The sequence below is a fragment of the Rousettus aegyptiacus genome, unplaced genomic scaffold (genome assembly GCF_014176215.1).
Source record: "Rousettus aegyptiacus isolate mRouAeg1 unplaced genomic scaffold, mRouAeg1.p scaffold_m13_p_9, whole genome shotgun sequence".
Taxonomy (NCBI): Eukaryota; Metazoa; Chordata; class Mammalia; order Chiroptera; family Pteropodidae; genus Rousettus; species Rousettus aegyptiacus.
The window spans coordinates 89899232-89960179 of record NW_023416312.1 but is presented as its reverse complement, the minus strand read 5'-3'; the positions used below and the strand labels follow the sequence as shown (position 1 = coordinate 89960179).

Below are 60948 nucleotides of genomic sequence, written 5' to 3'. Positions count from 1 at the left end.
ATTCCAAGAAGAAAATAGATTTGTACATATACATCTTTACTAAAGCATGTAATGTGTAAATCATCAGACCCCTTTTTCTTTATGAGGTCAGCACTTAAGCCACTTCACAGTTATTGATCTGCAGAAGCTATATACTACATTTCTAAAAGTTTAAGAGTGACATCATCCAGGAGAACTACTATGTTGGCACTTTTTCCAGATTAAGATCTCATCTATTTAATATTGCAGCGAAGCAACCTTTTGAAATGAAGTCTTTGGAATCAGGAATATCCCTGTTCTTATTCTTGTTCCATTCTTCTATCAACCAAGAAGGTAACTCTCCTACCAGTGTGAAATGATCTGGCCAGGAGTTCAAAATCCTACTGCCCTGTGAGGGTGTGGAGAAAAATTGGTCCTGTTCCAGAAGTCATTGTCTCTTTGTATGTATAAGAAAGAGTCTGCCTGCTGTTCTTCTCTTCTAATGCCTTTACCCATACTAGAGGTTAAGATGAACTCTGGAAATCTCAAGGCAAGCCATAACCTTGAGGAAAAGGTGAAAAAGGTCTGCCTTGAAAGTACTGTTAGAGAAAAGAGTGATCTCTGTACTTGGACTGGTTGAAAAGGGTAGGGGTGTCACAGTCTTTTGCCCGCTGTGACTCCTTCAACAGCCTCCATGGTTTGCAGAATGTGTTGATTTGTGTGGCTTTATTCATGAGATTTCAAGATGGCATAAGCTTCAGATTCAAAAAGAGCACTGATTCCTGAGCGCTTTGCTCAGACAGGCCTGTCAGCTGCTGAAGTCTGTTTCCCAGTCACCCATGTCTGCACTGCATTGTCAGAGTCTCAGCTTCAGTGGGCCTTTGAAGCCTTCCTTAAACCTTTGAACAACAGCTTCTGGAGTAGCCTGCTGTCTCGGTGTGTCACATATGTCTTACCCAGCAGAGCTGCAATGAAGTGAGTTGAAATGTTGCTGGAATGACTGTGTGCCAGATGACACTGATGAACTTAATCTAGAAGTCAAATGTCACATCTGGAAGGCATAGTGCTTACAGCTGGGATATAAACCAAACAGCAGCAGCACAGGTTCATTGCACATGTTTTTACTGAATGCCTGCTATAAGACAGAGACTGCAGCTCCAGTTTGTCATTTGACTGCCACTCTGCTTTCTAGGCTGTTAGTCTTCTTGATTTGGTCACCTGTTTGTCAACTAGAGCATCACTGGTAAGAATTCCAGGCAGTTTTCAGTCCCAGGTTTGCTGACACGATTGACATCAACACACAATTCCACAGCTGCTCTAAACATCTAGACAGTGCTCCAACTGAAAATACTATACTTTCATAGTATGGAGTGGGAGACCTGAGTTCTAGTCCTGGCTCTGCCACTGTGTTACTTTGGGCCTGGCCTTAAATTGGCCTCAATTCCCTCATCTGTTAAATGGACAGAGTGGTTTGCATGATGTGTAGAGCCCTTGCAGCTCTGACATTCTTAGACTGGACTATGAGCACTCACGAAATTAAGCAATTTTGTCAACTGGTCTGTCATGGTTCAGGAGAATCAGGAAGAAAACTCTTTTTTTCCCTTGGCAGAGAAAATTGGATTGTACTTAGTTCATGTCACCATGAAGCGACTAATATTCAAAAGAACCAGAAACAGTTATACTTAAACAAGTTAAAAGGACTGCACTGCATTAACACACTTTTCTTCGCTCAGCAAGAGTTCTATTTTAATCTGTCACTTTCAATATTGGAGCAGCATGTTTCAACCCATTTAGGTTAAGTTGCTACAGTGATTTTGAAAGCACTAATGACTCTTATATGGCAATTGCAAAAGCTCTAGGTAGAATCTAGTGAAAGGCCGGCTCTGAAGCCACTGGCTGTTAGGTGGGCTTAAAGGACTTACATGTTTAATAGTAGCAACATGCTGCAGGTGGTTCATGATCAATTCAGTCATTTTCCAGCTGATGGTAAAAAGGATAACTGTGGCTTGGAGATCTGTGGGCTCAGGAGCTCCTCCTTCTGCCATAGGGAAGACCAATCACAGAAAGCGTAAGGCCATGCCCCCACTGCAGCCTTTGTTGGGGTGGTCTCCGTGGCAACGGGGCCACTGTGGCTCATTTTTACCAATTGCAGAGCACTGGGACTACAGACCTTAAGTCGTTCAAATTTGAAGTAACATGTTTCCATGCATGAATTAGCATCCTCCTTAAACCTAAGGCAAACAATTACAGTGTCCTTTCTTGCTCTCCCTCCCTCCAGCCAACAATAGCAGAACTGATTCCTTTCATTTGCTCAACCTCAATCCCATTCATTTTTATTTCAGTATGGCCTCCTTTCATGACACTCAATACAAGACTCGTTCCTACTCTGGAAAAAACGTGGATTCCAATTCAACTAACATTTATTGAGCATCTTCTGTGTAGTAATGTAGTACTGACAAAGTAATGTAGTAATGACAAAGCAATTTATATGCATTATTTTAGTTAATTCTTAAATATATATAAATATGGATTCAAATTTAATTAACATTATTGGTGTTTGGCACACAGTAATCCCCCTGTTGACTAGTTTTTGAATAAAGGAATGAAATCACAGACTATCAAGGTCAACAAGGGCCTTTGTAGCATCCTGTCAAACTCTCCTGTTAGACAAATGGGGAAATCAAAGCCCAAAGTGTGGTGTGACTTATGCAAGACCATATTAATAGCTATTTAAACTCAGTTCTGTCTCAGGTGGATCCACATTGCCTCACATGAAAATTGGGTGATAACAGAGCACCAAATTTTTGATGTGTTGTATTGCATTTGAACACATACCTCTGATTGTTCTGCTGAATGTAATGTTGGGGATCCTTCTTTGTGAATCATTCAAAAAGAAACACTTTTTGGGAAATTGAAAAATAAATTTATTGAAACATGTTTAAAAGGCTAAAGTAAAAATGTATTACCTAGAGTGACTTGAAAGAAATCAGCAGTAGTGAGGCTGGGGGTGAGGGTAGGACTAGGGAAAGCAGCAGCTCAGTGGGGTCAAAGTGGTCCCAAAGATGATTTTGTCAGTAGTTCCACACATAATCACATACAGAGTGGCCAGTTCAGATCAACCAAATTCACTGAAAGCCGAGGAATGAACCAGAACACCAGTTTATTAATTCATAAAGGGAAATATTCTAACAGATTTAAGTACATGTGTTGGCTGGTCAGCAACCCTCTATAAAATTCAATATAGAAGGTCTAATTATAATTAAAAAGTTGCTTGGTGAGTTTGAAACCAGAAAAGGGAGAGTTAGTTGGCTCATTTGAATGACTCATGTCTGTGAGCCTGGTGCACCCTTGTCCACTGTGGGCTACACTAGGTAAAGAGACATGATGCTCATGTTCTCTCATCTGGGCAACTCCTTCCTTAGCCCTGGTCACTGGAGACACACAGACAAGTTCTTTCTTGCAGACTCTATTAGTTCTAGATTGAAAACTGTTCTTCTGTTAACCTTTTTTTTTCAGATGGGGGACGATGCACCCAGGTTGATGTCAGCTTTCCTAGTTATGTGATATGTCAGTTTGCCTCATGGAACCATCTCTAGTCAGACCTCCATAACAAAATGATTACAGACTCTTAGGGAACTATTCTGATAGGTAATTCCTCTCATTATATATTTTAATAACGTGATGCTCTGAGAGGAACTTCTCCTCCAAGTTCTTCAGACCTTTACTTCATTCCCAAGCTCTAAAAAGCATGTCCAAGACCAAACTGAAAGCTAGTCTGGGTTTGACAGACATATATAATTATGTACACCAGTAAAACAGTATAATTCTCCCCTTCCCTCCTTTAAGCCTGGGTACAAAAAACAGGAGAGAGGGAAAGAGAAAGAGAAGAACTTATTTGGAGATTAGAAGTTGAAAGAGATAAAGGATGCAAAAATGGGGATACAGAAAAAGTAGTGATGAGCTTTAACTTGTCAGCTGCTCCCATGTTCTTCCTTTATATGTGTGGTGCTGGTCTTGTGATGTACTAAACCAAATACCCTTGATACACATCTAATGAAGTTTGATGTTTTGGTGGGAGAGGCAAGAAATATCTGGAACATGGAATGCTGCTGAGGAGGGAGAATCAGGGAGTTACCTCAGTGGAGAAGCTTGATGGGCAATATCAAGAAGTTAACTTCACAAATTTGTCAAGGGCCAGACCTATAGGAATGGTCACGAATTCCTACTACGGTGTATTTCTCTAGTGATTACATTTTATAGTCTATTTATTCTAGTAAAATATGAATTCTAAATAAATTTCTCCTCATAAAGAGTAAAAAACTATCTTTGTAGAATGTATATATTCAAATCTAAAGATATAGGAAAGTGATTAGTTAGTTAAGGGCCTTGTTCATTTTCAATCCCAAATATGTCAATCTTGCAAATACATTTTTTCTTTAAGTGAGCTTTGTTTTTTCCTTAATCCAGTTGACATACTTGGATACCTTGGTATATATTCCATATTTTCCTTTCACTGCACACTCTTCACCCCAGCTAATAATTCCCGTTAAAAAACTGATGCCTTCCACTTCAGTAACATGGGGCCCCCCACTATCTCCTTGGCATGAATCTTTACCTCCCTCACGGAAGCCGGCACAGAACATATTATTATAGATGGTGAACTTTGTGGAGCGGAGACATGTGGCTCGGTCAACAAGTGGAACTTGAAGATACTGAAGAACTGTAGCTGATCTCCCTCTGTTGAAGACTCTTCCCCAGCCACTCACATAGCCAGACCCAAATTTGAGGAAAATGTTTGTGTATTCTCTGTCAGCAATGCAAATAGGTGTTACGTAGCTGTTTAGCGTTAAGGGTTCATCGAGTTCCAGAAGAGCAATGTCATGGCTGTATTTATTAATAGTTGCGTTGTAGCTGTGGTGAGGAATAGCGCGAATCACATTTCGCTTTTGCTCTGTATGTTCCTCCTTTTCAATGTTATGTTCACCTATTGAAAATAAATTTCTTTTTCAGTCACTGTCTTTCCCATAAAGAAACACATTTTCCAAGCGTCTACCTAGCATCACTTACTTAACTGGTATTACTTAAACAGCGTTTCACCCATTGAAAAGAAATTTATTTTCAGTCACAAATAGTCTTTCATAGAAAGAGATTTTTAAAGTGTTCACTCAGCATCGCTGAATGAACTGGCAGCCAAGTGTCAAAGATCTCAATCTTAACTTGATATAATTTGAGGGAAATGGAATGAGGGCCAGTACATACTTCACAGACCAAAAAGTGATTAAGGATCCATCATAGAGATGGTTCCATTCACCCTTGCTGTTAGAAGTCTTACATTGTTCACAGCTGATGATGAATCTGTTTGTCATGAATTATCCTAGACTTTCCCGATTTCAGGTATTTGGACCCCTTTGAGGGGGCACAGATTCTTTTGGTCTTTCATTCAAATGTTAGCTGAGGGCCCTCTACAGGTTGTGCCAGGCACCAGCGATACAAAGATCAGTGATATGATAGAGCTTTTGGGAAGGATCAGTCTGGCGTGGAAATGAAGATAGTAATAATTGTTCTCCACTAATGTGAGTGTCAATACCAAAAGTACACCAAAAGAACTCTGTGGGGTTTGGAGACTGGAACAAGTTGGGTTTTGAAAATAGGGCCCCTCTACTACAAGTCCAATTTATTTAGCAATGATCTTATCAGACCTTAGTAAAATATGACATACCAGTCATACAGAAGACCTAGTGATGCTGCAGACTACTATACTTTTTTGTTTATTTACCTGCGACAACAGTAATATGAACACCAGGTTCGATACAGTGGGCTGCAGTTACGACCCATTTTTCATTAATGATGGAACCTCCACAGAATGCATCAATTTTACCATTCAAAAGGACCTGTAGGGAAAAAAATCATGAATCTTATTACATAATCTATTTGATTCAGAACAAAATAAATATGTATGCTCTTTATAGGAGTGGGAAAAATGTTGGCTTCTAGGTGCTGGCAGAACTGGAATGTTTCTGGAAAGTGTCAGCTTTGTGGATGAATTAGTGTTTCTGGAGCACAATCAAAAAAGCCATTTCTGTGACTGTCTCACATGCAGTGAGAGCTGGGTGGAGCTCTAGATGAGACAAATATGAGGAAATGGCTTCTTTTGATGATTTGGGGACCTCAGTTTCCTTTTCCAGGTGAGTCAGATTCTCTGATGGCATGAGTTGTACATTCAGAAATTAACTGACGACTCCTCAAGATCAATAGTTATTATCAAGTCTCCTGTCCCTGCATGTCAAAATCTTTTTGCAACAGGTTACTTGAAGAGAAAAAAACTACAGATTTTTTTTTCAGGAGGTCTTTTCAAGGCCATTCCAGAATGTAATGTTATTAAATGAGACTTATGGCCTCCATAGGGCTGTGCTTATGGCCATCCAGGCAACAAGGAACAGCGGGACTTGTGTATTCCTTCCATTGTCAGTAACCATATTTGACTGCCTTTGCCTGGATATGTCAGTTACCTTTGTCCTAAAAGGTCTATTTAGCTATGTCATATTTTGGGGGCAAATTGGACAAAGGCGTTTGGGTGCTGTTTTGAGCCTGGGCTTTATTAAATAAGAAGCCAAACCAGTCTTTGCTCCGCACATTCATTGCATAATCAGAATGGACAATGAATATTTTTACCACCTCAATGTCTAGATCAATTTAGAGATCAATTCCAGTGTAATCAAGTGCCTTGATAGACCTCTTTGATATGAAAGCTGAGATAGTGAACGCTAGAGGGCATACTCAACATTTGGTAAACTGTTGTGGGTGTGCTGACTAGCTTTTGTGAACAAATGCCCTCTTATTAAAGCACATGTAGCCCCAGGAGTAAGACCATTCATGAACTTCCTTTTAGTGGTAGTGTAAGAAGGTCCTTGGGGCATGTTCTAGTGAAGATTCTTTTTGTCCTGAATTCAATTTACTGAACAGCTACTAAGTCCTAGATATACTGAACCAGCAGCCTCCTTCCTACCTAGAGACCCATGGGGCTGACTTGTTGCAAGCTTCTGATCCTCTTTTCCATACTCTAGTTCTTCCTTTCATTCTAGTTGTTGCTTTTTATTTTGAAAAATTGTAAAAATATAGGAAAACTCACATTATAGTATAATAAACATCAGAATATCCATCACCTGGACTTAACAATCCTCTTAATTTTTTTGAAGATTTATTGATTGCATACTATGAATTAATCATTAGGCAAAGTGTTTTATCATACATTTAATACAATACTTTGGGGAGTGATATTAATATTTCCATTTATAGATGAGCTGAGGTTCAGATAAGCACATTAACTCCCCTAAAGTTAGTAGTGAAGCTAGGATACAAACCATAGTCAGCCTGACTTCAGATTCTATGCTCCTAAACACCCAGTAATTTAAGTGTGGTCAGTGGACCAATTACATTAGAACCATCTGGGATGCTTGTAAAATGCAGATTTAGGGCCCCACCCAGACTTAATCAGATTATTCGGTGAATGGGATGGGAGAAAATGAAGATCCCTTAAAAATCCTTACATATGTAATTAAGGTTGACAAATTTTGTTTCAGAATTTCCAAGACTTGGTGACCTTTATGTTTTAAAAATGCTCACTCTGGGCAGATCTGGCTATATAATTTGTGGGGCTCAGTACAAAATGAAAATGTGGGACCACCTAATAAAAAGGCAGGAAAAAAATGGCATTGAAGACACTAAAATAAGGAACTCTTCCCTTCCGTGGTCTCTGGCAACCTATCATGGTTTTTACTTTACTATTTAATGTCATGCTCCCTCGGGCCTGAGGAATATTTACTGGGAGGGCAGATACTGACAGATGCCCAGAGGATACACTCCGCAATTTAGCATATAAGCACAAACACACACTTCAGCTGCCAGATCTCCCCCTCCTGCCAGCCACCAGAGTGATGCCCTGTGTCCCAGCAGTGGGAAGGGTAAGTCAATCTTTCTTTCCCAATGGCCTGCTGCAACAATCAACCACAAAGGAGGGATACTCAAGGGATTGTAACTTCTATGCCGGGGTGTGCTCAGTACCTAGAATGGAGATGGGCAAGAAGCTCACCCCTACCATTTACTTTCCAAATGTACTATGACACATTTTTGGTCCTGAGATGCCATGTGGCCAAGTCTCTTCCCAAGATGGCATATGGTGTGTGCACCCAACCTCATTCTTCCCTTTGATTGCACAGGAGGAGAGTGACAGTGGTAGCTATTAAGAATGAAAGGAGGAGTATGCCAGTGTGCCATGGGTTGGGGGGTTACAGTGGTCATTGGCCAAGTATGCGGAGGGGGAGGCAGGGCTGGCCAAAGCACCAAGGGACAGGGGAGTGGGAGATAAAGAGTCCATCACCTGAAGGTGGTGAGAGATGCTACTGCAGTGATTTGAGGTTTCAAGTACCCAGAGCCTACATGTCCCATTGTCTCATCTGAGTTGAAACATAAATGCAAAGCATTGAACTCCTAATGTGGGACCCTTCTGAATGCAGGGTCCTGTGCAAGTACACTGGTCACAAGTTCATGAAGTTGACCTTGACCCCAAGTGTTTTTCTATACCAAGCAAATTTGGGTAATACTATTCTATACTGTTCCTAATGGGTACAACTGAATACCTCTGTTCAAGTAGCTGGAGTTAAAAAGTCACATGCAATGATAAAAGGGTGCTTCTCCTCTGTACTAGAAGTGAATTAGACATCTCTCAGTTTAATGGACTAGTTAGGCCAGACGGAATGATATCCATAGCCCGTGGGCATGGAGATTGTGATGTAGCTAGTCTGATTCGTGCCAAAGAGTTGCTGCCTGGAACTTCTACTGCTTTCTGATAAGTGACTGAGAAACATGATTGTGTTCTTTTCAGCCTGAAAAACAATCTTTGCCAACCCCTGATTTGTATTAGAAATTTTAGCAAACATCTTTGCCAAGAAAAAGACCTAAATATATATTTGCATTAAAAGATATTACAAACGACTTGGTTTGGGAATGTTTACTTGGCTACCTCAGGATCACAGCTATCTAAATATTAGCTATTTGAGAGTGAGCTGCCTGCTTGGCCAAGGACAGGTTCTTGTAAGTTGTCACTTCGGAGAATGATGGGAAAAATAGGAAAGCATATGTTCTGAGCAAGGCATCTGAGTTCTGACCTGTCAAAACATTTTCATGTTTGTCATGTCAGAACAGGAGACTGTTTTCTCCCTTTCAGACACACACAGATACACACCTAACACATCCACATGCATTTACAAAATACACAGTCACATATCTGTTCAGATGCTTTTCATCGACAACGCCAATCCAAAGTAATAGCTGTTGCCTTGTTCACTTCCTAACCTTTCATCCTAAACCTGACTTTTCTCTGTGATTTCAGTAAATCATAATTCTCTCTACCTAGCCACCAGCAGCTTTAAAATAATATTTTTTTCTATGTTTGCATACTAATTATTTCCCATATAAAAAGCAAAACCATTTCTACATGATGTATAGCTTGTTATGCCCACAGGTATGATTTGCTCAACTCTCAACCCTACTTAATTTTTCTGGGCACACGGGTGATGCTCACTTTTGGTTTTTAATGACTGGTTAAATAAGACTAATCATTGAAATTGATTTCATCAAACCATCCTGGAGACTAATAGTCTAAATGTTCTGTCCAAAATAGTTTTGTGGGTCCAGGTGAGATTACACATGTCATCTTTTTATTTCTCCTAATCAGAACTCTATCACCGGAGCTAAGAAAAACAGAGGGTTACTTTTTCCAGTTGAAGATATTTCTATAGTTTTAGGATTTTCATGTAACATTTTTCTCCCAATCCCTCACCCCTGCAAAAAGTAAAAGGCTCTGGTTCATACCTATTGTAAATTGCATGCCATCTGCCATGGGGCGTGTCCTAATAGAATGTGAAGGATTGGGTCTGTGTAGGTGGCTGTACGGGTTAAGCGCTTATGTACCTTTAAGGATAGCTTCAGGCCAAAGCTGAGGAAAGCTGAGACTGCGGAAAATGCCGAGGCATTTCAAAGATTATTTAGGCCACAAACAGAAAAAAAGAATAAAGGGACTGTTTCTCAAGACATATTTTGTCAGTTAAAACAGTTAAATACTGGCAATTGCATATGATACAACCTAATATAAAGGATAAGGAAAGCTTATGACTTGGCTTCCATTGTATTCCTCCCATGATAAAACAGAAAATAGAAGACCAGGTACTTTGCGTATGGGGCGGAGGGATCATAAATGCTGCAGAAGTGGGAGGAGCTCTTGGGGAAGTTTGCGCATGCTCAGAATTGTCCGCTGACACAGAATCAAAGGCATGGGACCAAAACCAAATTGAAACTTTAGAAAGCCTAAACAGCATGTCACTTTCTCAGATCTCTCACTTTAAGCTCTTGATGAGGGTGGTCTCATAGCATAGGCGTTGCGATTTCCCTTTTTTCTCTAATGTGCAAAACTTTTCATTGCTTTCCTATGTAGCTGTATGAAATCCGAGTCTGGTTTTAGTTTCCCACTGCACTAAGGATATACTGAGTCCTTGAAATATCCTTTCTGTTCCTATATAGTCCACTTAATCCTTTAGTTTCCTCTCTCCCCTCCTGAGGTGTCCCTGCAGAGTCCTTGATTCCTTTCCCCAATTCCTCAAAGGGCTCTGAGCCCACCACTGGGCATCTGGAAAGGAAATGAAGGAAATCGGCCTTGCACTTCCCTCCGCTACCCCCCTCGGTTCCAGTAGTCTCTCAGACCTTCTATCACAGTGACAGTCCATGAAGTCAGACAAGTCCGTATGCACCTTTGACTTTGGGGCCACGCGGGCCAGAACTGTAGGGGGCTCTGGGAAGCGCCTGTCGGCATCGAGGTGTGACTGTGGGGCCCTTGCCCCCAACCCGAGAAGCTGAGGTGAAAGCCCTAGAATAAGGTAAAAAATGAACTCGACAGCGGACAGGCCCCGTGGAAGGCACGCACCACTCCTCCTGGTCTCAAAGCTGTCCGCTAGCCTATTCTATCTCACCCCTGGTGAACCAATGCCCTCGACCGTCTCCTGGATGGGGTTATCTGGCCACTGCTGTCCCCAGTGACAAAACAGCTCTTCAAGTCAACAATTAGACAAACATTTGTTCAACCAGCATTTCCTCCCAAAGCTACCCAGCCCAGGTGACCGACCCTGTGGTTGGAAGACACTTTCATAACCGGGGCAGAACCTGCCTGTAACTTTCACCCGTAAATCCGCAAAGACAAAGTCATCTTCCCCCTTTCTCTGTGGCCCTTTAGCTCTTGCACACAGCTCACTTAAACCTTTTCTGTAAACCTTTCCAGTTCAACTGTTCATTACCCCAGATGAAAGTGAACTCCCTATGTTCTTTGTGGTATTTCTTCGCTTTTTCTCCCATCCCCTTTAATGAAGCATCAGTATTTGGAATTACTCTTTTCTAGGTGTCACTGTTAAAACAGTATTTCATATTTCAGAGCCACAGGTAGAATAATTTGGCCTCTGAAACCCCAGCTGTTGCTTGCTTTTTCTTGTTGCTTTGGCTGCAGCAGGTGTGCTGCAGTCTTATCTGCAATGAAATCAAGCATTTCCACCCTGTAGATTAACCATGATGGGTGGAGCTGGCTCTTCTGCAAATGAGAGATTCTGGTTTGTTTCATTTGTTTCATCTTTGTCTTAAAGGGACTTTTGTACACTCAATTTATCTCATATATTTGAAAACCATTAACCTTTCGTGAGAAAGTGGATAGAGGTAGGTATGGAGAGAGAGTTTTCTGATGAGGACAAAAATAATGCAGAAGTATGACTGGGTCTTTCTCAAGTATCCTAAAAAGTAGCTCAGCTCTTCACCTTTGGGAAAAAAAACCCTAAAATCTAGAGTTTTGTACCTTTCCAGTTAGTGATCTTACTTTGTATGGGTAAAATAGGGAGTGAACATGTGTGCACACATGTGGATGAGTGATCTCGAACATTCCAAATGATCTTTGCTAGGCTTAATATGAAAGACACAGCAGGCACACTAACTACAAGTGTGCAGTGAGGAAGACATGATTGATTTGAAACAATGTGTATCATTTATGTCTTCCTCATAGTACAACTGCAACCCTCATCTAATAGTTTCTGCTGCTTAAAAGAGAAAAACTTAACTTGCTAATTAAAATTTCTATTAGGAAATACTGGCATTGTTAAAACATTGGCAAGCATCTGGCTTAAAGGGAGTGGGTGGGGAACAGAGATTATGTGACTCAACTGAGACTGTATAAAACTCCATTTTTAAACTCTCATTTAAATGTATTTGCCATTTCATTTCTGGAATGACAAGGGGACAATGCTAAGCATCCTGGGATTTTCATTATTAATCCTCAGGGTTTTTTTTTAATGCAAAGTCATCTTCTATGCAAATAACATACCCTGAGTGACTGGATACTCCACTCTAGGCACCGTTTTATGTCCCACAAGCCCAAGGAAGATAATAATTATAAAGTAGAATCATTTGTTCTAACCACCTTATCCATGGAAGCTGGATACAGAATGAATGAAAATGCACAAGAACATGAATAGTAAAATTAGAGAGAATTAGATACATGGATGTTACATAGAATTAGCATAATTAGAGTGGCTGGACCCAAGAGGGATTGTTCAAAAAGAAGTCAATGGAGAAGGTAAAAAGTCATGAAAGAAAGTAAAGATGGGAGTGAGTGAAGGAAGGGGTCATGGTGGGTGAGGGAAGCAGCACTGGTAGGATGCTTAAGTAGATGACAGAGGGGTGTAAAGGAACATATAGCATATTTTATTGGCCATAAGATCAAGTCCAACATATATTATTAAAAGCAAAGGTAAAAGAAAGGCGAACATAAAGTTTTGGTTGTGATGATCTGCAACTCTTCAGTATCATTCTCAGTAATATCTTTGCCAAATCCCTTTTTTCCAGGGATATGTTCAATATCTTACACAGATTGTATTGGCAAATGGCAGGCAATCTGAAGAATACTAGATAGACACATAGCTAGTCTCAAAATTCCAGTGGTGATAAACCTGGGGACATTTACCTAATCCCGGCTTAAATTGTTACCTGTTTGATGATTGAAAATTCTTTAAAGCTGTTGGTGACAAAAGTTTAGACCTCAGTAGAGAAAATGTTTTATAGTGAAGCGTCCTTGAGATTACTACACATCCACATGATTGTGGTCACTATGGAGTTTTATGTTAGATTCAACTCATAAATACTGTCAAATAGAACTTCCTACAATGATGAAAGTGTTCTGTATCTGTATCCAATATGGTAGCCATTAGCCACATGTGGCTCTTCCGTACTTGAAATGTGGCAGGTGTGACTGAATATATTAATTTTAAATTTGATTAAATGGTACTTAAGTTAAATTTAAAAAGCCACATGTGGCTAGTAGTTACAACTTTACATAAGGACCAGTCTGGCTCCTTGCCTCTCAGGCTTATTCCTTCTCTCTGATGGAATCACTTATGCTTTATCTGTAGCTAGTTTCGACCCAGGTTTTGCTACAAATTTAGCTTTTGTTTGTTGTTCAAAAATGTGCATAGGTGATTCTTATGTTGGCTGTCTGCAAATCATCCCTGGAGGAATTTGGGTCTAGGTACCATGAGTCTACTATTTGGCGTCTTGGATCTTAGCTTCTGTGACAAGATTGCTTCCTTGGTCCAGTGGGTTTCAAATTGTAAGGTGCATCAGAATTCCCTGAAGGGCTTATAGCACACAGATTGCTAGGCCTCAACCCCAGAGACTCTGATTCAGTAGGTCTGGGATGCAGGATGAAAATTTGCATTTCTAACAAGTACCCAGGTGATTCTGATGCTACTACACTTTGAGAACCACAGCCTTGGACCAAGTTCCTATCTCGTATCCTGGTTCCAACAGCCAAGCTCTTGCCTTAATCTTTCCTACTTGAGTCCTTTTAAAAATCTAGTTTTTCTGGACCTAGAGACTTTCTGACTCTCACCAGTTCTCCTGGGGACTGAAGCTTAAGTAGTACCCTGAACCTCAGTACCTGTGACCTTGCTTTCTAGCCCTCCTCTATTGCTTGTCTGGAATTCTGCTATGCTCTTTACTTGATGCCAAACTCTCCTTGACCTTGTATAGTAGCTGTCCCTGGACTTCTCTTTCACCAGCTCCCCACCTATGGGGGCTTCCTCATATTGAATACTGTCGAAACTTGCCTAAACACTTCCCTCACCCTGATAGGTCTGTCTAGAGTCCTAGCCTCAGCCTCTCACCTGACCTGCCCCTTGCCCACTGAACTCCAGTTTTGAGACACCATTGATAGAGAGTACCTGCCAAGGGAATTGACCTGGTTTGGCATTTTCTCCACCAACAACTCGAGTGAAGTCGTTAAGTGGTTGAGTGCTTTCAGTGATGTTATTCAAATTTGTTTCATCTTCAGTTGAATTTTCATAGTCCATATTGGAAAATATAGACTCAGAACGGGTGAACTTCATAGATGCATGTGGGACAGAAACTCTTCCACATGGAAATGGCACTAGAAAATGGGGAAAAAATAGTATTAGCATATTTCTCATTGAAAAGTAGAACATGTATTCCAAATATTGAAAATGAGGCCCATCCTTGTCACTTCTAAACAGCAGGCCCATCAATATTTTTAAAAATCCAATCAATGACTATAGTCTCACACTATAATTGTATTATTTTCATGAAGAGTTTTCAAACCATTTCTGAAAGAAACATTTGGCCCAGGAATCCATCATCTTTACGGAAATAGGATAAGTGGTGCAGAATCAAATTTTGTAAGACTTTTTATAATGCCTAATGAGTTGACTTTATGTATGTATGTATGTATGTATGTATGTATGTATGTATGTATGTATCTATTTATTTATTTATACTAAAAGATCTTATTCCCAAATACTATCCCTGAATGGAAGTCTGATGATTGGCGCCATGTAACTTTAGAGTGAGGTAAATGGGACTCCTGTTGCTGATGGTTAACAAGATTTCTTTTGTAGACTAGAATGCCTTCTGGATTCCAAGGTGGATTTTAGGTATCTGTTGAGGGGAGATCATTCTGATTTAATTACCTGGCTATCAAGTCTTAACCAAATAAATTATTAATATGATTATCGCAGCCATATCCATCTGGAAACTAGCCACTTTCTTGCCTTGGGTTGGTTTATTTCCTATAGAAAGAAACTGTCTACTGATACATTGGGGACAAGCAGAATGGAAATTTGCAGTCAAGCAAAATCACCTCACATTTCATTTTCATATCTCACTTTCCTTCCAGCCACATTCCTTATAACAGACATTTCTATAGCAACCAGCTGAGGCAAAGTGTCATGAAGACAGCATGTGGTTGGGGAAACAGGAAATTAGTTCAAAATACTTATGTATAAATATAAATCATCAACAATGGCTAGAGAAAAGGAACCATTACTATTGAAAAGCAGAAAAGCTTATTTTAGATTTGGCCTACTTATTCTGCTACAGCTAAGGCTATATTCAAATATAACACTTAATAGTTGGAGGTAGTTCTCAATTCTTTTTTTTCTCTCATAGCATAGAAAGTTTTATGAGGGTCTAGCTACTATGCCATCTATCTATACTTGAAGGTAGGTTTTTAAGGTTAAAAATATATGTGTTTATATTTTCTTCCCAGGGTAGGCTCCCTTTGAAGCTGTGTATGTGAAGAACCCAGTAGATGGACAGGCAGGCAGGCCCTTGAAGCATTAGAGACTCTGCATTTAACTTGCAGCATGAATGAATACTCTTGGCTTTTGGTCCTTTCTTTAATTTCCTCTGCTGGCTGCATTGTGAGATAGGTATCGAACCCAGTTACAGAGAATGGTGCATGATTTAATGTACAAATTTAATAAGATAGCAGGCTTTGGAAATGCAAAAGAAATTATACAATGCTTCAAAAAGGCCCTTCACTTATCAAATACAATTGATATGATTTTTATGAAGGTTTCTACTGCTTTCATTTTCAGAGAAGAGCAATATGAGCATGGATTGGTGATGTTCTGAGTACACCGGTCAGCTGTCAACATGGTGGCATATTTGACACGACAGGGAAACACTGTTCTGTCCACTGCTGTGTAGATTGACTGTGCTAATCAGCTTGAGACCCAAGGATAGGAAATACCTTTCTCAGAGTAAACCAGCCACACCCTGGCAGAATCACACTTAAATTTCACCATCCTTGTACTAGAAGCATATCAGTCAATCATTTATATATCTTTTATGGTATAGGATCACTACACTAATTTGAGTAGAACAATTACAAATATGTATAAAGAAATTCCGCAAATCGATTGCTTCATGACATAAAAGTCAGAGAAAAAAATTGGACGCAAAAAAATTCAGACTGAAGACATTTACAGAATTTCTATTTAAAATGATGATGCAATTTGGAAAATTAATTTTTCCAATTCAAGTGACTAATCTTTTCTATGATTTCAAAAGGAAGTAGAAACAAGTAGGGATTATAATTATGTAGGCTAGTGAAAATGCTAACGATTCAAAAGTAGATATGGAGCATATATCTGCTGAGCTTTAAAAAAAACTTATTTAGATTTTTGACCTGCTGGTTCACAGGACTTTTGGTCTTCTGCAAGTCGATATCCTTCAGTACAGGAACAGACCACCTTGTTATCAGCGCCGTTTTTACAAAACTGCTTGCACCTGCCATTCTTAATGCTACATGTTGCATCTGAAAGAAAGCAAAATCAACAGTAATAGCATAATTTAATATGCACTTCTAAACAGTACGTGAAACTACTGATTCATGTATAAGTGAAACATAAGCTAGGGGCATTCATGGAGAAAAGCTTGGGAGCCTTGAGTTAAGAGTAGAAAGATAAAATAAAATTCTTAATAGGGCACAAAATGGTGCAGCAATACATTTGATTTGGCATAAAACTGAAGGTTTGGATATTCTACTTTCACTAAATCGTGTACTACAATTAAAAATGTTAATTAAATATAACATGTATTTAGGAAAGTAGCCAAACCATAGTATGAAGTTTCACAAAGTAGACACACTGGTTTAAACACTAAACAAATCAATACATAGGACATTATCAACACCCCAGAAACTCTCCTAATGCCTCTTTTCAATAACTATACTCTTCCTCTTTTCCAAAATTACCATTACTTCAACTTCTAAAAATCAATGAGCTTTGCCTGTTAATGAACTTTATATAAATAGAAGCTCACAGTATGCACTCTTATGTAGCATTCATTTAACATTTTGTCTGTGAGAGTTATCCATGTTGCTTTGTATAGTAGTACTTCATTTACATGCTGCGTAGTTTTCCAATGCATAAGTATTACTACATTTATTCATCCATTTTCCTATTGATGAATATTGGTGTTGAGTTTCCAGTTTGGGGCTCTTTTGTATAATGCTGTTATGAGTATTCTTGTACATATCTTGTGCTAACATACACATGCATATTTACTAGACGTATATTCATGAGTACAATTATTGGATCATATGTTCATTCAGGTTTAGTAGATAGTGACAAGCAATTTTCTAAAAGAATTGTACAAATTTAAATCCCCACCATTAGGGCATGAGAGTTTCAGTTGTTGGTTATATGTGATGCAGATTTCTCCTCCCACTCTGTGACTTGCCTTTTTACCCTACATAGTGTATTTTGCTGAAGAGAAGTTTATAGTTTCCACATCATCCAATTTATCAAAGGAAATTTGAAGCTGGCTGAAGTGGGTATACATCAATACAGGAGAAGGAAATAGGGTCTTTCAAGGCAGCTAATGTCAAAGACATTATGTGTTGACATTTTCTTTACTCTCTTATATGATCTCTCATTAATATTTGTCAATCTCTCATAAAATATCTGTCTCTTATAAGTCTTTTTATCTTGATTATGTTTTGTCTGATATTAAGATTGCTTTGCCTGTTTTGTTGTTGTTGTTGTTGTTGTTGTTAGCATTTACCTGAAAAATCTTTTTATACTCCTATGTTTTAGCCTCCTGGTGTAGTTTTATTTTAGGTATCTTTTTTTTTGGTCAACAGCATGCAATTTGATTTTTAACTCCAGACTTAAAATTGTTATTAATATCAATTCACATTAATTTGTGATTCCTGCTATATTTGGCTTATTCTTGACATCTTATTTTGTATTTTCTAATTACTATGCTTTCCTTTGGTTTTCCTATGTGGTCTCAGCAACAGGAAGTAGTATAGTTCAGGGCTCGCTAGCTGAGACAAGTTGAGTTAAGAGAAACAGGCTCTGCCATTGGGCCTATTTCTGTCTCTAGAGTAGCACAGGAACACAATGAACAGAAGACACCTTTTCCCTTACTTACATGCTCAACAGCAGTACAACTTTCAGTAGAAATTCTCACTTGTCAGTGCAGTTAGAACATGACTGTATTAGACACCTCCTATGTACCACCTTACTTCCTCCCAGCACAGGGATGATCAGCTCTTCATGGACTTCCATTGACCTCGCATAGGTGTGGCCTTGAATGGCCTCGACTCATCTGCACTACATGCCTCTCACCTTCTATTGTGGTACTTGCCTGTTGATGCTGAGCCATGGGATGCCACACGACTTCTCCGGGTGTCCCAGTACGTACCACTTGGAAATGTGTTCAACCTGTAGGCTGAACTTTTGACCATTGGGAGACAGATGCTGATGGACAAGTTTTTTTACCTCTTCTCCGCTCCTAGGTGGACTATTCTGAGGCCAGTTCATATGGCTTCTTGGAAAACAGGCTCAGGAGCTCAAGCAATCAGTTGCGGATTAAGAGATGATTTATCCTATTGGTTTTCCTTTCCTCCCCGTCTCATTCCACTGTCCCTTACTCTTTCTCCCTAGGATTGGATATCCTAATAAATAAGCTGTGTCACAGACTCTTTTTTTTCCTGGGAAAATCCAGGTTAACAGAGCAACTGTATGGTTTTGGAGTATATTATGGATTTTTGAGTGACAGATATAAATTTTTGAATTATATTTTACGTAGGATAGCATAGGCTAAGATAATAATTAGCTCAAGTTCCTTACTGACATTTCGGAAAATAAGGGAAGGCCAGTCAACTGTTGCCAGGTAGATAGAGAAACCAGCCTGAGCTTTAACCTTTGCTACCAATAATAATCCATTAAGTGCATGATCTGAAAAAAAGGCACTTTGTCTTTTTTATTTATTTTTAAAGACCTTGCTCCTCCATCATGGTGACTACATTCTTGGCTCTTTCATGGAACTAGTTATCATTTTGTTGCTACAATGAAGTACTAAAATGTTCAGCCAAATCAAATACCACCTGCATGAAATGTTCAGTCAATAAGAGATTGTGATACGTTAACAGAGGTGATGGAAGGTGTGGCCTGGTGTCGTTCAGGGCATGCCCAACAAATATAAGTAAACTTGGTGTGGTTTTGCCAATTCTGATTCTGTGCCCTTGGCTAAGTAAATAGACCTCTCCATGATTTTCCTCATTTGTTCTTGCTCTTTGTGGCCCAGAATGTTGCTATTGCTCTCTACCTTGGTTTGTGCATTCACTGGGAAATATTTATGTTCAATAAGCAGCCTTTTCCCTCGGATAAAGGATTCAAGATTCTAGAAATCAAATAATAGCACAAGGATTTAGAGTGGAGAGATCCATAGTCCAGGATCTAAGGGACAGTAACTATGGGACTCATTCATCAGTCATCTACTGAGCACTTAGATGTCAGGCACTGTGTTGAATATGGGTTCTCCCTGGTCCTGAGGCTGGTCTCAATGCATAACATATCTGTTGAAGTACATCTCAAAGCATCGGGTTCCCTCTCCATGTTGGCATGAACTCCTTCTTCTCATTCCCCTCATGCCTACTACAGATGTTATCCTGTTCTGCTTTATTTTACTCTGCCTTCTTCTACCCTGATACATTCATGGATGTAAAAACCAAACCTTGGACAAAAGATGTTTTCTTTAACAAGTTTACCACAGAATATGCTGTTATTCAGCTAAACTCGAGGTATTTTCTTTTCTTCATTCCCAAGAAATACATAGCAAATAAAACAATAGTGTCTGTGATGTGTTAGCAAATGAAAAAAAAGTGTTCATGTGCTTGTGATTTTTTACTTTCCATCTTGTCTTACTTTAGGGAAATGCCTCTCGTACTCTTTAGAAGGGACAGGAATGACCAAGTTCTTACAGATCTTGACCTATCTGAAAAGAACTCAAATGTGATGTGTAGCTGGGGACATACAGTGGTTTTTATTATAGCCAAAGGGATACAATAGCCAATTAATTGCTACTCTTCTAAGTAGAAAGCATGCCCTGAATATTCGTACCTCTCTCTCCTGGAGAAGAGCCTCATAGACAAGGGAAAAGGAAAAAAGGTCTTAACAATGGAAATCTCCCTTCCCTTTCGAAGCCAGGATGAGGCAAGATACTTAGGGCTCAAGTACTCCATCAACTGTGCTATCCAGCAGCTGCTGAGATTTGTCTTTAGTTCAATTTGAAGCAACAGCTTAAATGATAGTTTATATGTTTTTGTTGTTGCTTTCTTTTTGTATCTGAGATAAAGAGCTTTTTGAGAGAATTCCAATTTTGTTTCTGAACTAACTGAGTTGAAATGGTTTTTCTAAACCTTGATCAGATGGACTGGGGGAGATCAATACAACCCAGAAGCCAGGTGTGGAGGTGGACGCAGTGCAACCGCCTGACCTTGATCAATCAAAATGTGGGGAACCCGAGAGGACTAATATGGGGCCAGTTTTAGACTTAGCACTTTTGCTATGTGGATTGTAGCCTCACACATGTGCTTATATTTACATTCCTCAGGGCTATTCTCCTCCTTAAAAGTGTCTTTAGTTTGAAACTAAAGACATTTAGGAATATTTAATGCTAAGCACTATTTTCAATTATACTGTACTACAATGTACCCTTCAATCTTAACTGAGACTGATTGAGTTATTCATTCCCTCAGCTCCAAAGGTTATATTATTTAAGCTGAAAATGAATAACTACTCCAAAGATTTCTGTAGGTTTCCAGAATAGCAGGATCAAACTTATCTAGGTAAATCTGAATTTGAAACTATAACCTTTTAGATGAAAGTAACACTTCAGATATGTTGGAGCAATTAACATACCCACAGGAAAGGTAACCCAGGCATTGGTTTGTACCCACACTGGGAAATCGGAGAGAACAGGAATCCAGGCCAGGTGCGCCAGTTCATCCATCTGCATTCACTATTTCTTTTAAAATGATTTGTCCCTGCCACCTTGTCCTTTTCTTCTATTCTTTTTTATCTTTTAAATCTCAAAGGAAGATGATCAGTGGATTTCTCTGTAATACTGAAAGGATTTCTGAACAACATTGTGGATAACTTTTTGTCCCTTTTTCAATAGGACAAGTGAAGCTGCTGTGTTTCATTTTGTTTTATGCCTTTTTCATCTATGTCTCAAATGGATTGCTATAACGCTTTAATAGAGTCCTGCTAATTTTCTACTCTTTGCCTTTAGTCATGTAGCCTGTGGTGTTAAATTCTCTCTCTAGGTTTGTATCTCTATTCTATTCCAGAGTTTCAGAGTAAAAAGAGAATCTGTCCTTAGCACTGTGCACTTCTCACAAGCAGCCAGAGGTAATAAGTAGGTAAAAGACTGAGGTTTACTGCTCCAATTGCGAAAATCTCAGACAAAAATATTCTACGCTATGAGAGGAAAAGATGCACACGGGACCTAAATTCTCTATGGAACTCTTTCAAGTGTAATCAGTGCGGTCAAATTCAGAAATGAGCTCAGATTTTTGTCAACAAATTTAACACATGAAGAGGTTTGTATGTGTAGTTCCTATTATGGAGAGAACTGACCTTGCCATACCCCAATTCTATAGTTACTTGACTTCACCTGCCTATATTGATAGTGATTTAGTCAGGAGTTTAGTTTTATGGGTTCAGTTTTCTTTGGGTTTTTTGTATAGTAGTTAGGAGCATAGGTTTTGGTCAAACTGAAGTTCAAATCCTGGCTCGACTATTTACTTGCTTCTGTGATTTTGAACTGTAGTTTTCTCATGTGCATAGAATGGGAATAATAATAATGGTACTGACTACATATGGTTGTATTGAAGATTAATAAGTGAGATTAATAGGTGAGATTAATAAGTGAGATTAATAAGATTAATAGGTAATTAATCATTACCTATTATTTACCTAATTATTATTTACCAATTACCTATTATTTATCAGATATTATTATTGACCTTATTATAGTTTCTTGAATTCATCCTGGAAACTAAGACTACAGAAAAATGAATGTTTATAAGCTCTGAATGCATGTTTTATACAATGGAATCCTATTTAGCCTTTAAAAAGAAGGAAATTCTGTCATATGCAACAACATGGATGAACCTGGAGTACATTATGCTAAATGAAATGAGCCAGTCACAGAAGGACAAATACTACATACATGCTTCCACTTACAGGAGGTGGCTAAAATAGTCAAACACATAGAAGCAGAGACTATCATTGGCTGGGGAAAGCAAAAATGGGGAGTTGCTATTCAACAGCTATAGTTTCAGTTATGCAAGATGAGTAAGTTCTAGAGATCTGCTGTACAACATAGTGCCTCAAGTTAGCAACACTGTATTGTGTACTTCCAAATTTGTTAACAGTGTAGCTCTCACGTTAAGTGTTCTTTACCGCAACAAAAATGTATATGTCATTAAGAGAAAATTATGATACATAAAGATTATGTTTTCTAGTTTCATTTGGTTTCAAAAGGAAACTCTGAACCGTGAGTAATCCAAAAACAGTTACTTACCTAATTCACAGTTCTTTCCTTCGAATCCAACTTGACACCAACATTCATAGGAATTAATGTCATCCTTGCACAAGCCAGCATTTAAGCACGGATTGGATTCACACTGATCTCCATCTTTGAGATAGGTTAAGACATTGAATTAGCAGGTAAAATGCTTAGAATGCTCAATCCTCCCTACATAGACTCATGGGAGGCGGGGAGGGGGGAGCCTTATTTTAGGGTCAGAGCAGAACTGCTGACTTAGAAGCCAGCCTCTAATAGGATGTCCCTGTCTTCCTGCATTTCTAAAAGCAACCTAAACTAAAGCTCTTAGGCTAACACTAATTTCCTAGGATATTGCTTGGAGGAAGACAATGATTATTATCTGTGTGTCATATAAGTACTGCTCTGTCACAGGTCTTGCAGTGCATGCTGAGCCTGACAACATGCGGCACTTCCACTCAAAGAACTTGTGACCATGGTGTGGAGCAAATACATCTGCTTCTTTGTGTTATCATTTAACTTTTAAGTATAATTTGTAGTAATGTTCAAAACAATTAGAGAAGATGCCAGAAGCATCTGTTACTACTTAAAGATATTCTGTCTTCGCGAGATCTCAAATGGTCTAGATAAAGTAAGAAACAACTTTCAGTAAAAAGAATTAAGAAAGAGAAGATTCTGAAAATGTCCTGTATTTATGTATAGATTGACTATTCATCCTTTCTACCTTTCCTGAAGATCTACATTTATAGAGTTTTTGAGAGCCTTTGAGGACAGTGGTAAAGAAATAGGCAAAAGGGGAAATGTCAGGAGGAGAAGCAAACATTTAAGTCCAGTTTCTTAGAGCTCTGCCTCCATCCATACTTTTAAGGAAGCTTTAGGAGAAACTGACGAATAGAACCAGAAGAGAGACCGATATACATTTTGAGCTAAGTGAAATAGCCCTGAAGAAAAAAATGGGAGTTAGATCAGCAAGACAATATATGAAAAACAAGAGTAAAGGATGAAGTTGTCATAAGACTAAGAGAATAAGAGAAGGAAGGCAAATAATTTTGAATTATCAGCCATGCTTTAGAGCAAAACTCCCTGATCCCTGCCTGCTCCAAGGAGAGCTGTAGCATGTCTGTCATGTTCTCTGTCAGTAGCATGTATCCAGGTCCCATTGACTAAGGATTAACATTCCTTTCTCAGAAATAGTCCCTCTCTGGAAAATCTACTTGCTATAAAAATTAAACCTTGTTCCCTCTGCCCCTTGATCCAATGTGCTTTTGTACAGATACTTCAATATGTTCCAATTCTATGAAAACAAATTATGTTATCTCTGGTTTATTATTATTGATGTTCAGAACTGGTCTAAAAATGAGTTGCATTTGCACTTTATATTATAGACCAACGAATCTGAATTATTTAGGATGTTTCACTGAAAGGGTCTGGGCTTGCAGCCAGCTACACAGCAACTCATTTGCTGAAACACATCTTTAAAATGAGTGTCATTTTAGCTCTCCTTTGGGTGCTTGTCTGTGTGTACTTTGGGCTGAGGTAAAGCCACAGATAGTAGGGGTCAAAGACAACAAGGGACTAGACCTTGTCAAGTGAGAAATTCTTATTTAAGGCTACCAGGTTGGCCTTCAGTGAATAACTACATTTAGATTTGAAGGCCAGGAGAGGTAATAGTGAAAGCAAGGGGGTAGGTATTAGAGAACTTGGATTCTTTTCTGGGCTCTATGACTTCCTAGCTGGATGACTTTTTGGCAAGTCTTTTAACCTTCTTAGGCCTCAGTTTCCTCTTCTGTGAAATGAAGGGAATACTGCTTTGTTCACAGGGTTGATGTGAGGATTAAATATAATAGGCGCTTGACAAACTGTAAAGTGCTTGATAGATGCTAGTTAATGTGATTGGATGATACTGCTTCTTCACCCAAAGTTTTTATGTTGGTGAGCTGATGGTACAGAATGAGGCAGGCATGAGGGCCCTGTGTCCCTGCTTTATGTAGAAGCCAGCACAGTGATAAATAGCATAGACTATTTGGAGGTGGTTAGGAATCTTGGCTGCAAGTGAAAAGGGGCATGGGATTATTTTCTTTTCCTTTTTTGTCCTCATTCGTGTTTTATTTTCTTGGTAGACAAAGCAGTAGTAACAGAATTACATCTTTTATGTTTGCCAGGTATTTTTACCCAAGACACAGTAACTATGGCCTGCGACCAAGAAGGCAGGGGCCCCACTTCAAAATATGGAGATTAACAGACACTAACCCCCACCTGCTACGGGATGGGAGGTCGGGGATGGGCAATGAAGGGATCATGGGAGTTTAAATACACCTAGGAATATTTTGAAGAAAAAAAGTAGAAATTGATGTCCTTTAAAAAATATCAAAAGATTCCAAGTTTTAAATATAGTAGAAATAGAGAATAAGAAGATGTGTTCAGACTAACCATAGGGGAATACCTCAGTGGAGAATTGGCATGGTAGCGTTCATAAGAACAAAGAAAGGTAGCTAAAGCAAATGCAATGGAGTGGACCTCTTCTTCCCTTATTATTTAAAAACAAAAGTGGAGAAATGATGACTTATGAGACTATGTCCAACACACCAGTCTAACAGTGTCTCCAGAATAGAAACTGGAAAATAGGAATTGATTGCTGATTGATGGAACTCAGTAAATTTGCTGTTCAGATAAGTCCTGTGAAACTTACACTGCCTCAAAATCTTGCTGCTGGATTTTAAATTAGTTTTAAGATGTAGTTGTCATTAACATTTTGACTTTTCCTCTTTTCGATCAATTCATTCAACAAATATTTACTCAGTGCTTTCTGTACCAGACATTGTTTAGGTACTAAGCCTACATCAATAAACAAAACAATTGAATACCCCTGCCAATGTGAAGCTCAATGTCTAGTGAGGTAGAAAAGATAAATATATAGGATAAGTAAGAACATTATATAATATCTCAGGTGGTGAAAAGTTCTATGAAAAATAATAGAGCAGGTGTCTAGAGTGAAGGGGCTATCAGGAGGCAGGTTGAAGCATTAAAAGATAATCAAGGTAGGCTTCCTTGAGATGGTTACATTTGGATGAAGAGCCGAAGGAGGTGAGGGAGTGTGCCTAGGGAACCCTAGCAGAAGAGCATTCCACATGAAAGGAACAGCCAGATCAAGGACTCTGAAATCAGAGTTTTCTTAAAGTGTGCAAGGAACATCTTGACGCCCGCAGGCTAAGGTCCAGTACATGAGGAGACAAGATGGGAGGGGCAATCGGAAGGGAGGGGCAGGGCAGTTATGGAGGGCCTTGCAGGCTATCCTAAGGAGGACTCTTAAGCAATAAACATTTAAGTCAATCAGCATTTTCTGATTCTCTACTGCAACTCTCATTCAGTCCCCAGATACAATCATCTCTGTTTCTTCCTTCCAGCTTCCTGGGGTGGAATAATGTTCTTTTTGAAGCCCTGGGGAAGAGTAAGCTTATCTGCTAATTGATATCTCCCATGCTGGCATAAACCTGTAGTAGTATATCACCATTCAACTTTGGGTAAAAGAGTGAAATTTATTTTCTGAGTCATTTTGACAGAGTTTAATATATTATCCATTTACACAAAGGGGGTGGGGGGAACCAATTCTCAAATGTCTCGTATACCAGCTAGAGGATAAAATGAATTGCTTACCAACATATTGCTTCCAAAATTCAGTCTATAAAAAGAAAGAGAAGTTAATGGTGATGTTTAAAATGTTTTGGATTTGATTTCTTCTCTTTTATAGTACATATAATATACATATATATATATATAGAGAGAGAGATTTTAAAACTACAAAGAGAAATTTCTTTTTTTAGGTTTACTATTCTTTGCTCTGCATCTGAAGGATGTTATGTAGAAATACTCACAGTTTTTTCAGTATTTTCAAAAACTTCTCGTGCTTCTTCAAAATTACACTTTTCTTCTATACATTCCCTCTCAAGGTTCCCTCGAACAAACTCTTCCAATTTACCTGAATTATACCTCTTTGGCCGATTCAGAATTTTGGTAGCATTTTCACGATCAAGAAAAACTGAAATTTAAAAGAACTAGTCTTTAGCTTTAGGAAAAAGAAAACATCATGAAAATTAAGTACATCTCTTAAGGAAGGCTTTATTTTTAATCCAAGTAATCCCAAAGCCAATTTATCTTTGGGGCATGGAGCCAAAATTTATGATGTTCTCATGGTACTGTATATATATGGAGATTTAGGTATTAAAATTCAATTTTGCTTTTAGTCAAGAGAGCTCCAGTAGTAAAAGGTCAGATTTTTCAATTGTATTTGAATTTACTTTGGATGAAAAAGAAAGTTCTTAAATAAGCAGTTAACTTCACACTTTGTCATCATTTGAAAATAGCTAATTGCAGATCCTTGCAAGGTGATCCGTCACCCTGGCTGGGCTGTGTTTCCAGGATGCAGTTGCCCAAATGACTTTGCAACAAATTTATCTGGGAAGAACAGAAGCCTAATTGTGGTCTAGCTGCTAATTCAACCCCATGGTCTCTCAGTAGATGTAAAAGAAAACCACTGCATTCATTTTTTTTAATCTTTAGACTCACAACACCTTCAGTTGGCATGTGTTATAGGAATTCCAGTGATGTAAGTCAGGATGTGGTTTATTTTAGCTATGACTGCCTAGCCTGTAGGGACACTCCTGAGCCCTGGAGGATTGAGGTCTCTAACCTAATTCTCCCCCTCCCTTCCTCTCTCTCCACTCACAAATCTCAATCTCTCTTTGTCTTTCTGTTTCTCCCTCTCTCTATAGATATAGATATAGATATAGATATAGATATAGATATAGATATAGATATAGATATAGATATAGATATATAGATATAGATGTAGATGTAGATATAGATATAAATATAGATATAGATATAAATACAGATAGAGATACGAATATAGATACAGATATATTATTTATATCTAAATCTCTAATTAATAACAGGAACTCCAGAAGTTGTCTGGAGTTGTTTCTTCAAAAGACTATCTGATACCATCTCAAAAGGACCAAGTGCTTCTAGGACTGAGATGAACTTTCCAGGGCATTTTGGGGCTGCTTTCTCATTAACTCCAAAAAAAAGGTAAGAAAAGAAAAAAAAATTAAACTAGATTCTCCTATTTTCATTGTAGCACTTCACTTTATGGAGCCTTCTAGTCCCTTGACAACCTTGCTTTTTTCTTGCTCTACAAATCCCCTTGGGCTCCACTTATTTTCCTGAATTTAGGTAAGACTTTTTCTCGTCAGCTCTTCACCTGCCAGCTTTTTCAATTCCCTTCACCCCTTCTTCAGTGCTGCAAATACCCTGCAATCCTAAGCACTAGATCAGTGCAGCCATCTGCCTTCTTTCTTCCCTTCTGAGGCAGCTGAGCACTGTGGGAGATGATTCTCAAGGGGCAAATGGTTGCTTTCACATACTGATGCTTCCCAGGCTCCACTAGGCCCTAGTCTCTGTTCTGCGATTCATTTGCTTGGCCCTGGGCACATCTGCAATAGCATCTATGTCTGCATCCATTTACAGTGTGGTTGAGTGGAAAAACAGGGGTTTGGAGTCAGATAAGACACACCTGGAATTGAATCACATATCTACCCCCTATTGATTGTGAGATCTTAGGCAAGTCATATAATCTCTGAAGCTTCATTTGGTCAAATGTAAAATGAGTATACCAGTGGCATAATAAGAATATGTACCCTATTGGATCAGTACCCTAATATGGATCAGTGAGATAATATATGTAGGTTGGAGTATGTTGATTATCTTTCTTCTTCTCTCCCTCCCTCCCTTCTTCCTGGAAAATAGAACTAGATCTCAGATTGATGGCATTCAGTGAAGTTGATATTCAGGTTAATTGCTGTTCATGTAGATGGTTTTAGGTAAGTCAACCTGTGAAATTTACACTGCCTCAAAATTTTCTCAATTCCCTTTATTGCTTCAGTGCCCTTTCCTGAAGCTCTTTTCCTTCTTTACACCCATTCGTATAATTAAGTGACAATTTTCAGGATCAGCCATGGCCTCCTAAAGGATAATTTTGAGTTTATGTATTTTGTGATTGCTTGGAAACATTTCTAATTGTTGATTTCTCCTTTTTCAGTGCACTCTCTCCATAAAATCACTCTATTCTGGTTCTCCTCTTTGCTCTAACTCTTGTTATTCATCCATTACTCGAATTAGTTAATTCTCCTTCTTCTGCTTGCCTCATAAATGTTCAGAGTTCTCCCAGGCTCTAGCCTTAGCCTTTCCCTTTTCACTTTATATACCTTGCCAGGGCAGGGCCTGGGGTGAGGTAAATAAGGCATCTGGGGCACAAGATTGCAAGAGGTACTCTCTCTCAGTGGGTGGAAGTACACTGATGTCTTACTTGCCTTGCTTCCTTCACCTTAGGCCAGCCCTGACACTTTCGACACGATTTTCTGAACACTCACTACTGCCAGGCAGTGTACTAGGTGCGACAGCATCCATGCTTCCTGGATCCTTATACACACAGTTGTACCTATTGTTATTCTACACTGAATTTTAAATATCTATCTCTAGTCAAGTATATCTTCTGAATTCCAGATCATCTTTCTAGCTCCTTAACTGTATATCACAATATAGCTAACGAGAGCTGATGTTTATTTAATGCTTCTGATGTGCTGGACACTGTGCTCAGTGCTTTGCATTCATTTCATTCCATCCTCACAGCAGTCTGATGAGATAGGTACTGTCATCTCATTTTTGTAAATGAGAAAAGTAGAGAAGTTAAGTAATCTTCCCCAGGTAACATACTAAAGTGTCAAAACCAGGATTTCAACTTTGGCAGTTAGACATATAGTCCATGCTCGTAGGTACTAGGCTGTGTCCAGTAATCACATCAAATGCCCAAGACATACTCTGTATAATTCTTCTAAACCTATTCCCCTTCCATACCCAGATGCTTAATGTCACTTGAATTTCTTTCTCTTGTCTCTGTCTGTACAGCTACTGTCCAGGTTCAGGCCTTTCTGCCTTCCTGGATGATTGTAATACCCTCAAAACCAGTCTCTTCTAGTCTTGCTACCCCTTCTTCAGATAGTTTGTTAGAATGTTGCCAGACTGAGCATCCAAAATCGGCTATCAGTCGTGCTCATGTTTACAATTCTGATGACTCCATATTGCTTTCTGTTGTCCAAACTCCTAGTTTAGGGACTTCATTATCTGGTGACCTGACCCTGCCTAGCTATTCTGCCTCACTTGTCATATTCAATATTCAGAACATATTGAGTTCCTGAAAGCCCTCACATTATTTGTGGATCTGGATCTTTGCACGTGAATGATCCTCTCCATATAGAATGCCCTAGTTTAGACATTTAAAGAGAGTGAATCTACACATTTTTTAAGACCCAGCTCAAAATAGTGTCTCTGTCAAGTGTTTCCCCACTTCATGTATTCCTTTCTCTATGCTCCTTTAGCAACCGATATACATTTTATCACATTATATTGAAATCTCTTTCTTGACTTCATGGTGCTTTAGGTGAAAGACAGAATCTGGTTTATCCTCATGTCTCTAGTACCTTGCCACAGTGATTACCTGGCACTACAGTAGTCACTCAGTTTTGTAAAGTTTTGTAAAGTATATGGACCAAAGCTGTCTTTTATTCATTCATTCATTTTGTTCATTCATTCTGAATGAAAGACAGCTTTGGTCCTTATACTTTACAAAACTGAACTGGTTTCATAGAACAGCTTTGATTTCAAAATCCAAATTGCTGCAATGATACCTAAGGACAGCAGCCATGAAAATGCAAGAGCTCAGTAAATCATTCATAAAACTGCTTTTTGAAGCCAATGACAGTTTAATAGCAGCAGAAAGCGTTGCATCAATGATGTCTATCCTTAAGAAAATCCCCTGGCTCTCTCCTCGGGAGCCTATTATCTTTGACTCCAGTGACTCCACAATCATACCGCCTTTCTCCTCAGTATTAGCTAAGGGTCATATATCTAACCTCTTTTCAGGTTTACCTCTTTTAGTCATTATTTCCCAAGCTCTGAAATCTCAGTCCCTCTTTTTTTATTCATATCTGTCCTTTTCCTAACCTCTGAGGTTTTCAAGAGGGTAGTAGCCCTCTTAAAATCTCCATCATTTCACCACTTAGCCTGAAGGAAGGGCTTGGATCTTCTGTCCTAGGTCTCACACTGATGAGACATGTATAAAGACTTAGTTTTATGGCCTACTTTGTGGATTTTCCAGCTAAATTTCTTTATTCCTGGACTCTACCCACTTCACTAGCTTGATTTAACCTTTGCATTCTTGTATCATTATTTCTGCATTTCTGTCTGACATCATGTCTGGAGTGGGAACTATGGGGCCAGTCTGCTTTCTGGGGACACTTAGGTTTGGCACCCCTGATCCTGGCACTGTCAGCTAATAGATTTGATTACAGTAGGCTGACAAGTAAGTGTGATAAATGCTTCCTGTGAGAACATGCTGTTTATCTAAATGGGGTAATTTCTTTCCTGTATGCCTTCCTTTGGGGAATGTATAAAGTCACTTGAAGCTGTGAAAAAAACAAGTGATATACAATATATTAACTAAGTTTCCACTCTTTTCATCAATTCTTGGACTGGCTTTGCTCTCCTAAAAGTGCAAGTGAGTATTGAGTTTCTCCATGTATTATCTGGGAGATGTTAGACTCGGATGTTTGGATGTTTAGACTCAGAGACAAAATAATGTCTTCTTAATGGCATGAAAAACATTAGTGATACATAACGACTTACTAATAAAAAGATTGTTTTAACTAAAACTTGAAATTGAAGGTATATAATTGTTATGGATTTTTAAAATTAGAAGCATATCTTATTTTATAGCTCTAAAAATTACAAACACATCATCTATCTTAAAATCAAACTTCTTGTATAGACAAAATCATTTTTGTGGCTTTAATGTTTTCAATTTTTATTTCAAAGTGGTGAGTAAAAATAATCAAAAAGATAGTTAATTTTTTCTCCATATTCTGCTTCCTTGTTAAAACATTTTTCTACGTCTAATTTTTTTTAACCGAGGAGATGAATGTTTTCTAAGAGGAATTACATTATCAAATCATAAATCCAACAATATCTATTCAAAAAAATCACCATAAGTATTGTAAATCTATTTAGTTTAAAAATGAAGAAAATACAGCTACCAGAGAACCAGTACTTGCCAACCCAAATGCTGACTACTAGAATCTTAAACACTACTGTCAAATCCTGTATTCATTATTTAGTGAAGAAGATTTCTATATCTAAAAGACAAGTATACTCGATGTTTCTTTTAAAAAGAAAACAAACCTGTACATTCAGCACCGAGTAGATATCCTAAAAGGCAGATGGTGATGAGGCCTGGAGATTCAGCCATGATCATGTTCAGGCACTGCATAACCTTTGCTAGTAGATTATGCAAGTAGAAAGATTGACCAATTATTCCAAAGTACAAGCTAGGCTGTATTTACTTCTGGGAAATAGTGTCCATCTCCCTCAGTGAGTCCTTAGGCTATTTGCAATGGCCTTTTGGGTTAAGTGAAGAAACTAGGCAGTGCACCATTAAACTTCACCAGTGATTCCACCGGCTTCTGCTACTGTGCTGATTAAAATAGGAGGAGAAATAATGGCTATAGTTGCTGTGGCAGCAAAATCCATCAGTGGGATTCATCTTATCCTTGTCAGGGAGCACTGCTGCCATATGGTTTAAAGGTAAACAGACAGAAAGAACAAAGTCATTTGATCACCCACCTTAAACCTCCCTCCCTAATGCTGACATACCTTGAGTCACCTGGTGGATCTTTTATGTTTCTCCTCATAATGAGGAGTTTATAAAGTTTGTTGTGCCATGTATACATATGATAAATCATATGGACCCTGTCTCAGAACACATGTATAATGTGTGAATGTGTATGTATGCAAATATATATTATGTATATAAAATAAATGTATGAACATATAATAGTTCATATTAATATATTATGCCACTTCACGTATAACATAAAACTCATAATAGTACACTGATATTTACCTACCATTCTTTGTGCTGTTATTGTGATACATTTTATTTCTACGTTATAAACCTTATATTACGTTATCATTTCTGCTTTAAGCAATCTTTCAAAGAAATTTTAAAATGAGGAAAAATATTTTATATTTAGCACAAATTTACCATTATGATATTCTCCATTTTTTTTGTTTTGATCCAAGGTTCATTCTGTTATAATTTTTCATCATTCTGGAGAATTGTCTTTGTAGTCTTCTTATGATGAATTTTCCCAGCCTTTGTTTATTTGACGATACCATTTAACCTGTATTTTAAAAGAGTAATTTGGCTACATATACAACTGCAGATTGACGGTTTTTTCTTTCAGCACATTAAAAATGTTATCCTATTGCCTTCTGACATATATTTTTTTCCTGATGAGAAGGCAGTAAATATTATTATCATTATTTTTCATCAATTTGACTACAATGAGCCAAGGCATTATTGGGGATTATTGAGATTCTTGGATCTATGGTTTGATATTTTTATTAAAATTAATAAAATTTTTGGATCTGATTTTTCAAAATTTTGTCTTGAAATAATTATAGAGTCACAGGAAATTGCAAAAATGGTGCAGAGATGTCCCATATACCATTAACCTAGTTACTCCCAATGTTTACATCTTACATAAACATAGTATAATATCAAAACCAGGTAATGGACATCGCCGATGTATATGTGATGCTAAGTGATTTTATCGCATGTATAGATTTACATAACCACCACTACAACCAATGTACAGAACGATTTTATTACCATAAAGCTCTCCCTTGTGCTACTATTTTATAATCACACCCCCTTCCAGCCTCCCAATTATCCTTAACCCTGGGCACTACTAATCAGTTTTCAGTCTCTATAATGAGAATGCTATATAAATGGAATCATAGAGTAGGTGAGCTTTTGAGATTGGTTTTCTTCATTCAGCACAACACCTTTGAGATCTATCTAGATCGGCTCATGGTTCAATGGTTAATTCCTTTTTTATTGCTGAGTAGTATTCCATGGTGTAGATATACTAGAGTTTAGCTATTCACCTACCGAGGGATATTTTGATTGTTTCCAGTTGTTTCTATTGCAGTAATGTGTTATGAACATTCATGTACAGGTTTCTATGTGGATGTAAGTTTTTAAATCCTCTTGGATAAATACCCAGTAATGTAATTTCTGGGTCATATAGTAGTTGAATGTTTAGTTTTTAAATAAACTGTCAAACTGTTTTCCAAAATGGCTATACCACTTTCCATTTCCACCAGCAATGGATGACCGATACAGTCTCTCATTCATTGAAAGTACTTGGTATTGTCACGACTTTTTAATTTTAGACATTGTGATAGTATGTAGCAATAGCTCATTGTGTTTTAATTTGTATCTCCCTAATGGTTAATGGTATTGAATATCTTATAATTTGCTTATTAACCATCTGTATGTTATTTTCAGTGAAGTGTCTGTTCATATCTTTTGCCTATTTTCCAATTAGACTGTTTGATTTTTTTTATCATTGGATTTTTAGCGTTCTTCATATATTATAGATGAGTCCTTTGTCAGATATATGGTTTGCAGATATTTTCTCCAAGACAGTAGCTTCTCTTTTTAAACTCTTAACTGTATCTTTCACAGGGGCAAAGTTTTAATTTTTAAAAAAATTTTGATGTAGTTCAAATTATCATTGTTTAATGGATCACACCTTTAATGTCACATTTAGAACTCTTCACTAATAATCCTGAAACTTTTTCCCATTAAAAATGTTTTATAGCTTTAAGCTTTAGATTTATACCTGTGTTCCATTTTGAGTTAATTCTTATATAGGTATACGGTTTAGGTTGAGCTGCTGCTGCTGCTGCTGCTACTACTGCTGCTGCTTTCGCCGCTGCCTCCTCCTCCTCCTTCTCTTCCTTTTTTTGCATGTGTAAATCTGATTCTTCCAATACCATTTGTTAAAAAAGATTATCCTAACCTACAGCTAACATCATACTAAATGGGGAAAGGCTAAAAGTGTTTTCCTTAAAATCAGGAACAAGACAAGGATGCCCACTTTCACCACTCCTCTTCGACACTGTGTTGGAAGCCTTAGCCACAGCAATAAGATAAGAAAGAGAAATAAAAGGCATCCAAATTGGAAAGAAAGAAGTAAAACTCTCACTGTTTTCTGATGACATGATACTATTTATAGAGGACCCTAAAGATTCTACCAAAAAACTGTTAGAACCGATCAATGAATTCAGTAAAGTAGCAGGTTACAAAAAATATTCAGGAGTCAGTGGCATTTTTATACACCAATGATGAACATTCAGAAAGAGAAATTAAGAAAACAATCCTATTTAAAATTGCATCGAACACTATAAAATACCTGGGAATCAAAATAACCAAGGAGGTAAGAGACCTGTTCTCAGAAAATTATAAATCATTGGAAAAAGAAATTGAAGAAGATAAAAATAAATGGAAGCATATACCATGCTCATAGGTAGGAAGAATTAAAATGTCCATACTACCCAAAGCAATATATAAATTCAATGCAATTCTTATCAAAATACCAATGGCATTTTTCAGAGAGCTAGAACAAATAATCCTAAAATTTATATGGAACCATAAAAGACCCTGAATAGCCACAGCAATCTGGAGAAAGAAGAACAAAGTTGGAGGAATCACACTATGTGATACCAAAATATACTACAAGGCTGCAGGAATCCAAACAGCATGGTACTTGTATAAAAACAGATACATTGATCAATGGAACAGAATAGAGAGCCCAGAAATAAATCCATGCCTATATGCTCAAGTAATATATGACAAAGGTGGTAAGAATATACAATGGGGTAAAGATCGTCTCTTCAATAAATGGTGCTGGGAAAATGGAACAGATACATGCAAAAAAAGAAGCAGAACCACCTTCTTACACTGTATACAAGAATAGACTCAAATAGATTAAAGACTTTAAGGTGAGACGTGAAACCATAAAACTTCTAGAAGAAAACATAGGCAGTAAACTCTCTGACATTATTAACAGTAATTTCTTTTCGAATATATCTCCTCAGGCAAGGGAAACAAAATAAAAAATAAACAAATGGGACTACATCGAACTAAAAAGTTTTTGTACAGCAAAGGAAGCCATCAACAAAACAAAAAGACAACCGACTGATTGGGAGAAGATATTCACTAATGATACATACAATAAGAAGTTAATATCCAAAATATATAAAGAACTCATACAACTCAACAACAACAAAAAAACAAACAATCCAATTAAATAATGGGCAGAAGGTCTGAACAGATACTTCTACAAAGAGGAAATACAGATGGCTAATAGACATATGAAAAGATACTCAAGGACAATAATCATCAGAGGAATGCAAATTAAAACTACAATGAGATATCACCTGACACCTGTCAGAATGGCTATCATCAATAAATCAAAACAACAAGTGTTTTTGAGGATGCGGAGAAAAGGGAACCCTCATTCATTGTTGGTGGGATTGCAAATTGGTACAGCCACTATGGAAAACAGTATGGAGGTTTCTCAAAAAATGAAAAGTGGATATACCTTTTGACCCAGCAATTGCACTTCTGGGTCTTTACCCAAAGAAAACCAAAACAGCAATTCATAAAGATCTATGCACCACTATGTTCGTGGCAGCACAATTTACAAAAACCAAGGTATGGAAGCCACCTAAATGCCCATTGATAGACAATTAGTTAAAGAAGTTATGGTACACACACACACACACACACACACACACACACGCACAATGGAATATTACTCAGCCATTAAAAAATGAAATCGTACCATTTGCAAAGACATGGGTGGACCTAGAGGTTATTATGCTGAATGAAATAAGTCAAAGATAAATACCATGATTTCATTTATATGCAGAATTTCAGGAACAAAAAGAACAAACTAATCAAAAAACAGACTCACAAGTATAGAGGACAATCTGGTGACAGGTAGAGGGGAAGGGGGTTGGGTGGCTGGGAGAAAGGGGTGAAGGGTTAAAGAAGTACAAATTAGTAGTTGATAGGTGGTCATGGGGATGGGGAGTATGGCATAGGGAATGCAGTTAGCATTAAGGTAATGACTAGAGAGCCAAAGGAGAGAAAGAGCAATTCAGGGGATTATTTTATAAACTATATAAATGTCTAACCAATGTACTGTATACTTGAAGCTAATATTAAAATAAAATAAAAACTATCCTTCCTCTATTGAATTGCTTATGCATTTTCTTCACAAATCAGTGGAGTTTATTGGTTTGGGTATATTTCTTGGTTCTTTATTCTGTTCTATTGCTGTATATGTTCATCTCCCTGCCATACCCCACTGTCTGTATTACTATAGCTATATAATAAGTTTTTTTATCAGGTAGAGCAATTCCTCCCACTTTAATATTCTGTGATAAGATTGTTTTAATTAGTCTAGGGCCTATAACTTCATATAAATTTTAAAATAATCTTATCTATAGCTACAAAAAGATCTTAGTTTTGGTAGGGATTGTGTTAAACTTATATGTAAATTTGTTGGAATTAACATTTTCACTATGTTGAATTTTCCAGTCCCATGGATGTGGTATAGACATGAATGTGTCTCCGTTCATTTAGCTTTTTTATTTCTTGCATCAGCATTTTGTAATTTTCAGCATACAGATCTTATTCATGTTTTGGTAGGTGTGTATCTAAGTATTTTCTTTGGAGTAATAGGAAATACTACTGTGTTTTTAATTTCTGTTTTTGCATATTCATTATTAGTAAATAGAAATGCAATTGATTTTTGTGCATTGATTTTGTATGTTCTGACCTCAATGAAATAATTTATTATAGGAGTTTTTTGTTTCCTTTTTGTAGACTGCTTGAGGTTTTCTATGAGGAAATCTGCAATTTCATGTATCTGCAAATAGGTTTAATTGATTTCTTCATTTCCAATTGGTATGCCTTTATATATACTTTTTGCCTATGATAGTTGCTAGAACTTCCAGTACTATGTTGAATTACGGTGCTGAGATAAAAATCCTGCCTTGATCATAATCTTTGTGGGAGAAAGCATTCAGTCTCTCTATAGTAAATATGATGTTAGACGTAGGCTTTTTGTAGATGTCTTTATTTAGTTGAGGTAATACCCCTCTTTCCTGACTTACTGAGATTTTTAAAATCATGAATGGATACTAGATTTTGTTATACTTTTTCTTGGTCAATTGATATGATCATAGGATTTTCTTTTTTTTAGCTTCTTGATAACATGGATTACATTGACTGATAATTGAATGTTGAACCAGCCTTGCATACTTAGAAAAAGCCCACTTGGTCATGACATAGATATTTTATACATTGTTAGATTTCATTGGGGATTTTTGCATGTAATTTCATGAATGAGAATTGGTTCTTAGTTTTCTTTTTTACACTATCTTTCTCTGTTTTGGGTATATGGTGATTGGCCTAAAATGAGTTGGGAAATGCTCTCTTATCTTGTATTTTCTGGAATAATTTATGTGAAATTGATGTTAATTCTTTGTATGTTTGGTAGAATTTTCCAGCAAAACAATCTGGGTCTAGAGAATTCTTTTTCTGAAGCTTTTTAAATTATGAATTCGATTTCTTTCATGGTAGTAGGCTTATTTAGATTATCTACTTTATCTTATTTGAGCTTTGCTGATTTGTTGTTCTCAAGGAATTTATTCCTTTTAAGTTGCTGAATTTGTGAGCATAAAGTTATTTGTAGTATTCCCTTATTATATTTGATGGTTGCAAGGATCTTTAGTAATAGACGCTAATTCATTCCTGATATTGGTGATCTGTTTCTTCTCTTTTTTTTTTCCTGTCAGTGTTGCTAGAAGTTTATCAATTTTATTGACTTTTCCGAAAAACCAGCTTTTTGTTTCACTAATTTTCTCTATTGTTTTGCTATTAATCATTGGTTTCTGCTCTAATATTTATTATTTACTTCTTTCTGCTTGCTTTGGGTTTATAGTTGTCATTTCATTATTGTTGCTATTGTCATTTAATGTGAATTCTACAAGGCAGTATGATATTACTTTGTGAAGTCAATATTTATTTATATTTACCTACATATAAGTTCATTCACATGTTTTTCATTCCTTCTTGCATTTACACATTTCTATCTGCGATCCTTTACTTCTGTCTCAAAGAATCCCCTTATTCTTTGTTGTGGTGCAGGACTTGGAATAGTTGTATACTCTCTACAGTTGTAGTTCATCCAGTCCTAATTGTTGCTGAAGTTTTCTTCGACATTTAAAATATGACTTTTGTAACATATCCATATTTAATCACTTATTACAGCAGGAGTATTTATTTGCTGTGATTTATTTTGTTCTACCTGGAAGCAGAAGTTGTGTGATTATTTTTAAATGTGTCTTTTTAAAACTCGATTGTAATCTACATGAAGGTAGGAATATCATTTGCTATGCTTATTTTGGGTTGTCTTACATTTATAGGTTATTATAGGAATAAATCAATGAATGAATGATTAAATGAGATAATGTCTATAAATTGCTGATCACATCACAGGCGCTTGATAAAGTAAATGGTACTATTCTTTCCTAACTCTTTGATTCCTGTCAACTGTATATCATAGTATGGTAAAGGCTAATATTTGTACCTATTACCAGTCATTTTATCTACCTACCTTTGAGTAGAGGGAACAAAAGAAAGTATCAGGGAAGGCTATAGAACTGGGAAGTTGAGGTACAACTGGCTAACCTACTTATACAGGTTTACTGGAGTTCAGTCTTGTAATTGATGGCATGAGGATTTGACTTTTTTCATTTTATAGTTTCGAAATTTAGGTTGCACTAGTGGATGACTTGTGAAGTAACCACTCTCATATTTCAGCTGCAGAAACATAAGTTGTACTTAATCTCTTTATGAATTTAAACTGAAAGATGTCATGATAATCACTTAGCATCCTTTCTGTGTAAGAATCTGCAAATAAGCAAAGGAACCTGTGGAAAATGAGGTACAATTGTACAACATAATGTGACTACATGGATAAAAAGGAGCAGAGAGGACACCATTCTACCCGTTAGAAAATAAGGTTTTAGACTTAGAAGAATTAGTGCTATATAAGTAAGTAGCTTTCAAGATGTATATCTTTAAAAGTATCTCTGTAAATATGTAAAAATAGTTGCTGCCCCTGCACTTTAGAATCAAGAGCCATGTTGGTAGGTTGTAGCCCTTTATAAGTTAGCCAGCCACTCTGGTTATCGATTGCTGTGACACAAATTGAGGGTAAAGGACTTATACTTGGTCATTTTTCAAAAAGGATGTTCTAAGAGAAACTCATTGGCATGTCTGAAACTCTTAAATTATTATTCTCAAAGCTGTGACATTTTTAGAAGATAAGCATCATATTGCCTCTAAGGATAATAAATCATAGCAGATGAAACATAAAAGGAATTTCTGAGTGATTCAACACGACAATGTTATTTTGCTTTTTAAAGTGTTTTGTTTTACTTTATTTGGGAGCCAAAAGTTTCTACATTTTAACAATTCCATTTGCTGTCCCATCTTGGGAATCTAGTAAAAGCCAGTTCCTCCTAGTTCTCCCAGTACTTTGGCTTTACAATGGACAGAGCCCACACCCCTTCATTTTCATATTTGAGTCTCACAGCAACCCTTTGAGATAAGCAGGAAAATAGTTATTGTCTTACAGGTATGGAAACCAAGACTTTGAGTCCTGGCCAGTGTTCGTGACTTTATTCCACTCTGCTACCCAAAAAGCGGAGATTCTGTTTAGACCAGCTAGTTATTCTTTGTTTAGCCTTCTTAAACCCCCCACATTTCCTAGAAAGGAAATGAATGAGTAAAATTTTGAGTTCTTGCTGGATCGAAAGGCATATTTTCTCAAATATTTAATTAGACTTGTGTATAATAATCTACCTTGAATTCTGCTTTCATCTGAGAAATCCTGTCAAGTAAAATATGTCTGAGAAGAAAAATATCAAAAGGTAAAAAAAAATGCAGGTTAAAATGAAGTGTCTGACTTAAAAAAAAATTCTTACAAAGATAGCGTTCTTTCTAAAATGACAGAAATGAGTTGTAAGAAAGGCAAGGCTTTACAGTAGAAAGGGCAAACATGATTATTAATTTGTTAGTAAACTGTAGCATCTATCATTTTCCTTCTTTTGAGTCTAGTATGCTTTTCTATAGATGGTGAACTATTGGATAAAAACTAATCAGACTTGGTTATTCTGTTCATATCTATAACTAATTATAGCCATTTTATATAGCAAAATGAAAAGTTTTCTGCCTTGGGTTGGATGAATTTGCATTTTTTGTATGGCTTATTGAATTGTCAATACTTCATCATAACTTTGCAAGTTATTTTAACAAAGCATTAGGCCTTCAAAGTTGACCTTGGCCTTGGTTGTGCCCCAGGGGCTGAGAGCATTTCTGCTTAGCTATCCCATCCATATTCCTGTCTTTGTCATTTCATTGCTAACTGGTATAGGTTCTCTTTCTGTCTGTCTCTTAACTCTCTTTTTCTCTGTCTCTGTCTCTCTGTTTATACACACACACACACATTATATGCATATATATATATATATATATATATATATATATATATATATTCTGAATTGACTAGTTATCTTGGGCAAACAGAGACTCATGAACATGGAGAATAGACTAGTGGTTACCAGAGGGAAAGGGGGAGCAGGGAGGGGGAAGGTAGATGGGGTTAAGGGGGTCAGATATGTTGTGACATAAAGAAATCTAACTATGGGAGGTGAACACACAAAGTGGTATATATATTCCTTACTGTTGAATTGTGCACTAGAAACTTACTGGATTTTGTTAACCAATGTCACTGTAATAAAAATAAATAAATTAAAAATATTTTTAAAAAATTATTTATTTATTCAAAAAATATTTATTGAGCACCCACTGTGTTCTGTCCTAGGGGTAAAGCAGAGGAATGACAGAAATAAATCTCTGACCTCATAGAATATACATTTAAGTGCGAGGGAGACAGTTAAACAAAAAATAAAATGTTCTATATGTTGGTAGTAAGTGCCATGGAGTCAAACACAGGAACATAGGGGAACAGGGAGTGTGCCTGTGGTGTACGGGAGAGGCTGTCATTTGGAATTGGGTGTCAAGGGAAGGGCTCACTGAGAAGGTACCCTTTGAGTGAAGACTTGAAGGAGGTGAGGAAATGATGCATACAGATATCTGGGGGAAAGAACATTCCAGACAGTGGGGAAACATTAAGTACAAAGACGCTGAGATGGACCTATGTGTAGCAAGGTCTCTGAAATGCCAGATGACTGGAGCTGAGTAAGGGAGGCAGAGCATCATAAAAGACCATAGATCACATGGAGGACCAGATCATGGAGCGCCTTGTAGTCCAGAGCAAAGACTTGAAGAAGTTGGGAGCCAGTAGAAGGGCTCATATAGAGAAATGATATGATCTGATGTGTGTTAACTGATCACTCTGCCTGCTGTGTTGAAAATAGACTTAAAGAAGCCAGCACAGAAGCAGACTCAGTGAGGAGGCTATTACGACAGTGTAGGGCAGAGATGATAGTGGCCGGACCATGGAAATAAGAGTGGAAGAGATGATAAATGATGGGGTTCTAGATGTATTCTGAAGGTATTGCCAAAGGATTTTCTTACAGATGAGATGTGGGTGTGAGAGAAATCAGGATGACCCTAAGGATTTTGCTGTAACAACAAGAAGGATGGCATTGTTATGAATTTAGATAGGGAAAATCGAGGAGGAGCAGGTTTTAGGGGGAAAGTCTGAATTTTGTTTTTGGACATCTTAAATTTGAGATGCCTATCAAATATTCAGATGGAGTTATTGAGGAGGCAGCTGGATACACATATCGGGCTTCAGAAGATATACACACACACACACACACACACACACACATTGGGGGAGCTGTCTGCATATAGATGGAATTTAAAGACATGAAACAGATGAGCTCACCAAGGGAGTAAGTGTAGAGGAGGGAAGAAGTTCAAAGACTGGGCCCTGGGGCCATCTAACATTTAAAGGTCAGGGAGATGGGAAAGCGCTAGCAAAGGTGGCTAAAATAGAGATGCCAGTGAGGTGATCTGAGAGACTCCAAGTGCATGCCTAACATAGTAAATGCAGAACAAAACTTGTTTCCAGGAGTCACATCACTCTGCTAGGCCTTGCACTCTATCTCAGGTGGAGGGGCTTCGGAATTGACTATGTAAGGGGATACCACACTCATTTTTAAAGTTTGGTGGGGGATAATTTCCTCAAAATTTTGTTATAATACTGCAAAGATATTGAACAGTGACAGATGTGTCAAAGCAAATATTATAATGCAACCATTTTTTCTAGCAAATGCAATGTGTTATAATTAAGACATTGTTACACTCTGTCATCATGACAGATCAATTTAGTACTTTGCCAATTTCTTTCTTTTTTTAATTTTGGGTGTGGGGTACAGTAGGATAGAGATGTAAAGGTCATCATGAGCCAAGAGAAACCAAACATTTGAACATTTGACATAATTTATTCTCACATTTAAAAACAGGTCACACAAAAGAGGACCCAAGAGCTGTTTTTTTTCCCTCTGCCACCATTAAATGTCATGTCACCAGTGACAGCTTGGAGGCTGACTCCATATCCTTGTTTGTTTGAAGAGCCATCCTTGATATACAAATGTCTTCTGAAGTGGAAGATCAAGGCAATATGTAGTGAGAATTGAACACTCGGCCCAACTTTTGGTTTTTCGGTCTTTGACTTTTACCTTCCCTTAACTTGCCCTCTAGTGTCTGCCATTTGTAAGAATCAATTTAGAAAATCTGTGAGATGCAAATTCTGAGCATATCAAGTCCCAGATGAGCTTTCCTAAAGCACATTGGCACTGCAGCAACCTTACTGGATCCTAAGACTACTACTAATGAATTTTTAGTGTTTTTTCCCATCTGAGAATTTTAGTCAGAATCATTTTGGAAAGATGGCTTAGAGCGGATTTAAGCACAGAGCCCTGTAATTGGTGTGAGTGAGCAACAGGTGGACTTTCTGAATTGAGTTCTTCCACGGTTAACCAGAGCGCATAGAGACAGCACTAATTGCCTCTTAGCTCCCAGTAGGAGAAGAGAGGAGGGAAAGGAGAAAGCAAAGCAGTGAATGGTCTGACTGTGTTAGTCCATGGACATTGTTTCTGTGGTTTCTTTCATGCCAACCCTACTTTGAAAATTAATTGCATTATAAATAGGTAATACAGCAGCTGGACTATATCATAGTTTTTGAAATTTGATATATAATTTCAAAAATCTGTTTCTGTGAGTCATAACTTGAAAGGAAAGGGCTTAATGTTTGATCCTGTCAGGTTTTCTGAAACCTTCATTTTCTTTTTGAGATGTGCTTATCAAATTTAGGCCCACATTGCTTTAAATACTAAAATATTCTCTTGGTTATAAGAGACACACACACACAGAGCTGGTTTTTGAGAGCTTTTCATTTCTAGAGAGCTGTCAAATTAGAGAAGAAAGAGTGTAGAGTATGTGCTTGATTATAAGATATCATGTTTTATAAAGAATGAATTATGCTCTTAGTCAGGTAGCTATGTATAAATTCTTCCCATAAACATACACTTTATGTATTGAGTCCAAGAGAAATTGGGAAAGGAGAGAGAAATACTGGTAATGCTGTCCTATTTGTCTTCTGTGTTGTACTATATTCTTAATGCCACTCTTCATAGTTAGGAGACAAGCTAGATACCCAGGGGGCTCTTGGCTCACATTCTGTACCTTTATACTGATTTGCTAAAAGATCCTGGGGAAAGCATTTTAACATTCTCTAATGGGCTTTTCTTAACTTGCTGAAATGAACATGACAAGGTGGCAAGCATCATGCTTTACCAAGTCCTAGGTCAGCAGCACCAGGGCTGACTCCATGAAACACTGCTGGCATCACTGGTGTGCCACTGGCTGGTCACTCACCATGTCCAAAGTGTCTATTTTCAATAATTCCCATATTATATCAATTTGTAGGAATTGCCCCTTATGTAGTAGCTTCAGATTTTGACAACTGGTTTGAAATACCGAAGTTTTAGGCAATAAAGCATCTTTTCTTATTCAAATATGATAAAGTTTTCAGGTCCACATGTAACTGCTGCTCACTCTAGCAGGAAATGAAGACGAGAGGTTTCACAGTTGTTTCTTCAGAGTGTTCTGTTATTGGAGTATGAGCAGCTGCAAATAGAGAACTGTTCTCCATCACTTGTCTTGGCACAGGCATATGCCTTGTTGACATCCTTGCTCAGTGCTTTCTCTCTGCCTATACCCACAGGCCTTTGTCTCACTGCTTAACCTCAGCCATGCAGAGAGCCATGTGCTAAGTTTAAGTTTAAAGAACTGATTATTTTGCATGATATTGTCTCCTTCTCTTTATATTTATGCATTCATTTCTTCACTGAACCATGCAAACATTTTTTCTAGAAATGACTATGGGAAAGCTCCTGTGATACATTGTATCTAGTGGTAAGCAATACTTGAGAATTATAGAGCTGCAAATCAAACAGTTATAAAGTTATAAAGCTATAGCTGCAAGTTACTGAAGAAATATGAGCCAAGCTTCAGGCGAATCTGGGATGAGATTGGGGCTGAGGTGGTACAGACATCTTCAGAAATGCACTTAAAGATCAGTTATTTAAATCTTCTCTTCTCCTTTTAAAAATTTAATATATATATATGTGTGTATATATATATTTAAATTTCAATAAGTTGCAGTATACATACATTGGTTAGACATTTATATAGTTAGGAAAATGATCCCCGCAATTGCTCCCTCCATCCCCTGACTCTCCACCTAGCCAATGTATTAATGCTAATAGAATTTCTTATGCCATGCTTCCCATCCCCGTGACCATCCATCAGATATTAATTTGTACTTCTTTAACCCCATTCTCCCAGCCCCCCAAACTGCCCTCCCCTCTGTCCATCACCAAAGTATCTACTATATTTGTGAGTCTGTTTTAGATTAGTTTGTTCTTTGTATTCCTCATATAAGTGAAATCATATAGTGTTTATCTTTCTTTGTCTGGCTTAAATACCTTCTAGGTTCATCACAGCAATATCTTTTTCCATCCCATTCCTTTTCATACATAGGGGTCTTGTTTTCTTATCCTTTCAGCCACTCCGTCCCTTGGTTGGAGCACTTAATTTTTTTTCCATTTAAGGTACTTATTGATAGGAATGTAGTTGTTACCATTCTTTATTTCTGTTTTTTTGACACATGCTTTTTTCTTCTTAAAGAAGTCCCTCCAACACTTCCTGTAATACTGGCTTGGTGTTAATAAATTCCTTTCATTTATTTTTGTCTGGGAAGCTCTTTATCTGCCCTTCAACTCCAAATGATAGCTTTGCTGGATAAATTATTCTTGATTGTATATCCTGGATCTTCATTCTTTTGACTATTTTTTTGCCAAGTCCTTCTGTCCTGCATAGTCTCTCTTGAGAAATCAGCTGCCAGTTATGGGTGTTCCCTTATATGTAATTATTTTTTCCTCTTGCTGCTTTTAAAATATTTTCTTTGTATTTAACCTTTGGCATTTTAATTATGATGTGTCTTGGTGTGGGCATCTTTGGATCCCTGATTTTTGGCATCTTCCGTGCTTCCTGGGGTTTTATGTCCATTTCCTTCACCAGGTTAAGGAAGTTTTTCATCATTATTTCTTCAAACAGTCATTCGACATCTTGATTTTCTTCACTTACACCAATCGGATGAATATTTGGAGCCTTAATAGTGTCCCATATCCTCCTTAAATCATCTTTATAGTCTTGGCCCTTTTTTCTTGCCATTCTGATGGAGTGTCCTGATTGGCTGTCTTGTTCTCTAGATAGGGCATGTGATCCTCTTCTTCATCCCCTTTGTTTATTTCTTTGTTTTTTTTCCATTTAATATACTTCTCATCTCAGATAATGTGTTCTCCGTTTCAGACTGGTACCCTTTTATAAGTTCCATTTCAATTTTTAGGTTTTTTAAATCTCTTTATTGGGATTCTCTACATTTCTCAAAAGTTCACTGAGCATCTTTATAACCAGTGTTTTAAATTCTGCATCTGTTAGATTGTTTGACTCCATTATTCCTGGATCTGTGTTCTATTCTCTCATATGATTTCTGCTTCATCTTCCCGTTTTGTCTGTCCTTCTGTGTCTGTTTCTATGCACTAAGCAAAACTCCTAAGTCTCTCAGGCTTATTAGTGCGGATTTGTGATGTAGGTGTCCAGTGGCACAGTCCTGAGAGGGATTCAGCTGCAGGCCAAATTTAGCCCAAGCCTCTACACTTCTCAACAGGGCCACCTGTCAAGATTCAGCAAGCAATCCACAGATGCTGTGCTTGTAGTTGCCTCAAAAGGCCACACCAGAAACCAATGACAGCTGGCTCTAGTGTGAGTCTAGGCGCTGCTCAGCAGGGTGCATCTGACTCACTGAGGATACACCTGGATGTGGTGTGGGTGGGGCTGCCAGTTGGGGGAGATGGGGTTTCAGGGAATCCTCTAGGCGGAGGGATCTCTGTTATCCAGTTTGATGATGTCACATCTATGGCGATGCTGTGTCTGCGCACTGGGAGTGGGAAGCACTCAACAGGGAACAATGGATAACACTGGCACTCTGTGCTGAGTGCATCTCGCCTCAGCCGTAACTCTGACAATATCTCCCTGTAAGTCCCTCATTCCCCTTGTGTACAACCGAGTCAGCACTGGTGCTCAGAGTGAGCAGGTCCATCACCGTGAAAATCTCCTCATGGAAGTGGCCCCTTTAAGAGGCGTCTGCTGCTGCTGCAGCCTCCGTCTCAATCAGCCACTCGGGACCGCGCAGCCCTGCGCCCTTGCCCCATCCTACCTTCTGCATTGCAGGGTGCTTTCATAGTTCTCTCACTAGTTGTATGGCTTGTTCATCTAGATCCCAGGTGATTTTTCCTTGATGCTGCTCCTTGTTTCTGTCACAACTTTGTTCGCCAGAGGGATGAAGAGAGCCTCTGTCATCTATGCTATTTTGAAGCACTCTCCCCTCCTCCTTTTTTTCAGAAGTGGTACCCTATCTTCTTTCTGATGATCCACACCCCTCCCATTCCCTGCTAGACTCTACTCCATTTATCTTCTCTCCATTGTTCTCAAACTTCTCCCTCTCTCCTAGGAGCCCTCCTGGAAAATGTTTTCAAGCTTCCTCTCGGTCCTGTTCAATTCCCATGACCTTATATTGCACCTCTCAATCCCCTTCCATCTGCCTTCGGTAGTTATTACTAAAGTGAAAGTGTTCATTCAGTGGGTGTTAGGGATTGAATTGTGAACCCCCCCATAGGTATGTTGAAGTCCTAACCCCAGTTCTTCAGAATGTGGCCTTATCGATAGTCATGTGAGGTAATCAAGTTAAAATGACCTAATTAAAGTAGGCCCTAATCCAATATGACTGGTGTCCTTGTAAAAAGGAGAAATTTGGACACAGAGAGAGACATGTACAGAGAGAAGATCATGTGAAGGTACAGGGGAATGCCATCTACAAGCCAAGAAACTCCTGAGTCTACCAGAAGTGTGGAAAGGGACACAACAGATTTTTCCTCATAGTCCTCAGAAGGAATCAACCCTTCCAACACCTTGACCTCAGATTTCTAGTCTCCAGAACTCTGAGAAAATACATTTCTGTTGGTTAAGCCCTCCCAGTTTGTGATATTTGGTTTGGACAGCCTTAGAACGTTAGAACAATGGGCACAAATAGAATTTCTTAATGATGAAATCCTAAGACCCTTTCTTACTCTGGGAAACCCCTCAGTACTTTTTAACCCAATTAGCCACTTTATTTTTTAAAATTCAAGAGTCAGCCTAGTGAGATAGAATAAACCAGAACTCCGGAGTTAGGTCGAAGTGGGCTGAAATTTTTGGATGATTTTTTTTCATCTTCTCTACACCCGTGAATTGAATTTGCATGTACCTCATATGGTGCTTGTGAGGATTGCATGGGATAATTTATGCAAAATGTGTCATACAGTAAGCAAACATAAATAAAATCTAAATGTTAGCTCTGTAGTCAGGCTAAGAAGAACCTAGACCTTGAGCGGTTAGCTGAGATACCAAATTGAATGGCAGGACCCTGGGTTTGACAGTCTGAGGGTTGGTGTTTGCTTCTCTTCCTCTTACTTTGCTCCCTGTGCTTTGCAGGCTGTATGCTTTCAGCTATATGTTTCCTCTCCTATTAGATTTTGAGATCATTAATAGTAGATGTTAAATATTTGGTGAATGAAAAAATGACTGAATGGAACAAATCTAAAGAGCATTCTTGGCCAATCCAAGGTCTAAAGTGTTGATGGTGTTATATCAAGGCTCAGTGTGGAAAGCAGTGAACTCTATGAGTCTGCAAAATGACAGAAGCTGCTATTAATGAGTCATTTGTTTGTACTGAAATTTTTTTTTCTGAAGATCTTAACAACCCCCTCTGCCATGACTGAATGAAAATATATATATTTTGGTAAATCACCATTGGAGTCAACCTGAGTGAATGATGAAAATGCACTTTCAACATATTTTTTCGGAAATGGAATATGTTGTGTATTACTGTCACTTCTGAAGTGTCCACTTGTGATACTCAGATGCAGAGATAACATCAAGATGGGCCTTATTTTTTATTAAATTTTTTAGCAGTTTCTCACTTTATGAATACAGAATGCCAAACCAGTAAGAGCATTCACTTCATGGGCCAAAATCTTATGGCAGTAATCCTACAAGTCAGAAATATAAGTAAACTGGAGCTTGCCATTTCCTATGTCATTTCAAAAAGTAAGCTGGCTCCTCACAAGAAAGGGCTTCTTCAGCAAATACTAATTTTCTTTAATGAACAGGCTCCTTGTCATCTTTATTATATGAAACTCTGAAATGGATTGGCATTAACTTTATTGTAATTCAAACATAAACTCCCCTTCTTTCACATCAATCTGAGGGCTACCTTTTCTGGTTATTCAGGAACCTGAATAGCTCTTTCAAACAGTTTACCTACGATTCCTCTCCTACCTTACATCTCCTAACATGCATTTATTCTAGTCTAGATACATATATATCTCAGTGCAAGTATAGAAAGAAAAGACTCATGACAGATTTTTCTAGTGCTATACATTTCAGAGTTTATCATGGGGCTTAACATAAAAAATTGTATTTATACTTCACTGAATGAGAAGATTTTCTTGGCTAGATAAGAGGGTAAGTATTAATAAAATATTAATAAGATTTAAAAAGAGGCAATGTTGTGTTACCCCTGCCCTTGAAAAAAAAAATATATATATAGCAGAGCATGGCAGGAGATGAAGCTGAATAATGATGCATTTTTCTGAGAAATAGAAAGAGTAGTAAAGTGATTTGTCACTCCAGGCCAACTCCTATACACTTTACTATAAAATTCAGTGATTGTAGAGTATACACAGCTAATATCCATTTGTATCATACAACTGAATTCTTTTTTTAAATACCTTAGAGGATCTAAATACCTCACTGTCGGATATGGACAGATCATCTAAACAGAAAATCATTAAGGAAATAACATCTTTAAATGACACATTACACCAACTGGACATAATAGACATATACAGAGCCTTCCATCCCCAAACAGCTGCTTATAAATTCTTCTCTAGTGCACATGGAACATTCTCAAGAATCTACCACATACTAGGACACAGAGATAGCCTCAACAAATATAAGAGGGTTTAGATAATATCACTATATTCTCTGATCATAATGCTTTGAAACTAGACATCAACTGCAAAAAGAAAGCAAGAAGAACCAAAATCACATGGAGATTAAACAACATGCTACTGAAGAATAATTGGGTCAGAGAAGAAATACAAAGAGAGATCAAAACATACATAGAAACGAATGATAATGATAGTACAACATATCAAAACTTTTGGGACATGGTAAAAGCGGTCATAAGAGGAAAGTTCATATCATTACAGGCCTATCTCCGAAAACAAGAATAAGCCCAAATAACCTAATGCTTCATCTTAAAAAACTAAAAAAGGAAGAACAAATAAAGTTTAAAGACAGCAGAAGGAAAGAAATCATCAAAATTAGAGCAGAAATAAATGAAATTGAAAACAAAAAAAATAGAAAAAAAATAGAACAAAGAGCTGGTTCTTTGAAAAGGTCAATAAAGTAGACAAACCCCTGACTAGACTCACTAAAGAAAAAAAAAGAGAAAGGACACAAATAAAATCAGGAATGGATGAGGGAAAATTACGACAGACACTACAGAAATACAAAGGATCATACAAGAATACTATGAAAGAGTATATAACACCAAAGTTAATAACCAGAAGAAATTGACCAGTACTTAGAAAAATACAAACTTCCGGGATTGAGTCAAGAACTGGAAAATCTAAATAGACCAATTAGCAGAATGGAAATTGAAACAATCTTCAAAAACCTCCCAAAAAGTAAAAGTCCAGGACCAGATGGCTTCACCAGTCAACTCTACAAAACATTCAAAGAAGATTTAATGCCTATTCTCTTCAAACTCTTCCAAACAATCAAAGAGGAGGCATTCCTTTCCAACTCATTTTATGAAGCCAATATTACCCTGATACCAAAACCTGGCAAAGAAAAAAAAAAAAAAAAACAAACTATGGACCAATATCTCTCATGAATGTGGATGCAAAAATCCTAAGTAAGATACTAGTGAACAGAATACAGCAATATATTAAAACATATTAAAAGGATTATACACCTAGAGGCACAGGGATGGTTCAATATATGCAAATCAATTAAAGTGATACACCACATAAACAAATTAAAAAATAAGGATCATACGATCATATCAATAGATGCATAAAAAGCCTTCGACAAGATATAGCATCCATTTATGATCAAAACACTTAACAAAATTGGTATAGAAGGAAAGTACCTTAACATAATAAAGGCCATATATGACAAACCCTCAGCCAACATTATACTTAATGGTGAAAGACTAACAACTTAGAGGAAAAGATCAGGAACAAGACAAGGCTGTCCACTCTCACCACTGCTATTCAATATAACATTGGAGATCCTAGAAAGTGAAATCAGGCAAGAGAAAGATATAAAAGGCATCCAAATAGGAAATGAAGAAGTCAATCTGTCACTCTTTGCGGATGATGTGATTCTCTATATAGAAAACCCTAAAGAGTCCACAAGAACACTACTAGAAACAATAAGGAAATACAGTAAAGTTTATGTATACAAATTCAATGTTCAAAAGTCCACAGTGTTCCTATACTCTGATAATGAAGCGTCAGAAAAAGAAGTGGAAAAAATAATTCCTTTTGCAATTGCAATGAAAAGAATAAAATACCTAGGAATAAATCTAACAAAATATGTGAAGGAGATATATAATGAAAACTACAAGACCCTATTAAAAGAAATCGAAGAAGATACAAAGAAATGGAAAGATATTCTGTGTTTCTGGATCAGAAGAATCAACATAGTTAAAATGATCATATTACCTAAAGATTTATACAGATTTAATGCAATCCCCATCAAAAACTCATCGAAAAAATCATCAGATTTGTATGGAAGCACAAAAGACCTCAAATTGCCAAAGCCATCCTGAGAAAAGTGAACGAGGCTGGAGACATCACTCTGCCTAACTTCAAATTATACTATAAAGCTACAGTAATCAAAATGGCATGGGATTGATAGCAAAACAGACACACAGACCAGTGGAACAGAGTCCAGAAGTAAAGCCATATTTATACGGGCAAATACTTTTTGACAAAAAACCAAAAACATTCAGTGGAGAAAGGAAAGCCTCTTCGATAAATGGTGTTGGGAAAAATGGAAAGCCACCTACAAAAGAATGAAACTAGACTGTTGTCTATCACCACACACCAAAATTAACTTAAAATGGATTAAGGACCTGAATATAAGATCTGAGACAATAAAATGCATAGAAGAAAACAGAAACTAAACTCAAGGCGTTGCAAGCAATGCCTCTGATAAGGGCCTAATATCCAAAATATACAAATAACTCATACAACTCAATAACGACAACAAAATAGAAACGATCCAATCAAAAATAGGCAGAGGACCTAAACAGACACTTCTCCCTAGAGGACATACAAATGGCCAATATAGGAAAAGATGCTCAACATCGCTAGCTATTAGGAAAATGGAAATCAAAACCACAAGGAGATACCATCTCACACCTGTTAGAATAGCTATAATTAACAGGACAAGTAATAACAAATGTTGGAGAGGATGCGGAGAAAAAGGAACCCTCATACGCTGCTGGTGGGACTGCAAATTGGTACTGCCACTATGGAAAACAATATGGAGGTCCCTCAAAACACTAAGAATTGATCTACCATATGATCCAGCAATCCCTCTACTGGATATTTACCCCAAAGACTTGAAAACCCATATCTGAAATGATATTTGCACACCGGTGTTCATAGCAGCATTATTCACAGTGGCCAGGTCATAGGAGCAACCAAAGTGTCCTACGAGAGATGATTGGTAAAAAAGCGATGGTACATATATACAATTTAATATTAGCCATAAGAAGAGGTGAAATACTGCCATTTGTGACAACATGGATGGACCTCGAGATAATCATGCTCAGAGAAACAAGCCAGACAGAAAAAATTGAAAACCACATGGTATCACTTATATGTGGGAAGGTAACCTAAAAGCAACAGATAAACAGGACAAACAGAGACTCATGGACATAGACAATAGACCAGTGATTACCAGAGGGGAGTGGGGAGGAGGAAGGGGAAAGGTAAATGGGGTAAAAGGGGTCAAATCTATGGTGACAGAAAAAAAATCTAACTATGGAAGGTGAACACGCAGTGTGTGTATGTGTGTGTATGTATATGTGTGTATGTATGTGTGTATGTATGTGTGTGTGTGTGTGTGTGTGTATATATATATACATACTGTTAAAGTGTACAAATGAAACATTGGATTTCATTAATCAATGTCACCATAAATAAATTAATTTAAAAATATTTTAGCAAGCATTTTCTCCTTTCAATGTTACTTATAACACTGAAAAATTGGGAACAGCCCAAATGTCAAATAGTACAGAACTAGTTAATTAAACTATGATACAGCTACACGATGGTGTGCCATGCAACTGGTAACAATTTTGTTGTATAAAGAGATTTAATGGCATGAGATGATGTTCATAACGTATTAGTAATTAGAAAAAAAGCAGATTACACATAGTAAGTACTGCAGGAGCATAATAACATATGTACATATATTCATAGAAGTCTGGAATATAATTTCTCAAATTGTTAACAGTGCTGTCTCTGAGTTGTGGAATTAAAGATGGATTTTGTTTTTCTTTGTGCTTTTAAAATATTCTCTATATTTTGATAATGAACATGTATTAACATTATGGTCAGAAAAAAAAGAGAGGATGCCTCTCCCCCTTGTAAACACCGTTGTAGTGGGTGGAATGGTGGCCCCCACAATATATGTCCAGGTCCTAAATCCTGGAACCTATAAATGTGTCCTTATTTGGAAAAAGTCTTTGTAGATGTAATTTATCTAAGGCTCTCAAGATGAGATTATTCAGCATTATCCAGGCGGGCCCTCAATCCAGGAAGTATCTTCAAAAAAGACAGAAAAGGAGAAGGCACAGATACAGAGAAGGCCATGTAAAGATGGAGGCAGAATTTGGAATGATGTGGCCATAAGCCAAGGCATACTGACAGCCACCGGAAGCCAGATGAGGCAGGGAAGGATTCACCCCTAGAGCCTCTTGAGGCTGCATAGCCCTGCTGACTGACACCATGATTTTAAACTTCTGATCTCTATAACGGTGAAAAAATATATTTCTATTGTTTTAAGTTTGTAATTTGTTATAGCAGCTACAAGAAACTAATGTGTGCTACAGTGGGCCATGCAGCCCATTGATTATCCCTTCTACATGGACATCTGACTGAATTCTCCTCTCTGGCTATCCTCAGCCCTGGATCGCTATGTTCACCATCTTCAAGGAACCATGCTTCGCTATGTTGCCAGTTCACTGGCATGCTTCTTCCTTCCTGTCACTCTTCTCTTTGCTCTCATTTGTGAAACCCTTGTTTTGATCATTATATACTGCACCTGTAATTTGGTTCTGGCTGAGAGCTTGTCCTCCAATTTTCTTTGGCAATTGGACATTTGTTACTGCAGTCACAGAAAGGCCTAATGGCTGAATAGGGCCTCTGTATTTTCAAAGGAGACTCAGTGACTTTTACCACCCTTTAAAATATGGTAAGTCTTCCCTTAATGTCATTGATAGGTTCTGCGACTTCATGCAAAACGACATATAACAAAACCAATTTAAACCATAGTCTAATTGATATAAACAAGAGTTATGACATCTCATCAACTTTGTAACAAAAGGATATTATCTGAGGACATGCTATATCTGTAGTGACTTAAAGACACTCCCAAATAACATCAGCACCCAGGCTACTTGAGGTATATTATTGTATAGTTAGAAGAGAAAGGGAAATTCTTCATAGCAAAATGGGGAGAAATCATTCCCAAAGTCACTGAAGAGGTTTCCCAAATACCGGAGGTAGATCATTTGTAAATATTTTGTTGTTCCTATTTGCCAAGGAAGTTAATAAAGCTAGCTCATTGGTGACCTGACTCAGTCTACTGTGCCAGCTTCATCTCCCATTTCTTGCTGGTGGTCCAGTAATTTCCTGGTGCTGTGTTTCTCCCTCCGTGCCATTACTCTCACTATCTGCTCTCCCTGGCATGAGGCTCTCCCCCACTGTGGTCCTTTTGGTCTGACTCACTCCCCTCCTGCTCCCCAATCTTTCAGATCTGGCTCAAGCATCATTTCTAAGAAGTCCTTTCTGACCCACACTTCCCAACCTGGGCCAGGTACCAGGCCTGGCCTCTTGTGTTTATTTGGCAGCATGGCCTCACCTCTACCTCTCCTCTAATCACAATATATGGAAGTAATATCTTTGTGGAGTGGGACATTTTCAAATTTATGTTACCTGTTCAGAGAGTTTCCACAAGACAAAGGAAAGAGGAAATGAAGCAAACTCTCCTGTGGATGGAATATCGTCTATGGCTAAAAAAATCTCTGCGAAAAAGGGATATAATAAACCACTGTCATGAAAATCTTTTATCTTCTGCCCTCTGGATCTACATGCAGATTTCCATAAGGAAAACTGTCATCTTTCTCTTGCAGAAAAAAGGCAGAACCTGATGAGAAAATGTTGGAAAAGGAGCCCTCCAAATGCGAGAAATGCATGCTTCGAATGATTATAATAAAAAAGGGAAATGACCTGTTTAGTTTTTCCCTACTGTACTGTGAGCTACTCGAGGGGGGCAACCTCTGGATTCCTGGCACTTGGCAGAGAGTTGGTGCTCCTTAGATATCTGTGAAATGAATGAGCAAGTGTTTTTTTCATGGCCTCATGTTTTTGTTCAGGGACTGTGAAGAGAGAAGCAGAATAAAGAGGATGATACCAGATCTACCATTTGTTTGGTTTAGTGTCCTGACGCCCTTTAGATAAGACCTTCCTATCACCTATCTCAGGCGAATAAAAATGTGACATGATTTTTAGCATGTGAGAAGGGAGAAAAGCAGATAATGCTGGCTCTTTTCAGTCTAGAAAAAGTAACAACAATGAGCTTTATGCTGAGAAGTGATAACAATGCCTGCCACACACAATGGGGGAAATCAATGAACAATTCCTCTGTGGTCAATAAACACAGTGGTTTCAGAGGAGATTTTGCTAAGACACTAATCAACTTTGGTCCTGACATCCCTCCAGAATAGAACCCAGGGTTTCAGTAATAACTGATGGAAGGTGTACTCAGGCATTTGCAAGCTGTACCGCTCACGATAAGACAGGAGGTAGTTTTCAGTTACTTGAGCACAAAATTTGAAAATAGCTCCTTAGTTATATGATCCATCCTAGAATGGGATAGAACTATGCTCTTCCTAGACATAAGGTCCTGGAGCCAAGCCAAATGGTATCTTGAAAGTTTCAGAAAGCTCTGAGTCTAGAAGAGGAAACCGTTTATACTCACCACCTTCCCTTGCAGCTATTTGTGTAATGTGTTTCTGTTAGCTTTATGTGAGGAATAAATTTGCTTGCTTACTGTATAACAGAAATCATAGGTTCACATGACTACTTTTTTAAATCAGTGATTGAGAGAGAAATCAAGGCCAAGACTGATGGGTCGCATTCACTGAAGTAATCATTCAAGCCACTGAGTAGATGAAATCACTGAGGGAATGTTATGGGTTGAATTGTGTCCTCCAAAAATTCTTATGTTGAAGTCTTAACTTCCAATACTTTGGAATGTGATTTTATTTGGAGACACGGCCTTTGCAGAGGTAATCAAGGTAAAATGAATTCATCAGGGTGGGCCCTAATCCGATATGACTGGTGTCCTTACAAAAAGAGGAAATTTGGATGAGACAGACATGCATATGTAAAGGAAGAAAAATAATTGCCCTTCTATCCTTCTAGGTTTTTACTGAGTCCCCCATGTAATAAGACATTAATAGGAGAAAAACAAACATAGGTTTAATAACCTTTATATCTCCTATATACATAGAAGATACCCGGGAAAACTGGGCAACTCTGAAATGACCCAAGCCATCGCCTTAAATACCATTTCCAGTTAAAGACAAAATATATTTGGGCAGAGGAGTCAGTTATAGTAGGTTACCAGGCAAAGCTCAGTAAACAAGGGTATGGTTTGTATGCAGATTTAGGCCATTGCCTTCTCCAAAGACAAGAGTTTCTAGGGCTTTAGAGACCTCCTCCTCCTTCTTGTGCAGAGAGGGAGACACCCTTACAAATGGAGATTTCCCTCATAAATGTAAATGTCTTACAAAAGGGTAACTTCTACTTGGTTTTTAGAGCTTCTCCCCTGTTAATGTTTCTTAAAAATAACCAGCTCAAGATAATCCTTCTGACAAGGAGGCATATTTTGGGGTGGCATGTTCTCCTCCACTTACGCATGTAAGGAATATGATATGAAGAGAGCTGGGGGAAAACACAACTGCCTACAAGCCAAGAAGAGAGACCTAGAACACATCCTTCCCTCATAGCCTCAGAAAGAACTAACCTTGCTGACACCTTGAACTTAGACTTATAGCCTCTGGAACTGTGAGACAAATTTCTGTTGTTTAAGCCAGCCAGTTTGTGTTAATTTTTTATGGCAGCTCTAGCACACTAATAGAGGATGAAAGTATATAGAGAAAAGAGCAGAGGACTAAAGTTAAAAACTTAGGATCACATCTGTTGAGGATGAAAGAAAATAGGAAGTAACAAAAAAGAAAAATGTATTGGTCATAGAGGTGGAAGGAGAAAAGCAGTACTGTCCTGTCATGAAATCTAAGGGAGGAATTTTAAGAAGGGAGTGGCAGATAACAGTGCCAAATGCTACAGGAAATTTGAGTAGGACTGAGAGGTTTTGCAATTAGGAGATCCTAGAAGTCTTACTTGGCTTATGGTAAGGGGTAGGAAATAGAGAGAAGTCAGGTTATTTCTTATGCACAGGTAGATTTGAGAACTACCTACTACAGTTTTTTTAAGAAAATTGGTAGTAGTGTGAAAGGGAGAGAATATTGTACTAACCCCCAATTTCAGTGTTTTTGACATTTCTCAGAGAGAAATGCTGATTTTTGACTCATACTGGATGATATTAGAAGGCAGGGGAGAGGTCATGTTTAACCCAGGGTGAAAAGACTCAAATCATTTTGCTGCTATACCTTGTGGAACATGAGGTCTCCTTAGTTTCCACTTCAAAGAAAAAGTACATGGACAGCTCACACCTGCTCTTCTAAGTGTCTGTCTCAAAGTGACATGTTACCTCTACTCACAATTCATTGCCAGAATTAGTCACATGAGTCTACCTAACTGCAAGAGAGTGGGAAGTGCAGACTCTATATGCCTGGGAGGAGAGAATTGGATATTGGTGAGGATGACTCAGAGATGCAGAAAAGCAGGTTTTTAGCCTGGGAGAGAATTATGCTTGAGTGTAGGTAGGCCAAGAGAAAGTGCCAGAAGAGGAATTTGAAGGAGGAAAGGAGGAGGGTGAGAAAATGCAAGAATTAAAAGAGAGTAAATTCCTAGAAGAGGGACGGGCACAAAAGTGCCTATTGGGTGTGGTGGTGATGGTGTTTTACCTTAGAAAGGAAGGATGCATTTCTTCATTAAGAATCAAACATGAACAAAAGGGAGAATGAAGCCTCTGAGATTTTATAGGGCATACAAATTTCCATCACTATTAGCAATACTATTCTGAGACTTGACCTGCCCTTGTCTTCTGTCCAAATTTCTTTTTACAATTCTTTCACATGAGAGTTCAGACAGTTCTAGCACTACCAAAATTGCCCCCAAAGCGATTAGACAACAGAACTGAATTAGCAGGGCATTCAAGAGTCAATGACATCTTTCCCATCTTAAAGGTGAAGTTGAGTTCAATCAAAGCAGATACAATCAGGATTCCATATGAATTGGCAGTTTGATGTTTTCCTTTTGGGGCTGCATTTTCTTGTGCGGGTTCTTTAAGTGTCAGCTCTCCTGGCAATGGTCATAGCATTACAATTTGAACAGTGAACTACCCTACCATAGAGGGAAATGGTAATGCTATTGGTTCCATCATACTTTACAATTCAGCATCACAAGAAACAAGATTCTAGGTCTACAAGAGACCTTGAGGTGGGACCATACTAATCTGATTGAGGTAAATGAAAAACAGATTTTCCTCTATTTTTTAAAGTCCACGTCAGAAGCTGATTACCCAGTCACTTCTGTTCCTCCTTCTGGCTAGCCTAGTTCCCTCATCTTGCATCTACTCTCGTTTGCTTGCATGGACGTGAAGAACAGCTGTCCAAGTCCTATATACACAAAGAGGAAATGTCAAGCAGATTCCTCCATCAAAAATAGATTTGGGAATAATAGGGATTTACAATCCAGTACCTGCAACCATGGTGAACCAAGTGCAAATCCACTAAAACAAAGGAGAGGAATTTCATTTATAGAGGGGAAGAGGAGGTTGGGAGGGCTATCTCCCTGCTGTGCTTTGCCATAGACATAGAACATGAGAGATCCCCCTTTTAACCTCCCTACTGCACTTTAAATATTTCTGCTTATTTTTTTTAGAAGACCATTATTATATTGTACCACAGTCTTAAAACTCAAAATATCTTTTCTCTTTTCTGCAAATGTATCAAGTGGCCAATGTTGTGATGTGAGCAAATTTAAGACCCACGGAGCCAATTGAGATTAATTATGAGCCTTTATTAGCCGGCAGGCGACTGACTCTCCCCACTGAAGAATCAATCCCAAGCCTCCAGAGGGGATAGCTTAAAAAGCCACAAAACCCCCTCCAGCAAGCAAGCAGGTTTACAGAAAGAGGCTGGCCATTAACTCATCTTTACACGGGATAACTACACCCTTAACATTAGCATATCTTTACACAGAATATCTCCTAGAACTACACCCTGTTTAACATTAAACAATCAAGCAGAAGTTGAGCATTTGAAAAATTTCCACCCTTAACATTCCCCACTGGTTTTTCTAGGGGAATTCAAATCATTGATTCCTCAACCTGGAGCGATGGGCAGTGAGTTCTAAAAACCATAAGTTTCACTGCCTGTACCCTTTTTTTTATTACATATGTAGTTAACCAATTAATTATATAAGGTCTCAATAATGTCCTGTAATAGAGGAAAGCAGACTAGTCAACCATGGGAGACCAGTTAAGCACACTCTCACACCAAAATCCTGTCCTCCGGTGTTGCTCCTCGCTGAACCGTTGTCTGACCAAAGCTAAGCTATTTCTAATAATGCCTGAATGGTTAACATTAAAACAGGTTTTTACTTACATGTATGAATACAAAAGGCAAATTCTGAAACCATGGTTGATACAGTAAATGAAACAAACAAAAACTCTATTTAAATATTTACATTCAAAAAGACGTTTAAAACTGGGACAGGTCCCCCTCAGTGAGGCTCAGGTGAGGCAGGTTGCGGCTGGGCGAGAGACCGAGCTGGGACTCTGGCCACGGAGACCAACTGGGGAGCCCTTCACCGCAGTAGGTGGAGAGCCTGCAAGGACCCAAGAAGGGAGAAGTTATGAACCTCTGTGAGCCCATCGTCCCTAGTTTGGGGAGAAGTGGAGGAGGTCCTCCAAACATGATTTCACAAGGCATGATCCCCCTACAGTAGGGGGTGCACTGTGCCCTCAACAGAGCGGAGGGAAGGAGCTTCATCCAGTTCTCGCCAGTT

At 38.0% G+C, this 60948-nt stretch overlaps 1 protein-coding gene across 1 annotated transcript; it reads right to left on the bottom strand.

Annotated features, from left to right (window-relative positions):
- Positions 1-2858: 2858 nt before the first annotated feature.
- On the bottom strand, positions 2859-32121 carry F9 (coagulation factor IX). Its single transcript, XM_016131163.2, has 8 exons — positions 31993-32121; positions 26574-26737; positions 26356-26380; positions 22720-22833; positions 16526-16654; positions 14262-14467; positions 5735-5849; positions 2859-4942 (listed from the first exon to the last, which is right to left on the bottom strand). Exons 1-8 carry the CDS (start codon positions 32078-32080, stop codon positions 4395-4397), a joined length of 1389 nt encoding a protein of 462 aa, XP_015986649.1. The 5' UTR covers positions 32081-32121; the 3' UTR covers positions 2859-4394.
- Between the last annotated feature and the right edge of the window lie 28827 nt (positions 32122-60948).

What these genes read in the sequence shown, in the direction of transcription:
- F9 (XM_016131163.2), bottom strand. Translation starts at nt 32,080, where the DNA reads ATGCAGTGCCTGAACATGATCATGGCTGAATCTCCAGGCCTCATCACC. An exon ending in CAGGTCAATTCCCTTGGCAG is followed by an intron (nt 5,850 to 14,261) that starts GTACTCTCTATC and finishes TTTTCCCTACAG; the next exon opens with GTCCTTTTGAATGGTAAAAT. An exon ending in TCATATTACTGTTGTCGCAG is followed by an intron (nt 4,943 to 5,734) that starts GTAAATAAACAA and finishes TATTTTCAATAG; the next exon opens with GTGAACATAACATTGAAAAG.